Source organism: Antechinus flavipes, chromosome 4 (assembly GCF_016432865.1).
Source record: "Antechinus flavipes isolate AdamAnt ecotype Samford, QLD, Australia chromosome 4, AdamAnt_v2, whole genome shotgun sequence".
NCBI lineage: Eukaryota > Metazoa > Chordata > Mammalia > Dasyuromorphia > Dasyuridae > Antechinus > Antechinus flavipes.
In genome coordinates, this window is record NC_067401.1 from 248,319,009 (window position 1) to 248,390,077 (window position 71,069).

At 33.9% G+C, this 71,069-nt stretch overlaps 1 protein-coding gene and 1 long non-coding RNA gene across 3 annotated transcripts; one reads left to right on the plus strand and one right to left on the minus strand.

Annotated features, from left to right (window-relative positions):
• Positions 1-15,457: 15,457 nt before the first annotated feature.
• LOC127561930 (leucine-rich repeat-containing protein 14-like) lies at positions 15,458-19,007 on the plus strand. Its single transcript, XM_051997297.1, has one exon. The coding sequence runs from the start codon at positions 16,631-16,633 to the stop codon at positions 18,098-18,100; it is 1,470 nt and encodes a 489-aa protein (XP_051853257.1). The 5' UTR covers positions 15,458-16,630; the 3' UTR covers positions 18,101-19,007.
• A 20,509-nt stretch (positions 19,008-39,516) lies between these two features.
• On the minus strand, positions 39,517-48,399 carry LOC127561931 (uncharacterized). Of its 2 annotated transcripts, none has more exons than XR_007953572.1 (4): positions 47,822-48,399; positions 46,063-46,142; positions 42,821-42,923; positions 39,517-39,721 (listed from the first exon to the last, which is right to left on the minus strand). It is a non-coding gene; the product is annotated as an uncharacterized LOC127561931 (long non-coding RNA). The 2 variants fall into 2 exon arrangements; XR_007953571.1 differs by having other exon boundaries at positions 42,821-42,920; positions 47,822-48,398.
• Between the last annotated feature and the right edge of the window lie 22,670 nt (positions 48,400-71,069).

The following is a 71,069-nucleotide window of genomic DNA, read 5'->3' on the forward strand; positions in this document are numbered from 1 at the left end:
TTCTCCCACAATTCTATAGGTGAGACACCCCAAACCACTGGGAGAAGGTTTGTCTGAGTCATCATGAGCTCCATGCTCTGCAAGTTTTCTTTGACTGAGGATGTCCAGACTGGAAAATTCTTGCAATGTTTGGCAAAGTTAAACTTCCCACCCTCTCATCTTCTCTAGTATACCAGAGAAGATGAAATGCTGTAGGATAGCTTTTGGCAAAATTTTATGACTTTTTGGCAAAGATGGGACAGTCCTCTTTCATGTCATTTTGTCTGTGTCTATGTCTCTGTGCAGAATGTCTGTGTCATGTTTGTTCTGTGAGCTAGATTTTGTTACCTGGAAAGATTTAAAATGCAACCAGCAAGGGAGAAAAAAAAAAAAAAAAAACCTCTATGCTGTAATTAGAATATTGGGGAAATGTCTTTAAAAGCCTAATTTCTTCCTGTGGACTTTAGTTGGGAACTACACAAAAACATTAGCTAATTAAAAGGACATCTTAGCAGATTCTCAAAATTTTGAAAACAATGATTAAGAAGTTTGACAATTAGTCATTTTAAGATTGTAAGAAAAATTCCTGAAACATTAGAGATAATTCCAGGAATTTACCCCATTCTGAAAGAAAAGAAAAGGAAAAACAAACCAGGTGAATAACTTTTTGCTAACCCTTCCTTGACTCCTATCTTTTCCAGAGTTCCCTTCTGCTCCTTTGGGAAAGCATCCCAGCAAGTATTAAGGGAATCTCTCCACTCCACTTCCCAGAGTAGTCCTGAGTCCTCAGTTGTAGGGACTGATAAAATCAATATAGCCCAAATCCCTCTGATTGCTAATCTCTCTCATCTCAGATTAATAGAGTATGGTCCAATTACTATTTAGCTTCACGTTCTTGGGGCCTCAGTGCATCAACTCAAGCCTCAGCCCATTACAAGACCCATAAAGAAATAAGGGAGAGGGATGGGTGGACAGGAAAGCACAGAATGCAGGAACAGTACAAAGGAGGAATCCATGGATTCCATCTCACCTGTAGAACTAGAGGAAGCAACATGGGGACCCCACACATCCTTGCCCAAACACCTCCCCAACCCATCTTGGGGAAATGGGGAAGGAGTGAGGATCAGGTCCCATGGTCAGCATTCCCTGAGCCCTGGCACCTGAAATACCATCAGAGTGATACCCTGATACTAGTCACCCCAGCTTTCAGCAGTTCTGTCCAGAAACTTCCTGGCACCACCCAGAATGGCAGTGTGAGATGCAAAAGCCAATCAGTCTCTGCATTTGGTAAGACCATCATTCTCTGTTTTAATTATGGATATGTATTAGCTATGTAATTTATGGCAAATTATTTTCTCTCTGCCCAGTTTTCTGAAAGAGAAATAATAGTTGTTGTTGTGAAGACCACATGATTGCACAAGTGCTTAGCATAAAACAGGCTATATAAATGTTAACTGCTTTATTGGATAAAATTGCTTCATATTTAATAACTTCATGTATTTTTTTTAGATGTGACCAACAGATAAATGATTTCTGTATGTGTATAAAGTAATTTGGAAATTTGTTTGAGACATGATAGTAAAAGCAATTTAAAGGAGCTCTAATTAAAGCCCACTAAAGAGATATGTATATTACAATACATTAAAAGTGTTGACAGAAGAATTTGGGAATTTCAGGGAAACAGAAAAGCAATTTGCTAACTCTGGCTACAAACAGCCCACTTTTGAGTTATCTAGAGTCAGACTTTTGAGGGCCCTGTCAGTAAAAACTGGTACCTTAACCCTTTTCCTGGCTCACAAAAGAGAAACGATGTGTGTGAATTGGAAAATAACCAAATTGCAATTCAATTTGTCTAGGCCATTTAATCAGAATCTAGGGAATTTCCTTAACTAAAATTAAGTCAGTTTTAAAGTCGGTTCTATCTCAATTTTAAGAATTGTCTTGTTTTCTCTATAAAACAAAAGGGAAACTTATTTAAGGTAATAGAAACTACAGTTAAGACTATTTGACTATAACTTAGGAAAATTCTAAAATTGTTAACTAACTTTCTTGGAATTATTGTCATCACGTTAACCCTTATCAATTTACCTCCAAGAGTGATGGTACAACAACTTTTCCCCCTTCATAGGATGGGGGGAGGTATCAACCAGCCCAGCCCATAAAAATATTAAGAATAGTTGAGGTGGGCAACAGCAAGCTCAACCCCTTCCCTGGAGTTTCTGTCAACTCCTTTTAATTTGTAAGCTTGCCAGTTTTCTTGAAACCATTAGAGTAAATAAAGTTATCAGCCCTGAGAAATAATCCTGCTTAGGATTTATAGTTTCTAAACAAAGAATGTGTTTACTAAGAATCTATGCGCTTGTTGAATGATTGATCCTTTGCACCAGGATAAGTTTAAATATATAAAACATGTTAAACAAAATCTCCTGTGAGTCCTGGTAAACTTCTAAAAAAATGTATCTGGCCCTAAGCTATGATTTGCTATTAGAGATAAACTCTCTTGGGATTGTAATTGACATTCTTTTGAGTTCTAAATTTGATTGCCTGATTATTAAGTCAGTAGCCCACCATTCAAGAGAGAAAATGCCATAAATGTCTAAGTGGACATCTTATCTGGGCAAGAGTTGAGAGGACAACATTAGCCTCTGCTTAAGGTAGAATCCTTCTGACTCAGTTTCCCAGTTCTGTTTCTTTGTTTTCCACCTGATTATTTCTGAGTCTAGCTAATTATTACTGCATAATCGACTGTCAAACAGATCTAAGGATGTTTTATCCTTCCATGTATGTACTCTCAAGCTGAGGCCTGAAAGACCTGTTTTGATGCTATTATAATCATGTCCCTGCTTTTTTCTCTTACAGCAAATTTCTATAATCAGAACAAATGGTCAATAGTAGCCAAAAACCCAATACAAGTATCCCATAGGTCAAAATAGTTCTCTACTCTAGATCTTAAAGATGCTTTCTTTTGCATACCACTGTTTCAAGATCCATAATTTCTTTTTGACCACCAATGAATCCTCTCTACCAAAACACATCAAAAACTTACCTGTAATTTATATTTTGGAGAATTGCTTAAAGATGGGGCAGCTGAATGGGAAAGCTAAATGGTGCAGTGGATAGGGCATTGGCCCTGAAGTCAGGAGAACCTGAATTCAAATCCAGCCTCAAAAACTTAATGCTTCCTAGTTGTGTGACCTTAAGCAAGTCACTTAACCTTAATGCCTCAGCAAAGAAAAAAAAATTGCTTAAGGAGCTGAAAGATCAAACAACTTACAAGACTACTAATATTTTCTAGAGGTATACCTTGAACCCAGGTCTTTTGACTGAGGCTAGCCATATTTCCACTATTCTATGATTCCTCTCCAATATACAAGATATTTACGAAATTTATTAAGACTAAAAGCGATTGCCCCTCAAAAGATTAATATTCAACCCCTATGGAAAACTGCTCCAAATAAACAATATTAAAAATATAAAATGTTTTCTCAACATCCAAAAATTGATAAAAATAAAAAAAGATAGAAAAATAATGTTGGAGGGACTGTGAAAAGAAATCACATTAACAGATGTTTGATGAAGCTGCATATTAATTCTATCACTGTGAAAAGAAATTTGGAGTTCTAATAAAAAGAAAACACAAGATATCCTATCTTAATGACCCAGAAAGGACCCTTGTAAGCATGTAGCTCAGCAAGATCTCATATTATACTATAATATTCACAGTAAGTTTTGTTTTTGTTTTTTTTTATTAGCAAAGAAATTCCTAATCATTGGGAAATGGTTAAATTGTGGTATATAAATAGAATTTTTCTAATATTCTACAAAGGATGAATATAAAATTCAGATATACATGGGAAGATTTGTATGAACTAATATAGAAATAGGTGATATATAGTAAAATAAACAAATCCAAGGAAATAAGATAAGAACATTGGAAAAATAAAAAGAAAAGTAATTGAATGTAATAAAATAACAATGATCACTTTTGGTTCCAGAGAAAAGGTAATAAAATATATTTTCCATTTTTATAGATACCTAACAAATACTAACATACAACATACAAAAATATACATATACAATTGGACATGTTGTGTATTAATATGATGAAATAGATAAAAGATATAGGATGTGAAGATTTAGATAGGTTATAATGTGCATCATAGGTAATATCTACATCAATGAGATCACCTATTCATTGGTATATCCTTTTTCAATCAATAATTCCATTAATCATAACATGGTTGCCATAATATAGTTTTTTTTTTTAATTTCAAATAAGTTTCAGGGGAATTGTAACTGCAATTGCTGCTTTTCTAATGTCAACTGAAATGTATTTTTTCTCACACATTTAAATGTATAAATGTCTTTCTCTTTTAAATGTGTTAGGGATAAGAAGCATATTGTGGAGCCTTTGTAACACTTTCTTTTTATAGGTTAGTCCAATCAATTAGCAAACTTATAGTTGTTAAGTTTGTTTAGTTAAGTTTTTATGTTGTTAAGTTTTATCCTCTATTATTCTCAGTAAAATGTTTTCTTTTTTCAGTAAAATATAAGATCTACTTTTCTTATTACAGCCACATGCAAATACACAGAGACACTTGTTCTTTCACCCTTATGCAACCTGGACAAAGTTCAGTCATTACAATTTATTCCAAGACATATTCACAAACCTAATTCTAGCTTCAAAATGTTAATTCGATAAATTCTAAATATTGTTCTTATTTTTATTAATTTCTTTCTTTTCTTAGAAATATAGCTTTAAATTTAATATTCCTCTCCACATTGCTTAATATTTCTAACAACTTTAATCCAATAATTAAGTTCTTTCACTTTTGTGATTTTAATTATATAAATGGCCAATCTTTCTGCCATTCTGAATCTTCTTCTCAATTTTTAGCCTCATAAAATATTCCAGATTTCTCCTGTCCATTACCATTTTTATTATGTAAAGCATTTCTATATTAGTTATTTTGCACAAGATTTGAAAAAGAAGGAAGGAAGGGAGAAAGGGAGGGAGGAAGAGAGGGAGAAAAGGATTTTTTTTTTATTGTCACTTATAAACTTCTCTAAAATATTTTAACAACAATCTATTAGGATGAGGGTAATCTGACATTTTTTCTAAACTGTCTAATTCTAGCTCTAATCTGTCTTGCTCTTACTGTTTTCAGGAAATTGTGCAAAATACAAGAATACAGCAGTTAGATGTTTTATAAGAAGGCATGGAGGAAGGAATTGAGATGAACTCTACAATTTTAAACTCTATAATCTTTCATACACTTGTCATTTCACTAATTTTCAATATATACTTTGGATATTGTTAACAGATGACAAATTCCTGGGAAAAATTAAAGAATAGTTTGTGGACTCTTAGAAAACATAATGATCATTAATAGCTAAAATTGGTTTACTAAGAACCAATCGTGATAAACATTCCCTTTTATGATCTTCAATTTTTTTTAACTGAGGCAATTGGAGTTAAGTGACTTGCCCAGGGTCACACAGCCATGAAGTGTTATGTGTCTGAGGTCAGATTTGACCTCAGATCCTCCTGACTTAAGGGTTGGTGCTCTATCCACTGCACCACTTAACTGCCTCTTATGATCTTTAATTTTATGAAGAAATACTATGCATTAGATAGATAAGTCATTTCTAAAATTGAAATATGCATTAAGGCAGTTTTTTTACGATGCAATTTAAAGACAGACCTATATTCAAATCTAACCAGTTTTGACCAAAAACATCACTTTATCTCTTTGAGCTTTAATTTCTCCTAATATCATGGAGAAATAATAATATTCTCCGTACTTTATAAGCTTATTTTTGAAACAACTGAGAGCTCTTCCTGACAAAGCTTTCCTAATAAATAAGTTGGTGAGATATAGAATGAATTACAGCAATGTTTAGTAGAGTCATAGCTGGCTGGACAACCGTATCCTAAAAAGTTGTCATTGAATGACACAATCTAGGTAGCAACCTAGGAAGTGGTCTTTATTGGCATGTCATAAGGTTCTGTCCTTTCCTCATCTTGCTCAGAATGTTTTCAGGTGATTTGGATAAAGGCATAAAAATCATGCTATTTGAATTTATCTATTGTACAATACTAGAATGAATACGTAAAATATTAGATGATTTTACAGTAAAATTTAAAACTATGCAATATACAACTGAAATATGAAAGGAAAAAACAAAGTCCCAAACAAAAACTCAAAAAGCCACTTGTACAAGCAAAAAACAGGAAAGATCTGGGAGGGAGAAATTCATAAAAGAAAAATTTGTGCTTTAATTAACCACAAGCTCAATATGCTAGCAGCATGATGATGCTATTAAAAAAAAACTTTATTCATAGAAGTATAATGCCATCATCATCATCATCATCATCATCATCATCATCATCATCAAAACAACACAATACTGGCTAAGAAATATAGCAGTGGATCAGTGGTTTAGATTAGATACACAATATACAGTAATAAATGATCATAGTAATCTAGTTTTTGATAGACCAAAAGATTGAAGTTTGGGGACAGGAACTCACTATCTCACAAAAACTGCTGGGAAAATTGGAAAGCAGTTTGACAGAAACTTGGAATAGACCAACTATTGTATAGCAAGATGAGGTCAAAATGGATATATTATTTAAACATAAAGGGTGATATCATGAGCAAATTAGAGGAACATGGAATATTTTACCCATCAAACCTATGAATAAAGGAAGAATTTATGACCAAATAAAAAATAAAGAAGATTATAAAAAGTTAAAAAATAATAATTATCATTACATTAAATTAAAGTTTTTTGTTCCAACAAAATCAACAAAGCCAAAATTAGAAGGAAAGCAGGAAATTGAGGGAAGAAAGGGAACTTGATAGCAAATTTCTCTGATAAAGGATTAATATAGAGAGAACTAAGTTAAATTTATAAGAATACAAGTTATTCCCTAATTGTTAAATAGTCAAAATATGAACAGGCAGTTATCAAAAGAAAGAATCCAAACTATATATAGTCATATGAAAAAATGCTCTAAATAACTTTTGTTTAGAGAAATGCAAATTAAAACAACTCTGAATTACCACCTCATATCTATCAGATTTGCTACTATGGAGAAAAGGAAAAAGGCAAATGTTGAGGATATGTGAGAAAATTAGGACTCTAAATAATCTTTTGGCCCAGCAATACCATTACTAAGTGTATATCCCAGAAAGATTTTTTTTTTAAGTGAAAGGACCTATATGTACAAAAATATTTATAGCAGCTCTTTTTGTGGTGTCAAAGAATTATAAGTTAAGTAGATGCCCATCAATTGGGGAATGGCTGAGCCAATTGCAGTATATGGTTATGATAGAATACCATTGTGTTATAAAACTAGATAAACAGAATGTTTTAAGAAAAACTTGGAAAGATTTACATGAATTGATGCAAAGTAAGGTAAGCAGAACCAGGAAAACATTGTACTCAATAACAGCAATATTGTACAATGATCAACTATGATTTGGCTATTCACAGCAATACAATCATCTAAAATAATTTCAAAGAACTCATGATGAAAAATGCTATCATCTCTCAAAATTGATGAAGTCTAAAAGCATATCAAAGCATTTTTTTTAATTTTATTTATTTTGGAGGAAGGTGGTCGATGGTTTCTTTCACAATATGACTAATATGAAAAACTTTAATATAACCACACACATACAACTAAATAAAATTGCTTGCTTTGTCAATGAGGAGTGAGGTGAAGAAGGATAGGAGAGAATTTGGAATTCAATTTTTTTTTTAAGTGAAGGTTAAAAGTTTTTATATATAATTGGGAAAGAAATTTAAAGTATAATAAGATAATGGAAAATAATGGCTTTATTATTCTCTGATCAGATAGCATATAGACTCTTATTCAATTTTGCATACCACATTTGGGAAGGGATATTAACAAAGCAGAGTACAGATAAAAACAAGGCCAATGGATTGATGAAAGAGGTCTGGAAAACATGCCATGTGGTTTGAGGGAACTGGGTTACCTTGGAAAAAAAGTAAGAGAAAATCTCACAGTAACCCTTAAATTTTAATTTTTGAATGTAGAAGAAGTTGATGTTTTCTATGTTTCTTCACAGGGGGAAAATTAAGGCTAAAAGGAAAATTATAAAGAAGATGATTTGAACTCAGTATGGAAAGAAACATTCTCAAGTTTACAGCTCTCCAGTGATAACTTCAATAGACTTTCACAAAGTATTGAACAACCTCTACTATAAATTATAAACTATAAAGCAACTGCCTGTCCTTTCCTATATTTTGTTGAGTGCAAAACATGTTTTGAAGTGTTAAAAAGAAAAAGGATCAGCACTTTTTAAAGTTTTAGCAAAAGGAAACACCAAATTAGAAAAAGAAGTGTGAGGTATATGTAGTACTACACAGATGATCCATGGTTATAAAATGTAAATTTGACAGATTTAGAGTTATAAAATGTAAATTAAATATTTAAGAGAAAGAAAGGACAAGAGGAAACTAGAAAGTAGGGATCAAAATCTAATTAGAAATGGTAGTAGTATACTAGGTGCTACTTTGTAAGGAAAAAAAAAAAAAGATGAGAGCACAAACTATATATCAAGAAAGTTTTAGGGACAGATGGAAGGTACAATGGATAAAGAGTACTGGACCAGATCAATGAAGACCTAATTCAAATACAATCTCAGAAATGTAATACCTGTGTGACCTTGAACAAGTTACATAATCTTTTTGCTAAGGTTTCCTTATCTGTAGGATGGGGATAATAACAGCACCTTCTTTTCAGTGTTGCTGTGAGAATAAAGTATGTGTAAAGTGTTTAGCACAGTACAGATTCTCAAGGTAGACACTATATAAAATTAGCATGAGAAGTAGGAGAATAATAACCATAACAACAACAATAATAACTAGTATTTACATAGCACTTTAAGATTTGTGACACTTTATATATGTTATCTTATTTGATCCTCACAACAATCTGGTAAAGTAAATGCTCTTGTCTCAATTTCACAGATGAACAAACTCAGGTAGGAAGAGATTAATTACTTGCCTAGGACCAAAAATCTGATCTGAAAGTAACAGAAGTAATTAAGACAAATTCATTTAGATAGATGTAAAGACCTTGAGTCACATTTCTCTACTCCATAGTCAACTATCTGTTTTTCAGAAACACAATCACATATTAGTCCATTGATGATCATAAAACAAACCAAATTAGATTTTTAAATGTTTTTTTTTCTATTCTATTCTCCTGTATCTTTTGTAAAAGTAAGGAAATTTATAAATTCATAAAAATAAAATCTCTCTGTACTGAACATTTTGTTTTTTACATGATCATCAAATAAGTTTATTATGTTTGGAATTTTTAGCAAGGATCTGCTCAAATATAATTTATAAAAAATAAAAATATCAAAGTTAAATTTTAAAAATACTTTCAACCTAGGGTCCCCAAAGAATATATTTTCCCCTATAGAACATAATTCATTTAATAATAGCTGCCCTGCCCAATATACCTTAAAGAGCTATCATGAAATAAAATGAGACAGTGAATGTGAAAAATATTTTTAGCTCTCATGGGGAAAGGCACTATATAATTATGAAGAAATGTTCCTCTTGAAAAACAGTAATGAGATACACACAAATATAAAACAAATATCAGGAGTAGAATTTATTTTGTTAAAAAAAAAAAAAAAGCAGAGGTAGTAACCATGATCTTAGACAAAGTTAAAGTTAAAATAGATTTAATCACAAGAGAAATAGGGAAACTATATGTCATTCATATTAATATTGTTTTAGGCTATACAACATAACTAGATAGTATAAGATTGGAATATTGCCATGGTGTAAGAAATGATGAGCCAGTGGATTGAGAAAAATATGGAAAAACTTATAAAGGAAGATGCTATCCATCTGCAGACAGAAGACAAGTGGAAATAATGAATATAACTATATATATGTGAAATGATTATAAATATCTATGTATATTTAATATACATGTATATATATGAATAACCCTACATAAATGAAACCTTCTTGGGGCAAAGGGGAACAGGAAGAAAGAAAAAAAATAAAAAGTGCACAACAGAGAACAAAAGAAAAACTATAAGAAAGCAAAAAAAAAAAAAAAAAAACACAGATAGCTCTGAACACAAAGTATATATTATATAGACATTTTTGACATGGAAACATTGCTTTGTATTTAGAATCTTCTCTTGTGTCCTGCTGTGTGTATGGCAATGTATTTTTTTCTTTTCTCATTTTACATTTAAGTTTAAAATATATTTTTTTTAAGATAAGAGAAGAAAAAGAAAGAAAACTATGATATAGAGGGTAGAGAGATGGCCTCAGGGTCATAAAGACCTGAATTTGAGTTTATACTGATTCTATGAAGTTGGGCTAATCACTTAGCTTCTTAGAACTATCCACCCCCATCTCCGAGCTCTAGAACTGTACAAAATAACTAACAGGTAATAATAGTCTGCAGTGGTAGGGGAAATTTCTTTATAGGAAATCCATTATAGAGATGAAATCACAAATCTAGTCCTCTCCCTACCAAAAATAAAAAGGTTCTTAAATTTGATTGTCTAAAAACTAAAAAGTTATCTATAATGAAATGAATGTCTACAGAATGTTCTGAAGTGTAGTTTAAATCAGGCATTTCTCAAAAATCATTGCCTTCAATCCAAATAAAACTAAAGTATTGATTGCTTGCCTTGTCAGGAAATTAATCCAGGATGAATCTTGGATGTCAGAATTAAATTGTTATTGCAGCTATTTCAGTTGTGTCCAACTCTTCCTGACCCCTACTTGGGGTTTTCTTGACAAAAATACTGGAGTGGTTTGCCATTTTCTTCTCCAACTCATTTTACCCATGAATAACTGAAACAAACACGATGATGAAGTGACAACTAATAAGTGTCTTAGGCTGGATTTGGACTCCTCCTGGCTCCAGGATTAGAGATATGTTTACTGCACCATTTTACTAGGGTCTAGAACTAAATATTCGAGCTGAAAGTGTTGTTTTCATGCATTGAAAAAATGCACTCAGGTGATTAATCTTTGTGTACCTAGGTGGCACATTGAATAGAGTGCTGGACTTGGAGTCAAAAAGTCCTGGATTCAAAATCAGCCTCAGACACTTAATTTTGGGCCCTAACTAAATCACTTAACTTCAATCCATGTTAGTTTCCTCATCTGTAATACAGGAATAATAATAGCACTTAGCTCCCAGAGTTGTTGTGAGGATCAAAAGAGATAATACTAGCACTTACTATTGCCTAACACATATCAAAATGAGATATTTGTAAAGTATGAAACTTAAAGCACTCCTAAATAATAGTTTCTATTTTTATGGTGACACCTTGTGCTACAATCTGAGGACCAGAAACTTAGAATTAGAACAGACATTAGTAGTCATATAATTCAATTTCTTCATTTTATAGATAAAAGAAGTGAGAATTAGAAAAATAGAAGTTATTTGACTAAAATCATACAACTAAACAAGTCAGAACTGAGATTTAAATATTGATCCTCTAAGACTACAGACTCACACTTCCTTCCTAATATTATTAATGCTTCACAATCACAGAAGATGGTAGTAGACATGTCTGGTAGAGAAGTAGAAGATAGTCACCTAGAAAAGGGGAGGGAATAGAAATGAGAAGGATCACAGAAGAAATGAAAGTGAAAATGGCTTCCCTCTATCATTGCTAGCTTGTCATAATGTAAAAATTAACTCTTTCAGGGGAAGAGACTGCCTATTTTGTCTTTGTATCCCCAGTGTTCATCACACTGTCATACAGTTGATACTTAATCAATACTTGTTAATTGATTGCTAACTAAATATTTATATTCACTTTTACTGGTCTTTTGTACTGTTGCAAGCTAGGGTCAAAACTTTTCTTTTCTTGCTCATAAAGAATAAAAATCTTTCAAGCATGTTATAGTACTAAATGACAAAGTCTATATAAAAATTTCCTGGCAAGCTAGGCCACTGAGTAAAATCTAAAATGAACTCATAAAAATCTGTTTCATAAGTATAAGAAGCAACAAGGCACGGTGGTACATATCTGTAAACTTAACTGCTGGGAAGGCTATGGCTATTGAATTGCTTGAGTTCAGGAATTCTGAGGTGAAGTAGGTTAAGCTGATTGGGTGTTCATGCTAAGCCCAACATAAATGTGATAATGTATGGGGAGCTACTAGATTGTCTAAGGAGCAGCAAATTGGAATAGACTAAAATTCCTTTGTTAGTCGGTATAGATCAAGTCTACGAATAGCCCTTGAACTTCCAGTTTGGTTGAAATACGGAGATTCAAACTTTAAAAAAAAAAAAAAAAATGACGGACATACATGATCAGAAAAGGAGGTAGCCCAAGCTTTCTTGCAGAAAAAATTAATAATAGATGCAAAATCCTTATGCTCCATCAGTGACCACGTCATATAAAAAGATCTACAAGAAAACTCCCATAAAATGGACCCATTGTGGGAAATGTATATGATTGTAAGAAAGAAATACAAAAGGCTGAGATGAGAAAGTAGAGAGAGATTAAAATTCATATCACTAGAGAAACCGTCCACAATGATGAGATCACAGTTCCAATGAATTATCAGAGTTAACATATGAATAATTTTCATATTATTCTCAAAGTATAAGAGATAGCTAGTATACATCAACCTAGACACCAAAACTTGAAAAATTACACAGTAAATATACTGTGTATTTCACAATGACACTATTTTAAAAAACATCTACTGTGTCTAACATTGCTTAGATCAACTCCAAAATTCTCACAATCATAATAATTAGAATGTCTTATCTAGGATGAAAGAATAAAAGCTTGTATACTAAAGAATGTATTATAAGCTGATTATGTAGGAATGCACTAAACATGGAAGATAGAAAGAAATGCAAATATAAACAAAAATGGACAACCACATTTTTTGACTATGGTAGCATGATGTACACCTGTTGGCTTCTTGTGCCTAATTGGAGGATTTTCAGTTGGGTGGTAAATGGTAGAAAAGAGGGAAAGAATCTGAATTATAACATGTGGCTGATGAGAAAAATGTAGATCTTGTGCAAGTCAGTAAGATCCTTTGGTCAGAGTCCTAGAAAAAGAAAATACAGAATATGTGACATCACTTGTCCTGCTGAGAAAGAAATTGTGGGTTGCCCAGAAATAAGACTTATAAAGTCTATATGATATCAATATAAACAGATGAAAAGTGAAAGGTATATCAAAACAATTAAGTTTTGTCAATCATCTGTACCCCACCCCACCCCAAAAAAAAACTATTTCCTATCCTAAATTGACCCCATTTGACTGAATTAGTCAAATCAACTAGTGTATCTGCTATTTTTTAAAACAGTCTGACCATTTTCTTATTTAATCACTCACAAGCCTTCCTATTATGACCTCCCTGTTCTGGAATGGAAAATTATATTTGATAAAAAGATTTACTGAGTTAGAAGAGTTCCTGAGCCTCCTGAGTTTTCTCATCTATAAAACAAAGGATACCCTTAATCCTTCATTTCAATATAGGTGAGTGGAATTGATAGCTTCTGGAGTCTCTTTCAGTTCTAAATTTATGAATCCTCTGAATCCTATTAATTCATTTCCACAAGAATAAGGTATGAGGAAGGAGTTGCAGCATAGGGAAGATTCTATGAAAAGCCTGCATCTTCCCTTTTTTGAAGGAAGAGACAAGACATAATCTTTTTGCAACTGAATACCTAGCCCCACAGTTGGTACCTAAATGTTTTAGTAAAACAAGGGAAGGCAGATGTTCAAAGATTTCTGTAATCACATTAAAGTCATAGAATTTTAATGGCAATGAAGCATATTAATCAATCTTCTCTAAGTCACTGAAGTTCTCTCCTCTTGCTCACCTTCACTGTTCCTCCACCATCACCAATTATTCTTTTGGTTGTACCTCTCCTGGGGTTTCTGTATAGATTTTAACAATGTTAATTGTTTGACAATCTTCTAAGAATGGTACTTTACAGACAATAATAACTGAATACATAAAAATTCTTGTTTGTTTTTATATAAGATTTTTCGTCTTTAGGGGTTAATCTACATGCCTATTATAAATTACTCAGGAACTGAGCTATGACTAACAATAGATGGATGAGTGTGGCAGGACAGTTGAAGGATAATCTGTCACCTCTAATTTATAATTTTTCATCTATGGTTATCCTTCTCAAAACATTACTAATGAGGCTGTGTTAATCAAATGCAATTCATTCACTCTGAGCTTTGAAGGGAAAAAAAAATGAAGATAGAGAGAAATGCATCTTTAGCTTTCATCATAAAAGAAAAAGTTACCATGGTTGTTTAAATTAATTATCTTTTAAAAGAATGAACTCCTCACTAATAAAAAGAGAAATGCAAATAGAAACAACTCTGGAATTTCATTTCACACCCAGCAAATTGGAAAAGATAACAAAAGATGTGAAATGATTGTTATAAGGTTTATGGGAAGTCAATAAATAAATATTAATTAACTGACTGTTCTATGACAGGTACTGAACCAAGATCCATGGAGAGGCAAAAAATAATCAATTCTCTCAAGAAGCTCCCTCTCTATTGGAGAGGCAGGTATAGTCTGAACTATAAACAAAATTCTTTGGAAGTCAGGATTAGGTGGTTGTTTTTTTTTCCTTTAAAAAAAAAAAAAAAAAGGAACATTCTTGAAATTTAATTGGCTCCAGGGACTAAAAAGCTCTTTTCTTTAATGTAGCTTCCTGGTGGCATAGGTACAAAAGCCAGGTCATGAAAAGACAAAGATTCCTTCCTTAGGAATCTGATTAGCAGACTAGCATGGCAAACAGAGTCAGGAAAGCCATGCAAAGCCAAATAAATCAATGTTATATCCTTATTGCATTATTCACACACACACACACTTTATGACAAAGTAACCATTCTATTGATAATGCTAAAATGTTCTAATAGTTAGTAGGGATGGTAAAATCAAGTGAGAGCTTTTTAAGAGTGGGAAAAGATATGTGATCATGAAATATGTTTAGAATAATCTCACATAGTTAACCTTTTTAATTGTTTGCTGTTTTAGGGAAGAGAAATGGGAGAGGAGAGTTAGAAAGATTTGGAACACAAGGTTTTATGAAGGTGAATGTCAAAACTATATATGTATTTAGAAAAATGAAATACCATAGAAACCATTAACTTGAAAATAAAAAAATAAAAACAAAAAGATATATGCCCATGTTTGAAAGCAAAAGGAGCCAGCTAGTAGGAAACACTGAAGATTAGAGAGATAAAACAGGGATGATAAGGAGAAAATCTTGGGAGAAAATCAGAGGAGGTTGGCAAAAGTGCCCTTACACTTGAGCAAGTTGCTTTGCCCTGGACCCAAGCCTCAGAAATGCCTGAATTTTGAAGAATCAAGCTCATCACAGGCACAAAAAAAAAAAAAAGATAAAAATGAAATAAGAATAAAGTAAAATATTTGTGAATGATTTACATAAACAAGCGTTTATTTATATGAAATATGGGAATATCTAAATATACCTAAACCAGCCAAATGTCATGAATTAGAAGGAAAAGCTAGGTGGTGCAGTGGATAGGAGTGCCAGGATAGATCAGGAACATTCATTTTCCTGAGACCAAATGTGGCCTCAGATACTTATTATAGTTGCATGACTTTAGAAAAGTCACTTATCCCTGTTCGCCTCAGTTTCCTCATCTGTAAAATGAGCTAGAGAAGGAAATGGCAAACTATTATCTCTGTCAAGAAAACCCCAAATAAGATCAAAAAGAGTCACACACAATTGAAACAAGTGAACAACAACAAAAACAACAGAAGGAACAGTTCCAGATCCCTGGATAGTAACTAATTCACTCAACGTGTTCCCGAACAATATTTCCACTTGCTCCACATTTTCAAATCAATTGAGTGTTCATAGATCTTATTGTTAAAGTCAATTTCAAAGCACATATTGTTGGTTGAATACAATATCATGGATGATAAATTTAATGATGAAAATGGGCACTTATAATATGTACAACAATGACTTGTGAATAAGAACATTATGCATTGTTACAAGATAGCGCTTAATAACAAAAATAGTGTGATTATCAATGCTGATTTCAGTTAGGCGCAATCAAAACGTACAAGTACACATAGCAGTGACAATAATATTCTGCTATTCCGATCTGAATTAAAAATCAAAACATCATTGATGAATTTAAGGGTTTTCTTTCAAAATTTCACATATATTTCGGATTTATGAGGAGAAAGTATTTTTAGTGTAGATTTGGAATGTTATTTAAATAATTGTGCTACTGGCATTATCTTTTCTGATAACCATTTCTGAAGGCCTATATTTACTGTTTAGAATTTCCAATATTTTTCATTAATTACCTACCAATTCTCAGTACTTTAACCTAAATTCTTGCTAATTCACGAAATAACCCATTATTTCATCAAATTTGTTTCTAAAATTTATTGTAATAATTCATATTATAGCGTAACGATAATCAACTTAAATTTTAAATTTTCATGTCTCCCATTTACAGAAGCGTCAGAGTAGACAGACTCCCTTCCGCAGTGCCGCGCATGCGCAGAAGTGCCAGCTTGATTCTGCAGAAGTGCCAGATTGGTTGCGCAGAGGTGCCAGATTGATTCGGCAGAAATGAAGTCGCTACTGGCCTTGTGTGCTTTGCAGGTGACCCAGCACCAGGCATCGGCTTGCCGGGCTCTGGCCTCCCTGCCTCGGGAACTGTACCCAGCCTTATTCCGGGCCGCCTTCATGAACGGCAGAACCGCTGTGCTGCAGGCGCTAGTGCAGACGTGGCCCTTCCCGTGTCTCAGCTTCCGGCAGCTGCTCCCCCAGCCCAATCAGATGGGCTGGCCCGAGAAACCCAGCAAGGAGAGCGTACAAGCCGTGATCTTGGCGCTTCTCGCGTCGCCGCGGAGAAAGCCTTATCTTCGAGTGTTGGATATAACTGGTTTCCTGGACGCCAGCTGCGGACAGGACCCCACGACCATGAGTATGTGGGCTCGCTCTGTGGTGGTGGCAAGGACTTGCCTCAGTGCCCAGACTCAGGCCAAGGCAGCTCTACGTTTAGCCAAACGCCGCAAGCTGGAGCGTCCTATCCCAGTGCCTACTCCTGTGGAAGTGCACACTGATCTGCTAGTGAACCGAACTTCCTACAACGTCCTGAAGGAGGCTCTCGTGACGAGCATTCGTGGCCCCCTTCGCCTTCGCTGCAGGGACCTTTGGGCTGAGGAGCTGTCAGGTCCTAGCACCGTATCTCTCTTGGAGCTGCTGGATCCATCGTACCTGCGCCAGATAGACCTACGCTTCAACAACTTGGGACTCTCGGGTCTGTGTATGGTCGTACCCCATATGGTCAAATTCACTCACCTGTTGAGCCTGAAGCTACAATACAGTAATATGGACGTGCGGAGGCTCTCCACTGAAGCCGAGAGCAGCTTCCAACGCTTTGTTTCTGCGATTGGACAGCTGAATTGCCTCAAGGAACTCAACATGGGCTCCTCGCGCCTCTCTGGCCGCCTTCATCAGCTGCTCGGCAGTCTACAGGGCCCTCTGGAAAGCCTGGAACTTCCCTTCTGTGCCCTTCTTTCTGGGGATTTGAGTTATTTGGCACAAAGCCCCCATGCTACCCATCTCAAGAAGCTAGATCTCAGTGGCAATAAACTGTCTGGTGACCTCCTGGATCCCTTTCAGAAGCTACTGAAGGAAGCCTCAGCTTCCCTGCTTTGTCTGGATATTACAGAGTGCCAGCTCATGGACGTCCATCTCGCCAGTACCTTGCCCACCCTATGCTCCTGTATCCATCTCCGTTATCTTGGTCTCTATGGCAACCCTATTGCTAGCGCTGGACTGAAAACCTTGCTGCAACACTTACAGGCCTTGCCTGAGCTTCAGCTGGTGGTACACCCAGTCCCTGTGGATTGTTATAATAACCTGCCCTGGCCACCATCTTCAGCCAGTCTCCTAGAGGGTTCTGTGGATGAAGAGAAGCTTGCCAGCGTGCAGGCCGAATTGCAGCAGCTGATAGAGGACATAGATCGCCGTGACGTGCTGTGGACCATGGACATCTACGGCCACAACAGCTTTGACTACTTCAGCCTGTAGAATAGGCATATATATTTTGAAGGGGGGAAGATTACGGGAAGAGAGAGTCAGTATTCCTCTGCTTTGCTATTGATGCAAGATCATCCCAAGGCGGTGAGTCTCTCTTGCTCTGAATTTTACCAGAACCAGAATGGGCTGTCTACTTAGAATGTGCTCCTAGACGGGTTGTGTGTAGATGGGTTGTGTGTTGAGGGTTATAGATTTTTCTCTGTCCCTGTTCATGATGGATATCACAGAGTTGCTTTTCTAGGGCCTGAAGTTCAACTTTCAAGGTAGGGGGGCCCTTTTCCTGGGGTGGGTATTTATTTGTAATTCTAGAACCCATGAGTCATTGTATAAAACCTGAATTTTTTTGGTCCCTCCCTAAGTGTTCTTCCCGACCCCATCAGTCTACCCCATCACCTGTCACAGACGATCACAGCAAGAAGAATAAAGGGAATACCAATATAAAAAATTTAAAAAATAAAGAAGGGACAGACTGACAGTTGCTTATCAAAGTGTATGTGCTATTTCATTATATGGTATAGAGTGGTATTTTCTATTACATAAATCTTTATATAAGAAGACTAGTTAGTTACTGTGGAATAGTTTGATTTTTCCCTTTTTTGTTTTTATGTCTGATTTAAATTGTTGTCAACAATAGAGGGAGAGGAAAAACAAGGTGCATATCAAGTTGTGATAGCAAAATGTCAACAATTGAAATGTAAGTTTCATTAATTGTGTTGTCTCAAATTACAATTTTGATTTTATTTTGTATATTTAATACAAAGTGGTATCGAAATGTAAGTTCAATTAAATTGTGTTGTCTCAAATTACAATTTTGATGTATTTTGTATATTTAATACAAGGTGGTATTGAAATGTAAGTTTCAATAAATTGTGTTGTCTCAATTACAGTTTTGATGTATTTTGTATATTTAATACAAAGTGGTAAATAATGTCAACACTAAAAAGGCAGTGGACTTTATATTGACTACCAAAGATTGATGGCCTGGAATTTGCTGGAGAAGCACATCACAGAGAGCTCATTAGTAATAATGAGTAATACAAAGTAATTTTGAGAAAGAATAATTGTATCTGAGATTTCAAAAAAGACACTATAAAAATGTAAAAATATTAACATTCTTTCCTCTGATTTGTCAAATTTATACATAACAAATAGTATTTTTAAATGACTTTAAAATTTAGTGCAAGATAACAAAAATTATCTTTAAAAGTATCTATTTTATGAAATAGATAGAAATCAGGGTCTTCTATAAAGGATCTTCTTAATATGAAATGAACTGAAACAAAGTTCCAATAATTATAATTTTATTCTTTGGCATATTGTTGCAAGAAGAACACTAAGATTTTCTTGCAATGCATATTTTTGGGGAGTGATAATAGGCCGTTCAATGTGTCCTAACTTCTGATCATCAGTTAACAAATGATGTTGAGAACACTTTCAGAAAATGAAGCTATGTATATTTATGACATATTAAGAGAATATAACCAAGTAAGAATAAGGTGAACCTACAGGGTACAAACCATTTTTCTTGAATGTCTGATAAATAGTGTTGTAAATAGCCAGGAGGATAGGTGGAGGAATGCACTCTTTAAAAAGTCAGCAATCATATTTTGAAATTTCTACATGCTACTTCCCTTGTAGCATAATGTTGTCTACATCTTGTCTTTCTAATATATGACTTTTAGGAGAGCTTATTTCTTTTGGTGGGAAAAGCTGGGGAGTATATTTAAAAGAGTTAGCAAAATAACCCTGTTTCCATTAAGAAAAGTGAAAACAATATTATTTTCATTGCCTATTTATTTCTATCCCAAATAAATGTTTTATTCCATCTGAACTACTGAATAACTAGGCCCAAATTATCTTCTGAAGTTCTCAGTTTTTCTTAAAATAGGCATGGGTATATTAACCAAGATCAATGATAACTACGAGAAGCTCTTATAATGGCTGCTGAGTCATGCTGAAATCTCTTTCAGATAAGAAATTCTGTGAATCTGTGATCAAAAATCAAGTCTTTGAGAATCTAGAGGTGATGAAACAATACAAATACTGACTCCAAATTGCTCCCAAACAACACTAATAACACAGTGGACTTTATGTTGTCTACCAAAGCTTGGTGGCCAGGAGAAGGAAATTACAGAACCCATTAGACACCTTTAGCTTTCCATCTTGTGTGTATGCTGCCAAAAAAAAAAAAAAAAAACTCATAATCACTTCCAGTTGAGAAAATCTCTTCAATCAACCAATTAGGAAAGTTGTATGGGAGATACTGACTACAGCAGGAAAGTCCTTAAAATGCTCAATATAGCTAAATACAGTATTTTGAAGTTTAACATTTTTCATTTTCTAATCAACAGAAGTTCCTGACCTATTCTCTATCAAGGGCCCCTTTAATAGTCTAGCGAATTCTATGAACCTGGCCTCAGAATATTTTTAAAAGCAGAAAACAAAACATATAAGGTTGCAAAAGAAATTAATTATATTAAAATACTTTTTTAAAAACTAATTTTTTTTAAGTTCACAAATCTCTACTTAGCAATTAATGACAATATTTTGTCCAGTTCTGATATAACAACTGTGCTTACATTTTTATAGCAATTTATGATTTTTGAAGTATTTTAATATTTTAAACTTGTATTCTTTATGTAATGAATTAGATTGAATAGGCATCATCATCATTCTCCATTTTACAGAAGAGGAAAGTTTCTAAGAAAGAAAATGCCATAGCCAAAATCACGCAACTAATTTGGGGTAGAATAGGAGCTAGAAGCCAGATCTCTGGAGTTATCAAAACCTGAGTTCAAATCCAATCTCAGTCACTTATTAGCTACATGAACTGAAGTCATTTAACTTCTGTTTACTTCAGTTTCCTCAACTGAAATGGGATTAATAATAGTAACTACTTTATACATTTATGTGAGGATAAAAGGAGATAATATTTGTGAAGTGTCTAGCACATAGTAGATGCTTAATAAATGCTTGTTTCTTTTCTTCATTACTTCATTCTTCTGCTTTTCATGTGTCAGTGTAGGCTTGTGGTAAAACTGTATTAAACTATATTCACATCAATAAAACACAGTTTTAGCAAAACCCAGAGCATCTATTAGAGGAGGACACATCTTTCTTACAAATCCATACTTAGATTTTTACATTAAAACTAGCAATGTAAATATGGGGTGGGGGAGAGAGGAAAAGGGACATTTTACTTAAATGAGCTTGGTTTGCTTTAAAGTTATAAAACCTATAACTGAAGACTAAAACCATAAAACTCCAACACAACAGCCAATAGGTACTAAAATTATCTTTAGTCAATAGTTTTTAAAGGTTAATTTTAAATTAAATTATGTTCATGAATCCCTTCCAGCTTAATGCTAGAAGAACTGGCTTATAAGAAATCAAATGAATGACCCTGGTTTCTTCTGGGGATGAAAACAATGTTCAAAGCAATAAATTCTTGTGTGTGTGTGTGTGTGTGTGTGTGTGTGTGTGTGTGTGAATGATCAAAATCAGTATGTTCCTCAGAGCAGAAATTTAAAAAAGATTTCTAGGATTCCTGCTGGTTTTTAACAGAAATACGAAATTATACATTATGTTAGATCATAACCAAGCCTATACACAATACAACGGAGGGAACAGGCCCTTTAAAACAGAATTTCAAAGGAAAAAAGAACCTAGGCTATGGAGCAGGTGGTACTTTAAGCTATGCAAGACTAGGGAATATTGCTAAACAGTAGCACTTGCTGCAGAGAAACAGAGGTGAGAGATTTAAATGCTTCTAGTGCAGCACAGGCACTGAAATCATTATCCTGACCTTGCTACTGGCAAGTAAAGTATCCAGAATATACCCGACTTCTCCTTTCAGAATTCTAGGGACAATCCTGAAGCATTGAGTTGTTTCTCTAAGACAAGTATTCATAAGATCTCAATAATTCTATTACTATCAATTAATATCAATTAGTCAGCTAGACAATTAACTTTTACTATTTATCAAAGTAGTATGATAAAAATAGATCATATATTAACATTCCCCCCCAAACCAGGAGAATACTATCCCACAAGTATATAAAGAATTCAGGGGAAAGTGTGTCTAAAGCTTAGAAAACACATGTGACAAAGGATAACTCATTGCTCTGGTTTCCTGCAAATCCATTTCTTCCATTAATGGAATGCTCATGAATCTTCTCCTAGATATAATTTATATTTCTTCTGAACATCTTGTAAAGTCATGGAGTTGCATACTTATTTTCTCCTTGATTCCCAATGTAAATGCTGCAGTTAGCCACTGAAGTTGCAGGGAATCAATCTCTATTGTCAATGTGAAGCCCCATGTTATCTGACCTTTAAATATTCATAAAGTCACCCTCTAATCAATTCCTTTCCCCCATGCAATTAATTCATAAGGGATTAATTGCTTCTACCACAAAGATAATCCACTAGTAGAATATTCAATTCCAAACTGACTTTCTTTGTTTATACAAGTAAGTATAGTAATAAGGAAAAAAGAATAAAAAATCAGCAATAAGAAAATAAAACTATCACTTTTTGCAGGCAATATGATGGTATCTTTAAAGACTCCTAGTGACTCCAGTAAAGTAACTAGTTGAAATAATTTGTAACTTAAGAAATTCTGTAAGATATAAAATTTAATTTTTGTTCAGTTAAAAAATAATTGGCAGCTAAAATAGTTAAAAAGGAATTTATTGTCCTTCATTTGTATTCATTCTATATATTCTTTCACTCCCATGATAGGCTTAATGTGTATAGCATTTATTCACTTCACTGTATTCTGTGCTGTTAGATTGCCATGATTTTGCCTGATTTTTAGTTTGAATAATGAATAATTAACTTAAATAATGACCTCATTGCTCAGGTCCCACTTTCCTAAAGAATTCATAATCATTGCATTACTCTATACCTTATAAATTTCCTAGGTCAAATATTAAAATATATATTCTGCCACAGTTTCCCTAATTGTCCTACTTCAGTTTCCCTAATGGTCCCTCAATTTCCCTAAATTATTCTGCCTCAGTTTCCTTAATTGTTCTGCCTCAATCCCCTTAGTTGCAACCCCTCTTCCCCTCTGATTCATTAAGACTGGTATAACTCAGAAGCTATAAATTGTCAATGTATAAATTCAAAAAGGGGGTGTCCAGACTTTCTGTCTCTAGACAGACACTTTCTTCCCTTCCAGTTAGTAAGAATTGATGGTTCCTGCCTAGAGATTCCCATTCACCAGAGTTTGGACTCCACCCCTCTGCCTTTGTTTAGCTACTGTGTATAAATATGTCATTGAGAATTTGCATTGGCTGCTGGATGCTGGATTCTTGGAGATGAGAGTCTCATTCAGCTCTGGGACCAAATCATGGATCCATTTGGTCCCAGTAAATCTCTCCCTTTCAAATAAATTATTAAAAAAATCTCTATCTTGCCTCAGTTTCTCCGGCATTACATATCATTTGCTATTTTTCTGTGGCTGATTCAAAATAAGAATATCCGTTCTCAAAGGTCCAGTTACATCATTGATGGTGATAGCTTCATTCAGTCTAGAATGGATCAATTTCATTTAATGTGTTTCCTCTAATATCACTTATCTGAACTTTGATGATCTCTTGCAATTTTATCACTACTATGATTTATCTGTTTAGAACAGCATTGTTTCACCAGTTGGTAGTACTGGTAAAATAATAGTAACAGTAGTAAAGTTTTTGGAAGGCTTTTATTTGATGCCCTAAATCAATGATAGCACTTGCCTCAAGAGCCAAATATTCTGACACCATTCAATGGAACACAGTCTAATCCAAAACTTCTTAAACTGTGGGTCATGATCTCATCTAGGGTTACGTAACTGAAGTGGGAATTGTGAAATTTTGATTTATTATCAATAAATGTTTGATTTTTATACCTATTTTATATGCCTATATATCCAGGTAGTGTAAAAATTTCTCAGGTAAAAATGGGGGCATAAGTGGAAAAGATTTAAGAAGCCCTTGTCTAACCTAATTACTGATACAGTTATTAGATGAAAACACCTCTATAGAATCAATTCAAAGCATTATACTATATATAAACGCTTTAATTTATAAGGAGTAAAAAGCATGGAATGAAATGAAGTGATAATAAACAGAAAGTGCATTACAATGAAGACTTTTACATTTTTGCAATGGAGAGAGTAGGGTAGCAGAGGAAAGAAAGCCGATCTGTTAATAAAATAAAATTCCAATTGAAAAAAAACAAAATAAAACAAAAATAAAGAATGATTGAAGAGTAGATCATGATCTGCTGGGATATCTGCTGCCTATCATGGGAGTGAAAGAATATATAGAATGAATACAAATGAATGACAATAAATTCCTTTTTAACTATTTTAGCTGCACATTATTTTTTAACTGAACAAAAATTAAATTTTATATCTTACAGAATTTCTTAAGTTACAAATTATTTCAACTAGTTACTTTACTGGAGTCACTAGGAGTCTTTAAAGATACCATCATATTGCCTGCAAAAAGTGGTAGTTTTATTTTCTTATTGCTAATTTTTTTATTCTTTTTTCCTTATTACTATACTTAACATTTCTAATATAATGGTGAATAATAGTGATGATAATGGATACCTTTACTTTACCAGATCTTCTAGGGAAGGTTTCTAGCTTATTCCCAACACAGATAATTCTTGTTGATGAGGTAGATAGATATTACTTATTACTAAAGGAAAAATCCATTAATTTCTTTGCTTTCTAGTATTTTTCATAGAAATGAGTGTGCATTTTGTCAAAAGCTTTTTCTGAATCTATTGAAATAATCATATGGTTTTTGGGTTTTGTTATTGATATGGTAAATTATGCTGATAGTTTTCCTAATATTGAACCAGCCCTGCATTCCTGATACAAATCTCACCTGATTTTTGTGATGTATGATCTTTGTGATATATTGCTATAATCTCCTTGCTAGTATTCTATTTTAAATTTTTGCATCAATATTCATTAGAGAAATTGATCTATAGTTTTTTTTTCCCTTTTATTCTTCCTAGTTGAGGTATCAGCACCATATTTATATTATAAAAGGAATTTACTAGGACTCCTTTGTCTGTTTTTCCAAATAATTTGTATAGTATTGAAATTAATGATCTTTAAATGTTTGGTAGAATTCACTTGTGAATCCATCATGCCCCAGGGATTTTTTTCTTAGAGAACTCACTGATAGCTTGTTCAATTTCTTTTTCCAAAATGAGTCTACTTATTCTATTTCCTCTTCAGCTGATCTAGGAAATTTATATTTTTTGTAAATATTCTTCCATTTTCCTTAGATTGTTAGATTTGCTAGCATATAAATGAACAAAATAACTTCTATAATTACTTTAATTTCATCTTCACTGGTGGTAAATTCATCATATAAGGATATTTAGTTTCTATGTCGTCATTTTCCCTAGCTATCCCCCCTGCTAATTTTAACAATATACAATGGAACTCATTTTTTCAAATAATTGAACCAACCAATGCTTGCAGAATCTTCTTTCCCACCCATTTCTACCATCTACTCCATTTTTCTCTACTGCCTTAAATAAACTTGAAGCTTTTATCTGAATAGATGCTAATAGTAGTAAGTTTTTTTAATTGTAATCTTTAATCTACATAGTTAAAATATCTTTTTTCATTGTATTTGATTGCAAACCACAAAAAACTGATTTTACTTTTTCTTTTATTTTGTTTGAGCATTTTATAATATTTTGCACATAAATCCAGGATATCTCATCCTATTTCATGACTAAGATAAGGATTTACAAATTATTGGATAAATAAGATTTAAAACTCAGGTCTCTTGATTATCAATTAACGTGTCCTAGCCATTATACTAGACTACCCTCCATCTATTCCATAATATCTTTTCTTTGCTCTAGTTCTGTTTTCAGCTGTCTATAAGCCATCTGCTATATGTCCCATTATTACTAGAAACTTAGTATGTTAAAATTTTAATTTTCTTTGTTCTAAAAGTGGTTTTCATATCAATAAATGGTATAACTATTGTTGGTATAAGGCTAGAAACTCATGGAGTCATCTTTAATTTACTCTTTCCTGTTATAACTAAATTCCTTTCTTCCTTCCTTCAAAATATTTCTTGTACTCACTATTCTCTCCTCAGTCCTACTGGTACCAATCTGGTTCATGTCTAATCACATTTTTTGTTATTCTTAATAATTCTCTCTCCTCAAAAACAAGGATGTATCAAACTGCAGACTTGAACCTATATCTTCCAAATAAGGGTTATAGATTTGGTTTGGAGAAGATGGCTATTGACATGCTTTTTTAACTCTCAATTCTGTGAGTCTAGAGTTTGGAATTAGGAGTATCAGGTAATAAATTATATTTCTAGAACCAGATACCCCCTTCGCTCGTTCCCTTTTATAGATAGAAAACTTAAACCCAGAAAGTTAAAAGTTATTCATCAAGACCACAGCTGTAGTGAATAGAAGAATGAGGATATAACCCATGATTCTCTAGCTCCAGAGTCAGTGCTTTCTCCCACTGTACTAACTCAAACCCCTAATTTTAGATATAAGCCACAGAAAGGCTACATGTCCTGAACAAGATCATACAGCAGTAAATGTCAAAATTGAGATTTGGACCGCAGTCCTGACACCAAGTCAAGCACACTTTCTACTACCAAAAAAAAAAAAAAAAAAAAAAAGTCTAATTGTCTCCTTTTGCAAGTTTAACATTTGTCCCAATATGCAATAAAATCTAAAAGGAAGTTCAGCACTTAGAAGTAAACATATTGTTGGTTATTATTTCAGCAATATTTACATATATTTTCACATGCAAAAACTTCATATTCAATTATTTATTCATTATTTTGCTTTTTTGAGATTCTTGAACTAATGATAAAATTATTTACAAAGCAATTTTAAATCACTGAATTTCTAAGAAGGTTTCTAAATAGTAAACAAATGAGACAGTTTAAGTTTTTCTTATAATGTTTTCATTGGTGATTTATTCACACTGTGATGGAAATAGTTTGTGTGTATGGATGTAAATAGTATTACAGCTTACTTGAAATATATTTCCTAGAATGCAACCACTACTGATGTAAAATTCCTAAACAAACTAAAAATTATCTAAGAATGAAAGTTATCTGATTGAAATTGATCCAATAATTCTCAATTTAATTGGCAAAAAGGAAAACTAGAAAGATTATACAACAAAGGATATAAACATTTTGTTACAATTTTTAAAATAAAACCCCTTCCTAAAATATTTAGTTGTAGTTAGTCAAAAAGCATCTTATCTGAAAATGAACCATTCATTTTAATATTGTAACAAATTTAAATATTACTTCTTAAGTCCATTTTGTTAACAAAGAAAAAGTCACTTGTACTTCAGTAAAGTAGACTATGTATTAAGTAGCCTAAGCTGCTTTCAATTTTTCAAACAAATATCCATTGGTCTGGTGAATTAAGTTAGAAAATGGCCATTTTATGTCTTATTAGCATATGGAAGTGAACAATAGGTCCTAGTACAGCGATGAAGGCAATTGTCCTTATCTTATCCTAGAATTCTGTGAATTCCCCAAAGACTTAACTGTTAACGGAATCAGCAAGCAAAAAGAGATTTTACCAAACAGAGTCTCTTGTTTTAAGCTTTTTTTTTTTTTTTTCATTCCTTAGGCAGGGCACTAATTTTAATCTATTTATGAGTGTGAAAAGAGAAGAACACCTACCCTAATACCACAGCTTTCTGATACTATTTCACTAAGTATTGATTATCACTTTGATAGTTACATCTTCCTTAACACACAGGTCAAGAACTATCTCTAGATGAAGTCTTGCTGATCTCACCATCTCCTAGTGTTCTATCTCCAAAATTATCTTACATTTATATATAGCTATTCTATCTATATTTATTTATGTGTGTTCTTACTATTTTGTTCATTGGAAATGTAAGCTTCTTGAGGAAAAAGATGTTTTTTTTTTTTTTTTCTCCTTGTATCCATAGTACTCAGGAATATCTGGCACATTAGAGAAGCTCAATAAAATGTTGATTGACACACGTATTGTCCGGCTAGCTCAATGTGTGGGAGGCTCTGAAGGTAAGTGTGAGATAGGAGAGGTATTAGACTAGGTACCAAACTGAAGATATATAGAACTGTTGAGATGACTTCATTGTGCTGGACAGTATACCATGCCAGGAAACTGAATCACTTCCCTTTGAATTGTCTTAGGAAGATTCTAAAGATCACTTGGCAGAATAAGATACCAGACACTGAGGTCCTTTCTCAAACTAAACTGTCAAGCATCTACTGCAGAAAGTGCAATTCTGATGGGCTAGCCACATTGTTCAAATGTCAAATGTTTGCTTGCCAGAAATATTATTTTATGTAGAACTCATACAGGGCAAGTGCTCACAAGATGATCAGAAAAAGCAATAACAAGGACATTCTCAATGTCCAATTGTATGACATGGGAAACATTGGCACATGACTACCCAGCATGAGAAGGTGCTGTGCTCTATGAGCAAAGCAGTATTGAATTAGTCCAAAAGAAATGCAAGATGCCCAAAATTAAAGAAACCACCCCAAATGTTCATAGGGACCATTTGTGTCTGATCAGCCAGTCAGACACAATGCAGCTTGATTCTAATATAGTGATGTCATTTTGGTCCTCTTCAAGTATGAAGGACAACAACCAACTAACCAACCAACCTGATACATTTCCTCTTTGTGAGTATTTTCTCTATCAGTACATACTATAGTTCCTAACCATATTTCCTTCCCAGGCAATTTACATATATTTCCATAAATCAGATCACAGAATCACAGATCTGAGGTCACTGCTAGGCCCTAAGGATAAAAGACAATAATTAGGTAGTCCTTGCTCTTAAGGAGATCACCTTATATTAGGGATGATAGGCATGTATATATGAGTAGATGCAAAACACATAAAAGATAGTTTTAACATATGTCCCCAATGTATGTATATTTATTAATTTATAAACAATATACATCTATCACTATGATCTTGGAATATAGTAAGCACTTGAAAATGCTTAAGAATTATTACCACAAACCTAAATCTGCTATAATTGCTTCCTAAGAGATCTTTCTACCCTGCTTTTTTCTTCCACTCTAAACTTGTGTATGGATCCCAGACCTATCTTTCTTATAACAAGTTATATAATAGACTGAGGAAGATCATGGAATTTCTGTAAAAAACTGATAAGCAATTGTATTCCTTGGACTGCTTGGGTATAGCCCTACTTTGGTACAGAGGGCTACATGGCATGTCAGGATCCTTTTCAGTTCAGAAATTTTTATTTCTTACTAAGCTTTTTTCATGAAATATCTAGTCAGCAAAAACATGGTCAAACAGTAAGTCACTATATAGTTAAAAATATATCTGTATATAATATAATTTCCTTCAGAATAATTCAGTCTCATTCTCTCTGCTTAGGATGGGCTGGCCAGATTTTTAACATCATTGAAAATTATGTCTCTATTTTAATTTAAACTATTTCTCTGAAATGGAACTGCCACATTAGCAAAAAATTATTTAGTCAAAGAAGCTAATCTCAGCAACTCAAGATCATTTTGTTCTCTGAAAGCTGAGTTATTTGCAACCTAATATATGCATCATAGAAATTGTAGAAGGCTGAACATCAGGAATTTATTATCCAAATATGAAGGTGATAAAGCAATCCTTTTTTAACCTTGTTTTGAACAAAGAGGATTAGTATAAGACAGAAAAAAAATAATGCAATTGTTTAGTTAATATGATAAAATAGAAAAGAAGACCATCAAAGGTTGGGGGACCCAAAATTGGTAGATTTGAATCTAAGGTCCTGTAAATCCTTAAGCAAGTCACAGAGATGATACTTCTGCGCATATGCAAAGACAATGCTGTCTGAGTCAATGTAAACTAAAAATAACCAACAATTTTGTGTTGCTGACAGAAATACATAATAAAAAAAGAACCACAGACCAAGACTGGGGAGATCAAAGATGCTCTTAGCCTGACTTTACATGCCAAATCAAGATAATCTGAGGCAGTTAGGTGGCACAGTGAATAAAGTTCTCTGCTTGGAATCAAGAAGATTCACCTTCATAAACTTAAATAAGACATTTATTAGCTATGTAACTCTAGGCAAATCACTTAACCTTGTTTGCCTCAATTTCCTTATCTGTAAAATGAGATGGAGAAGAAAATGGCAAACCACTCCAGTCTCTTCGCTGAGAATAAACCTCAAAAGATTACCAAGAATTGGACACAACTGAATAACAACAAACAACAACAAAGATAATCTTAGAAGTGAAACTCACATTGGCAATAGAGTACCAACAGTCTTCATGGTTTTTTTACTTTAAGCAGAATCTCCAAAATAGATTTGGAGGACACAATCTGGGAAGTTACAGTTACTGCAAAGGCAGTTGTCTGGAACCATGGACATTACGTTTTTTTGTTTTTTTTTCTTAAACTAACTGTCTGGTACTGATTCAGCCTAGGAACATTCTGCTAACTTTTGTTTAGTATACAATGACTGAGTTTAGTAGCCCTTTAATATTCATAATAACCCATGGGTTACTTATTTTAAAAGTTATAGTTATTATTAGAGAGAGGTTTTCTATATATGTTATACAGTCACACATATTTAACACTTATGTCCATACTAATAGATAGGAAGGCAACTGACAGGAAGATTATATTCTATAACTACCATGGGAATGCTTTCTTGTTTTCTTTTTTAAAACTGTTTATTAAATACCCTGCTTTGAACTATGTCCTCTGGTTAGCTAGTAAAAATATAAATAACAGTTGAAATCTTGTGTATTGTGGCTTTGAGTGATACTGACAAAAAGGTATCTTAAAAATATAGTATATTTGGGGAGTTTCATCTTTGAGAGCTCATCTTTGAGTCTCAGTTTCATCTGAAAAACAAACTACTTAGACTAAATGATCACTTATGTGATCACTTATGTTCTTTCCAGATTTAATATTCTGTAATTCTATGAAAAATATTATATAGAAACTTTGTTGTAAGATAATTTCTAGTAGTCTTGAAACTACCGTGACAATCTTTTTTTTTTTTTTTTCCCTGAGGCAATTGGGGTTAAGTGACTTGCTCAGGATCACACAGCTAAGAAAAAAGTGTCAGAGATCAGATTTGAACTCAGGTCCTCCTGAATTCAGGGCTGGTGCTCTATCCACTGTACCACCTTGCTACCCCAACAGTCATCTTTTTAAGGGACACTGTAGATCATAGAATGTATGCATTGCTATAAGAATGAAAAAATACTTACAGCAATATGTTAAGGTTAATACTGGTGTTCAAAAATATTATCTTGCCAATGATCAATTTATCTTTTGTCTCCTATGTGTTCTGAACCTTAACATGCAAATTGGTCAGCTCAAGGCAGCTTCTAAAATCAGGGTTTAAGAATCCCACTCTCAGAATTGTATTTGGAAGCATATCTCCCCTTCCTTGGAGCACATCTCTCCCTGAGAGCATAATACTCCTGTAATACTAAACTTTCCCACCTGAATGGACCCATGTATCTATTACTCCTCAGCTCAGTACCACCTTACACGAATTTTATTCTATATTAATATGTATACAACTGACATATTTAAGGTCCCCTTCTCCTTCCTCTCCTACTCTATCCTTTTATTTGTAATAAAACTTGAAGATTAAGGTCCCCATTATTATAACATATTATTCATGGTAAATTAATCTCTTAAGTTTGTTTCCCCCAGTGTCTCTGGCCGATTCATGGGCCTTTCCTTAAAAATAAACCAGTTCCTATAGAGAGATGTTCTTTTTTGACAGTTGCACCTCCAGTAGAGGCGTGCGCATTGCAAGCGCAATCCTAGAAAAAGGAATTCTTTAATCCCCAGAACTCCCTTATGCCAGAGGACTGTCATAAGGCAAATATATAACCTCTTCATAGGGAAGAAGAGGGCAGAAATGTATACAGGACATACAATGGTATGAGAAAGGTAAGGAGCGTTCATAAAATACAAAATAGGCTGAACTAGAATAAAAGAAGCTAATCCAAACATAGCAATTAAACATTTATAGTATAGACAAAGATTGCAAGGAGGAAGCAGAACAAAATTTTACCCTTGCATAAGAAACAGGAGTAAACATCATCACCATCCTTACTACATTATTCTGCCTTTTAGAGAGATATCTAAACCCTGAAAACAGGTTGGAAACATTCTGAAGAATTATAAGATTATTACAACTAAAAGAACAATTGATCTTCAAGCTGGGCTGTACGCTTTTAAGAGAAAAGCATCTTTCACTCTGAAAAAGAGGGGCAACTAGAAGAATTGGTCAAAAATTTAGCTAGAACTTCCCTTACATGGTACTACTATTCCTCGGAATCTTAGTGTAGTAGACAGAATAGATCTATCTTCAGTTTAGGAGGATAAAGAATCCAAAGAGTAAAACTTAACTAATTTAGATCACTTGGAAGCAGAGGAAACTAGCCTACTTTGGTAATATTTAAACCTTTTTTTTTAAGTCAATTTTAACACAATTCATTACATTACATAGATTCAAATATAGCAAAGATAAAATATGCCTTCTTACACACCTCCAGCATGTCAAAAGCCTAATATAACATGATTTCCCTAGGGTGCTTATTCACATCTCTTCAATGCTACCATTATAATAGAATTCTATTATATTTTAAAAGAATAGTTTATAGTTTCTTTTTCAAGAATATATAGCAATTCTAATAAGACTGAGTTAGAAGCATAGTCTAGTAGAATAACAATGTTTTCTAAAACAAAACTCTAAAGACACATGGTCAATAAGCAAAACTTGCTGTTCTCCCACTTTTGTGCCTTTGAGCAAATGGGCCTCCATATTTAAAATCTCTTTTGAGCTCTTCCATAGCCCGAGACAAATTCTCATTTTTTTCACAGGCTTTGGATGTAGGAGCTATGGCTTTGTCATTATCTTCAAGCATGTATTTTGATCTTTCTTGTCACAATAGTAACTTTCTATGGTCAGAATCTTTTTCTGCTGTTTACTCATTTCCCCAGCCCATTAATTACCTTTTAACTCTCTGTTAGAGTTCTAGTTCCAAGTGGAGGATATAATGTCCCAACCTTCAAGAGTTTTGTACAGCTGTTTTCAGAGATTCTTCTAGGGACCTATATATGAGTTAGCATTACTACCCAGATCCGAGTATAGGCAAAGCAACTATCAAAATACCAGATTGCCCCTGCACTCTCCTTGCCCAGCTCTTTCAGCCCCCTTGTCTATGTGCTAAGATCTCAGCCAACACTGTCACTTCCGTGGTTGCTGCTGTGGTGGCAGTGATGCTGTCACTGCTGTTGATTCAGTGGCTCCCAAAGCCTCACACCCTAGTTACCAAGACTTTCTTACTGAGTTTCCCTCAGCCTCTATAGACTGAGGGGAGATTGCTGCCACTTCTGGTTTCCAAAGGTCCTGGTTGTGCTAGCACAGCATGTACCACAATTGGGTTCCAGATCACCCTGATGCAACAGGATCTCTCCTTCCAACCTGCCTTCAGCTGGAATACTGTTCCACTGTCTTTTTGTGGGTTCTGACCTTCTAAAATATGTTTAATGTCATGTATTTAAAGGTACCTGGAGAGTTCAGGAGAATCCCTACCTTTACTGCACCATCTTGAGCCCCCATATTTAAAAGGAATTTTCTCATCTCTTTCTCAAGTATTGCATAAGGCTTTCCTAATACACTCTGGTCACCTTCCTCTGCCCCCATATCTCACTCTTGAATTGTCTTTGCATTCTCTCTATTTATATAACCCATTCTCGGGTCTCATTTTCCCCAACTCTTCCTTGTTAGCAACTTGGGGCTAATCTCACAATTGATTCCCCATATAATTGCCTCCATTATTCTCTGTCCTAACCAAGCTCAAATGACCCAAAATAGAGTCCTGAGATACCCTCTGCATGACCCTCCATAAACTTCACATTTCTTCTATTTTATTGATTTGTTCATAAAAGAATATCTTAAATTAAGAGCAAAACTACAAGAACTTGGGAACTCTGGCTATTCTGTTGTTTACAGGCAAATAACTTAATTGCCAAATGCTTATATCAATGATTCAATAGGCATAGTTTCCACTCTGCCTGGTTCATGAAAGGCATTTAAAATTCACAGAATCACAAAATTTGCTAGTGGAAGAGACTTCAGCAGTCATTTAATCTATTCAGTAAACCAAAGGAATTCCCACTATAACATCAACAAGTAGATTTCCAACCTCTGCTTGAAGACATCTAAGGAAAGCAAATCCACTACTTCTTGTAGCAACTCATTGCACTTCTTGAGAATTCTAATCATTGAGAAATTTTTGCTGACAGCAAACTTGTTTTCCTGTTTACAACTTATACTAACTGTTCCTGGTTCCATCCTCTTAAAAACAAATAGAACAAGTCTAATCAATCCTTAATGTAACACCTGTTCAAATACTTGAACACAATTATCATGAATTCCCTTTAGTCTTCTTTTCTCCAGCTCATATATGCCTACTTCCTTTGACCATTTCACATGTTATGAATTTAAAGTCCATGAGTATGCTTATTCCTTCTCAACATGCTCCAGTTTATCTTTCTTAAACTACAGTACCCAATACTAAACAAAATATTACAGATGAGTTCTGATGAATGTGGCGTATAGTGGGACTATCATCTTTCTATTCCTATAAACTATGTCCTTTTTAACACAATTCTAGTTTGGATTTAGTTGTTTTGACTAACATCACATTGTTGATTCATCCTGAGCTTGCTGTCCGCTAAAACTCCAGGATCTTTTCCAAAACTTCTATATGTAACTCCTTCATTTCCGAGTTATGAACTTGATTTACGTACCCCAAGTGCAATATTTTATATATGCATGCTGAATTTCATCATATTAGAATCAACAATCTGGTAGCCTGTTAAGGTTCATCTGCTTCATTAGCTATCCCACTTAGCTTTGTGATACCCACAAATTTGATGTACAAACCATCCATACATACATATATATATATAGGCATATATATTTATATATTTATCTGTAGTCCCAAGTAAATAGGTTAAACAGCATATTGCTAAGCTTATATTCTTCTAAAAGCCTCTCACATAAGTATACAAGGAATACAAAGGAAAATACACTGAAGCTTAAAGAACAAAGGCATAATTCATAACTCCCTGATTGCTAGAAGTCTTTTTCTTCCATTCATGAAATATTTAAGTTGCCCTTAAGCATGATGAATTTGCATTCATCTGTCCTTGAATCCCAGTGCAAACAGTGCCTTTTTCTGATTCAACGACATTACATTCTGATCCAAGTAGCAAAGGACTACAACAACTCCAGAATCTTCTGGACCTTTTGAAGTATGCAAGGTCTCCAAGGTTAAATTTTCCCCTATAAAAATCTATTTATAGTGAATCCCATAGTGGTTGCCCTCCTTTGGATCAATCCACCAAAGCATTCTGCCTCATGGTATCTCCCCTTATACCACTATGCTTCTCAATCCCACTCCTCTTGCTCACAGCTAATTCATTTAGGATGTTAATTCCTTCCCAGATAAGAGCATACTCCAACCCTTATGGGTTACTCCCTTTCCATTGGATAATAATTGTGAGTTCCATTGAGGAACTTGTCTTTCATCTATTCCATTAATGGTATCTATTGTATCCCAAGAAAACATTGTACACAGCAACAAGAAGATTTTGTGATTATCAACTGTGATGGACATGGCTCTTTTCAACAATGAGGTGATCCAGGCCAATTCCAACAGACTTATGATGGAGAGAGCCATTTGTTTCTGGAGAGGGGATTATGGGGACTGAATGCAGAATACAACATAGTATTTTCATCTTTTTTTTTTTTTTTGGTTTGCTTTTGTTCTCTCATTTTCCCCTTTTGATTTGATTTTTCGTGTGCAACATGATAAATGTGAGAATACATATAGAACTGTCCCCCTTCCTTATTATTGTTTCCTGTCTCCAACAGAACTGCACATGTTTAACATTGGATTATTTGCTGACTATGGAAAAGTGAGGGAGAAAAATTGAAAACACAAGGTTTTATAAAAGTGAATGCTGAACTACTGAAGGACTTATAATGAAAAATCTTATCCATACCTGGAGAAAGAACCGATCTAATCTGGATACAGATAGAAGATCTCTCTTTAAAATATATATCCATACCCAATGTGTCCAATTCTGAATAGACTAGTCCTCAATTCATTGCTGACTGAATCTTGTTGATGAGAACCAAGTTCTGGAGCCACTCCTCAGTTCATTGCTGACTGTCAGATAATCTCTTGGTCAGTAATAGTCAATTTCTGGAAATTACTCCTCTGGGCCATAGAATTATCATGCCAATAATAGAAAGTTGGTTGCTAATTTCTTTTGGAATTCAGCCAGTTTGTAATGGCATAATTACAATAATCTTTGTGCTTTGCCCCTTTGCCCCTTGACTAAGATTGTAGGTTCAAGCCTACAAATTCTTCTGAGATACCTTGTGATGCTGGTCTGTGAGCCCAAACTTTCAGGGTTTCCAATCTCAACACCATCATCTAGTGTCTAGATCAGTCACATGAGCAATAAGACATTTCACTCACAAACCCAGAATATATCCTCCAACAAATCAAAACACTGAGAATGGACAGAGGGAATTTATTTTTTTTTTTTGGAGGGGGAGGGGCGGTGAATAGGAGGAATGTATCTTAAACAAGTATACATATAAAAATATGGAGACATGCAGGTTGGGGGCATGTAAGGTCAATGTACACACATGGAAGGACAACACATGCCTCTGATGCTTCAGGGATACTGAAGTCTATCTTCATTCTGCTCCTATGGCTCCTCCTTCCCACTAATGTTTAATGATAAAATCTCCATTCAGTCTTGGCTTCCCCAGTGGGAAAAGATTCTGACAAAATCTTGGTAAAGTCAAATGATTAGAAAGAATCAAGAGTCCTCAATCTGGACAAGCATATTTTTCTTCTGAAATGAGCCCCATAAGGGTTGTTGACATTGATTTAGAAATAGTTTACTTTGAGGTTCAAGATAGTGAGGAAGTAGTTAATTTAAAAACGTCCCTGCTGTCTAACAAGTCAGAATCAGGGGAAAGAGTTAACAAGTAATAGTTGGTGCTTGAGGGCACACATGATCAGAGTTAGAAATTAAGAATTTTTCTGTTTATCTCCAATACCCACCAGAAGATAAAGTACCTTTATTCTAAAACAGCAGGGCCCAGGTCTTCAGAAGGGGATATTCCTAGCTTAAATTATAAATCCACAAAAGAATCCCTTATCAACATTTAGTTTCTTTGTTCTAATTTTATGATCTCCTAGCCACTGATTTGTTCTTTGTAGTGAATCACTCTGAACAAGTACATTATGGGAATTTCTGGGACCAGTTTCTTCTCTAAAACTATCTTCCTATAAATTAATAAATTGGCATTCTAGTTCATAAATCCATTTTTATGGTTTTGACTCTGGGAGTTTCCTTAAAACTAACACAAATAAGTATTTCTGAACTTAAATAAATAAATAAGAAAGAAAGAAAACCACACACATACAATTTAGGCCTGATAAATCTTTCCTTCTCAAAAAAAAAAAAAAAAAAAAAAAAAAAAAAAAAAAGCAAGGGGGGGAGCTAGGAAATTTAGTTATCCCCATGAGAAGTCCAGAGAAGCCAGAAAAATTTTTATGAAACATTAATAATTCTAGGAAAGATTTTACTAGTGGCAAAATATTCATGACAAAGAAGTAGTACTTATCTTTAAGTGAGCTAAGCAAAATAGAGAAAAACACTAATAACCAAAGCACAACAGTAGGAGTACCTAGTTATCTAGTATATAGTAAATACTTAAGTAGGTAATTATAATGGCTCTACTTCTTAAATGCAAAGCTACAGAATCACTGCTTTAAAAACCATGTTTACACCATTTAATGTTTTAAGAGCTCTAGTATCTTGCATTTCCTTGACCGAGAGAACTGAATAACAACACAACAAAAGAAGCTAGCCTCTGTTCAGCTCTATACCTTTTCCTAGAATAGCCTCTTTAGTTTTCTAAAGCTTACAGTATCCTTGGGATTGCTTGAAGAAATCTTCTTTCTCCAGTTTTCATCTGCTTTTAATATAGGGACAATAAAGTGCTTATATTTTCAATTCTTTGCATTATCTGTTCTAAATGCTCCCTTTTTACTGAAAGTCAATGAATACTGAACCTAATCCTCTTAAGACTAAGGGGGAGAGTGCTTGAGTCCTGCTATTTTGAATACAAGCAAGCACAGCATTACCATTGATGCATTTAATATAAATTAAGCTGCAAAAATCCATTTTTTCAATTCAATGAGAGAAAATTAAGGGAGAAAAATTGCACAAACACTTTTGTTCCTGCTCTTTATGCTCAGTGCTCCCTATTCTACTACAGTTCCATAAGCAATAGAATTCTAGAAATTGTATTCAGTCCCCAAGGATAGATCAGATTTCTCTAAGCTTGACTGCAATAAATCCAAGAATTTCAAATGTTGTAGCTACTCAAAATGGGGATAGGCTGCTCTTTTATGGGTGATTGGGTGAAGTTTACTTCTGAGTAGCAGATTATTCCTCCTTCCTTCACCATGACTATTAAACAGGATGGTGGGAGATGGAATATCAAATTCTCTTGGTATTAACAGAAGAGACAAGTTAGCCTTCAATCCACAATGACTCAATCCAGACCAGACCATGGCCACTTCTACTCAGACAAAAATTCCTTAAACTATACATGAAGGGATAGCCCATATCCTAAGGGGAAAAAAAAAAAAAGGGAACAAAAATCAAAACTTTCATCCAAAGAAGTCTCCAATTATAATTTGCAAATATCTGGTAGGCTTGGTAATAAAGTCCTTGAAACATTGCAGAAAGAAGCTCTCAGTATTTAGGATGGTTTCACCCTTCATTTTTGAAAAAGGCTAATGACATCACAGATGAAGTTATGACTTTCAAGCTACAAGCTTTCAACAGTTGCACAAATCAGTCTTAAATGAAGAGACTAGCAATAGCCCAGGATGCATTGAATCCCTTGATGTCTTACATGTCTAAACAGATAAGTCTCCACATCACTTGATTCATCCTCCTTCATAGTCATTATGAAGAATTGTTCTCCTCTGCTGGGAGAAATCTTCACATGCTTGGAAAGGATACCCTCCCCCCCAACTCAAAGGGTTTACAGAGTTAGCCCATCTGCAGAGATGGTTTATCAGGAAGTGGGCGTCTGGACATCTTGGACAACTTCTTGGAGTCATAGGTGAGAGTTGGGCAACATGAGGTGGGAGAGTATCTCTGAAAGTGGTTAGCAAGCCCTCTCTCCAGAAGTGTTAATCTTCCCTTAATGTAACATACACCCTATTTAGGATATTTCTGAAGAGGTCAACTATCTTATCAATAAATTGTTGGGAAACTCAGTTTTATTCATTTTCTGATGTTTCTGATTTGTATTTTTAATTTCAGGGAGGATTGGTGAGAAGATACACAGGTACCCCAACACAAAAGTTAGGATAGAAAAGGAGACTCTAAAAGAGGTGATTCAAGGCTGAAATATGCTTGGGAAGTTATGCATAACACTTCTTAGAAGGAAGACATGTTTGAGGCAACCTGTTAAATGGAAGAGAAAAAAAAATCTTACAGGTCATTTAAGATAGCAGTACATGGTCCGAAAGTTTAGAGACCTCTATCAGAAAAAAAGTCTTGACCACTTACTCTCAAAAAAATGTGTTTTATACATTTACTACTATATTTCACAAAGATTATACAAAATGGAAATCAAAGGATTAGAAAGAAATTAAATCTTTGAAATAATTTTACTAATGGTAAAAAAAAAAAATCAGTAAAATAGATACTTTTACTTTTTTTTAATTAAAAAAAAAAAAAAAAAAAAACTAAAAATGCCAAGGTCTCCTATTTCATCCAGAGCCCACCTTGATCTATATCTGGTCACTGGACCTAAATGGCTTTAGAAGGGAAGGTGAGGTCTTACACAGCCTTCCCTCACTTAAATCCAAGTGCATGTCATAACATCACATTTCTGATGTAATGATCCTCTTTGGGAACGAAGGAGGAATAACAATGCTATTGAATGTGCTTTGTTATATTTTAAGATGTCAATTTAAAATTGTGATAAAACTAGACCTTTAAGTTGTTGAAAGTTCAATTGATACTGATATTTAGCCAGAACTTAACATGCATCATTCCCCATGCTTACTGAGTCGTGATAGTTATTTTTAAATCCCATCTACCAATCATGAAAATGTTTTTATTGAAATTTGCTTAGTAAATCATATAGAAATAGTTTTTGTAAGCAAATTGGAAAATAGTGTGTATTTTTATATTTTAAAAATTTCAAAATTCACTGAAACTTTTACCAAATGATGTGGGATATAGTTATTGATGAACATTTTGATGTCTAATACAATTAGAAATACATATTTTGATATGCAATACTGATCTGTCTGAAAAACCAGATAATATTTTAGACTGTTTTGAAAAAATGTTGAGTAATATAGATTTGAGAACTTGATTCTGTCAATAAGATGGAGTTTGGGAACAATCTACTCTTTTAAGAAAGTCAGAGAAAAATCTTAAAAAAAAAAAAAAAAAAAAAGGAAAGAAGGAAGAAAAATATGAGCCAAAGAAATCATTTCAAAGTCAACAACAGCTATGTTATTGAAAATTCCAGAGCTAGAAAGCATAACTGGTGCTCTTCTCTAATTTTTATATAGATGTTTTATGATCAAAAAGAATAAAACTAAAAAAAAATGATAATCTTGGGTATTTTTTAAATGGGCTTGAGTCGAATTTTGAGGATATACCCTATTTGAAATATAAATCAGTCAGTACATTCATCTAAATCAGTAAGCAGACTCAGAATACCCTTTTAAATCAGTGATCAGAAAGGCATCAGGGAAACAACAGCACCGGAAAAAAATTCTGAGAAAGAAACATTGATGGAAGGAAACAAAGTGGGAAGTGGGTACTGGAATGGTGCTCAATAGAGATATGATCATTAAAAGCTTTCCAGTGATAAAAGGCTTCAATTTAGTTATTCTTGATTATTTGGAGAGAACTGACTTCATTGATCAAGTCCAGCAACAGTTATTTTTCTGAAGCAGCTAAGAACTTGATTTTTTTTTTTTGGTATATTGATAACTATATTTGAATGCAATTCATCTCTGTGGTAATCCTATGCATTTTATTCTAAATATTTAAAAAACATCCTTTAAAAGGGTCCATAGACTTCAAACTGACAAAGATGACCACAACACTCACACACAAAAAAAGATGAAGGAATTTTGCTGTAAGACAACATTGAATATCTATAATTGAAGAAAGGTAATGCTTTTCAAAAAGGGTTAATCTGTTATCTCTGGTTCAAGAAATCAGAGGAAAATTCACAAATGTTTTCATATTATGTAGGATGTAACTTGCTACCTGTTCCATTTTCACTTAATGGTGCAATATGCAAATGAGTGAATTGATTGGGCTATCTCGTTTAGAGATTGCCAATTTGTAGAGTTTTATCTTCTCTGACTTGGAGAAAAGCTTTCACGTCAAGATCTAACACTAAATGCCCTTTAAAGGGTGACAGTTACTTGAAAGTGTTAATAAAGTCCATATGCAAGTTCAAGGAGAGAATTACCCAAATAAAGAATGTTAAATAACAGTTTTTGAACTACAAGCAAAATAATTGTTGTAGAACAGATGTTTCTCAGTGTTCAGAAAAACTGACTTTTACAGTCTAGAGTTATGTTTCACTGCCAGCTTCCTATGTGTTTGCCTGATACAACATTGATATAGAATCTATTGGTAGGAAAGTGTTATCTGGGAATATGTATACACACATATATATACACACCTATATTTATAGATAGATATATCTAGCTATAGCTATGCTGTGATATATTTTATTATTTGCTCTGATATTGTTGTGGAACCCAGGCTCTGAGGGCCAGTATTCATTCAAAATTATCTTTTGGGGTCAGTAAGCAACAGTAAAAAGGGAAAAAAAAACTTTTATTCAGTCAGCCCAGCAGATGCCAAAATGGAAGGCATCTTCTCCAAACCTCTGTGGAGAGACAGCCAGTTTCCAGACAGCATTCAGCAGTGCATGTTAAATATCAACCAGTCCCTGAGCAATTCCAAGGAAGAGAAGGAGAAGTACACTTCAAGAAATTAGATCACAAATAATAAAACAGCTTGGGAGGCAAGGTGGGGGGGAGGGGAAGAGAGATTGTAAAGCAAAGAGACAAAGGAAAAAAAAAAGTGGTTTTGACCCAGTTACTCGAGGCTATTAATCTTGTTTTAAGTTGTAAGACACTATCAAATTCTCCCTCCTTAAGCACAATGTCATTTTCTTTGTTTTCGTACAAAATCTATAATATTAGCATCTCTTTGGCTTATTAACTAAATGTTTATAGTTAAGAACCAGAACTGTCATTTATTGTGAGCAGATGGAACCTCAGGGACTATAGTGGTCAACAAGGAAGTACAATTCTCAAAAGGGTTATCCCTGAATCTTGAAAAAGTTTGAATATATCATTATAATAGTAGTCTCTAAGAATTTATTATTCAATAGTTTTTTAGTTATGTGGAAGTGTTTGGGTTTTTTTGGTGTTGCTGCTGTTGAGGGTTTTTTTGGGGGGGCTGGGGGAGAAGAATTTAAACAATTTTTTAAAAAGCAAACAAAAACAAACCTACCTTTTAATGATTCTTACTGATGAATTTTTATTGATGGATAGTGCCAATCTGATAGACTTTGAAAACATGATTTCATGGCCATTCTAAATCTTCTAGGAACCTGCTAGATAAACAAAAATCCTTATTTTTCTTAGGATTCTAAAAATCTTTTTTTAAAAAAGGAATTTAATATCTTATCTAATGGTCATAACATCAGAGGCATAAGGGGGAGAAGAGAATAGTAATAAACAGAGAGATTGAAGAATGGCAAGGTATATTTTTAAATGAGCATTTGTCATGCATCTGCTGTATAGCCAGGCACTATGCTAGAATCTGAGGAGATAAGACAAAAATAAAAACCAATCTCCACTCTTAAAGAGCTTACATTCTGTCACATAAGAAAATGTATATAGTTATATAAAATATATTATATATTTGAGTATGTATGTATACATATTTGTTCCCATTAATATATACATACAAATGTGTAAATATATATGTGTATAACACACATATATAGGGGTAATACATATCAATATTAATAATATATATTAATATGTGTGTATATAATATATAAAATTATATAAAAACCCCCTATCTTTTATGTACATACATATGCCTTTGTACATAGAAGATGGAGATAAAGAGAACCAAGAACTCCTTAGAAACTTGGTGACAAAGAATTTAAGGGCATCAAAAAAAGAAAAAAAATGGTAGGTACAAAGCATTATCTCCGATGTTCAGCAACCTCATTTTTCATTGGTTAATCAATGATATTTGTTACAATTCTGTAGCAGATTCACTAGAATCGGACTAGCTGATGGAAAATAGTCTGCAATCACTTACTGCCATCTTACGTTCTTTTTTGTTATTACACAACAACAAAACAGAAAAAGACTCCAGAAAACCATACGTGATACAAATAGCTTCTCTAAATTAGAGAACTCAAATGTCTAATTTTCTTATATCTTAATCCATTTCTTTTACTAGTAAATTTAGGTTAGAACATTAAGTTCAGTACTTGACTCTTGCAATCATTTCGTCAGTTTGTTACAAAAACAGAAATGTTCTAATTTACATTGAACAGGTGAATACATAAAGATCAAATTCCAGATGATACAACCCACATTCACTATATTAAATACATCTACTTAAAAGATGTTATAACAGTATTTTTAATTCATTTTAATATTTTAAGCAGAATTTGGTTTCATAACCAGCAAATCTTAGTGTCATAGTTTGAGAGCTAGAAGAGTCCTTAGTGAAGAAATTAACACTCTCCTTTTACTTGAACCCTCTTCTCCCTCCATTCTTATCAAAGACTCAGATATCATACAATTCTAGTTTTCTATTAGTGGAAATCTTTGTAGTCAACACAACATTTTACTTTAAAATAACAAAGCTAGTTAGCTAATATTTACATTAATTTTCTTATGTGTGATAATGTCTCTAGTCTAAACACAATGATATTCACTCAGAACTACATATAATCCATCCCCACCATTTGAAGCAGTCAGAAGGACTTTTATATTTTGATGATATAAGCCCACAGACACCCAATTGTAAGAGAGAGATAGAATTGGAATAATTTTTTTTTAAAGTATGGTAGCTTTAAAATCTATTACATGTAAGTCTATACTTTTAAACTAATACATCTTTTCAACTTTAGGTCTTTTGAAAAGTATTTTTAAACTAGCTTTTCTGATCTTATTTATCAATGACAAAATACATTATATCACACCTGAATGTTTGCAAAGTATGTTACATGCTATCATCTCATTTGATTTTTAACAACTTTGGGAGGTAGATGCTATTAATATCCCTAACTTACAGATGAGAAAACTGGAGTTGCAGAAATATGAAAGTATTTCCAAATGTAAAATTCACTATAACTACAGTTCTTTTGCCAACAAGCTAGTGACTTCAGAAGAGTTAATGGGTTCGTAGAAACTCAGTACCAATATCTACAATTTTTACTAAATACCACTTTAATATCATTTACTGGTTGCCAGAAGAATGAGGATACTTAAAATTGTTTTTTTAAGGAGGTGACAATCGCCAGAAGGGCTAAATACTATCTGTATATTTGTGATCACAAAAACAATCTAAATGAAAGAAGGCTAAAGGTTTGCCAAGCATATAATTACAAATAAAACCATTTCCTAGAGGAAGTAAAGGACATAAGTAAATGGATAATATGTGTTGTACAGTTAGAAGAGTTCCAACACATGTTTAATCAAATAGACTTCAAAAATAGATTTGAAAAAGTCCAAGCAAAATGCTCTCCACAATTAAAAGGTCTAAAAAAATAAAAACAAAACAATCCAGAGACCAACTTTGGAAATAAAACATTTGGTTTACCTTTACAAGGGTTAGATTTAAGAAAATCCATATCCTCAACATTATTATATACTGAAGAAGTACCTCTCCCAAAATGGAAAGGTAGAAACCATGAGGAGAAAACAAGCCTTTTACAAGCTTGCTATGAAATCCAGCAAAACCAGATCTGGAGAATAGCAAAGTCTTTAAGATTTTCTAAAAGCAACAATAGGAAAACTACCATATGTTGAATCTACCAATTAAATACCTAAAAATGTATATAAGGAGAGAAGTACATTAGTTAGATTAGACCAAATATAAATGAAAGAAACACATAATGAAAGTCACAATTTTGAAAGCATTAAAGGATCATCTAAAGATAATCAAAGGGAAGGAGCAAGTAGAAATTATGAGTGCTATTATCAAAATAAAAAATTAAGGTGGAGTAGGAATTAGAGAATGTCAACAGCTGTTTATTTTCTCATTTTTATAAAAATATTTTTAAGAATGATGCTTGTAAGTGTCTCTACTGGGTCTGTATCCCAAAACGATCAAAAAAAGGAAAAAGGACCCACATGTGCAAAATTACAGCAAACCTTTTTGTAGTGGCAAGAAAGTGGAAATTGAGTGGATGCCCATCATCTGGAGAATGGCTGAATAAGTCATGGTATTTGAATGTAATGGAATATTATTGTTCTATAAGAAATGATCAGCAGGATGATTTCAGAAAGGTTTGAAGAAACTACATGAACTGATGCTAAATGAAGTGAGTAGAACCAGGAGTACACAGTAACAAGATTATGTAATTATCTCCTATGATGAATTTGGCTCTTTTCATCAAAGAGGTGATTCAGATCAATTCCAATAGACTTGTGATAGAGAGCAATCTGCATCCAGAGAGAACTGTGAGGAGTGAATGTAGATCATATACATAGTATTTTCACCTTTTATTGTTGTTTGTTTGCTTCTTTTTTTCTCTTTTTTCCCCTTTTGATCCAATTTTTCTTGTATAGCATGATAAATGCTGCAATTTAAAAAATATTTTTAAATCCAGTAAATGTCCTTTCACCTCAAAAACTAAAAAATAAAAGCATGGTGCATGTACATAAAGGGCATCCTTGATAACAAATATGAAGAAAGAATAGGTGAGCTTTCATTAACTTTCTACAGAAAGTGAGAATTTGCTACCAATTCTCTAAGAAGAAAAGTCAGAATCCTGGCTAGAAAAAAAAAATATTAAACTCATTTCTACAGCAGCAGTATTCTAATTAACTAGTGTTTATATAGTGCCTTACAATCCACAAGGCTTGGTAGACATTTTCATTTGATCTCAAAACTTTGAAAGATGGATTCTATAGGTAATGTTGTCATCTCTATTTTCCATGTGAAGGAATCAATCATTAAAGATTAGAATCTTACCAATGTTTACATGATTCATAAGTGAGATTTAAACCCAGAGCTTCCCAACTCATCATCCTATGTACTATGTCACACTACTTCTAGAAAATAGAAGTATAGAATATCATAGGAAAAAAATAGCACACCTCTCCCCACTCCCCAACTTTCCTTACAGAATAATCAGGCTTTATTTATCTGGGAGTAGAAGGGAAGTGAAATAGCACAGTGGAATAATATATTGGTCAAGGAGTGAGGAAGATTCTAGTTCAAATCTGGCCTCAGACATTTGCTGTCTGTGAGACCTTGGGTAAGACATTTAACTTTTGTTTGTCTATTTCCTCATCTGTAAAATTGAGATGATAACATCTAAGTCCCATATTTGTTGCGAGGATCAAATGAGATAATAATTGCAGCATTTAGGGTGTAGTAAATGCTATATACACATGCTAGCTATCATCATCATTATTATTTTCCTTTCCTTTTAGTCAAGGAAGGGGGCACCTTTTATTCATTAATTTATTCTACTATTAGTTTTTGCCTCCTCTGGTCATCAACCAGGAGAAGGCAGCATTAAATTGGTCAAAAGCATTTAAAAGCAAGGCATTCATATTATCAGGTTATCTATATGAATAATCTTTCAAAAAAAAAAACAGCTCCTTGACTATATTAGGTTAAATAGTGCTAAAGATCGATCTACAAGATTCCACAGAAAAAGTATTTTTCTTCCAATATCAATAAACCACGCAAAGATAACAGAATGACATTCAAAAAGTCTCACAGATATGCATCATCACAGTTGCCCTGAATTTTTTTTTAATCACTTGTCAGGCTTACATTGATGCAAGGGACAATTAAAAATAATTTGTTGGAACAATAAAAATTCTAACTCTGCCCATTAAGATTTCCTTTGTTTTCTTAAAGCCAAGGAATTTTTCTTTAACCCCTCTTCCTACAATTCTGAAATTTGCCTATTAGACCAGAGTTCTCAAAAGCTTCTGGTCCTTGGACCAGCTGGAACACTCTGAAGGTCTGAAATCAATCTCTCAGAAGAGGAAGAGACCAAGGATAATAACAGTAATTTATTAGTGGAATCCATATAGCCTAAGTAGGAACCAAATATCAAGACAAAGGATGACCTTTGCCTTTTCACAGTCTGGCCCCATGCCTTGAACTCATTTTTTTTTTCCTCTTTAAAATCATTGCTTTACTTCAGGCAAGCAAAAATAACAAGAGCTATATTTTCAAGGGAAATACTCCAACAATGTTTGTTTTTAAGAACACATGATAAAACCAAGATTTACTTACCAAGTGGAGGAAAACACAAACAAAAAGCTTGGGTCCCCCAAAGCAAACATATATACTGTCTCCAATCAATCCTTCTCCCTAGTTTCAAGCATCTCAGATTTTAAATTATTGAAAGCCACAGGGCCTCAATTACCTAGTCCAGTTCTTGAGGCAATCAGCCTCTATTTAAATCTCTCTTCTTTTTTGCATAAAACCCGTTTTCTGCTAAAATAGTCTTTCTAAAACAACTTTCTACTATAAAATAATCTTCTTTCCTAAAATAGCTTCTAGTAATCTTTCTTTTCTTCTCTGCTTTTTATACCTTCCATCCCCCTGCCTTTTAGGGCAAAGTTATACACAGCTGTTTTAATTTATATTCTATCACCCCCATCCAGTCAAACCTTACTTACCTTGTCCTCCTTCCCCAACACACTCCTATTTCCCAGAAATTTGATTTATTTTAATCAAGTATTTTTAATATCTGCCTGAGGTTAAATTTAATTCCATCATATTAAACAATTATGAGTTCACCAATAAGTTTCCTTATATGCAGCCAACTATTTCCACTTCCCCATCCCCCAAGATAGCTATTTCTTTAACCTATAGACACCAAGTTTTTTTTTTGTTTTGTTTTGTTTTTTGTTTTTTGCAAATCAATAGAAATTACAGGTGTGCCTGTTTGAAAAACACTGCCTCTAATGTTTATCACCTGTGTGTTCTGGAACAATTTATTTAACTGGAACTTCAGTTTTCTCAATTGTAAAATGAGTTGTAAGCTCAGATGGTTTCTAGGTTCTCTTCCAGTCCCACATCTATGACTCACATACTCCAAATGCTATATTCTTTCCACCATACTATACAATCCCCTCATGGGCAGGGGAGAGAGAGAACAGAAATTGTGTGAAACCTGAAATGCAAAAGGCAAAGCGCTGAACTGAACACTCATGTTCATACATTCTGGGACCTTACAGGCCACCTCATCTTACTTTTCATTTTATAGATGAGGAATTAAGACCAAGAGAGGTTAAATGATTTACCCAAAATTCCACAAGTAATAAAGAACAGTGATGGGATTTGAATCCAGGTCTAATACTTAAAAGCAATCTTCTCCCCCCCCCCCCCCTGCCCAGTATTCCAAGATTGTTTTTTTCTAGTCTTTAACAATCCAGATTCCAAATGATTCTAATGCATTTGCCATTTTTAAACCAGTACCTGTACCTACTGCTCAACTCTGTCTTCAGAATTTTTTCGGTCACTAGGAGGGAGTATGGCACACTAGAAAATATATGATATTTTGAAGTGAAAGTGGCACAAACCCAAGTCTTATAGTTCAACCCTTTATTTGATAGCTGAGAAATCTCAACTGAAGTGATTAAATAACTTATTCAAGATTATTTAGACAGAAAGCATAAAAAATAGGATTTGAACTTGTGTTCCCTTCAGAACCAATTCTATTTCTGGATTAAAATCCCAATTAATTGACTCTGAGCTTTAGCTTCCTTACTCATTAAATGAAGGAATAAGAACAAGTGATCTCCAAGATTTCCTTTACCTCTCAACCTTGAATCTTGTATTATCTAAATTACTCCATATGTCTATATATTGTTTTAACCTAATTCCCATTATCCCATCATTCAAAAATGTGTTTATTTTAGTCAAATGAATAGAACTTTTATGTATATACAGAAAGAAGATACAGACACAATTAAAGGGAGAATTTACCCCAATTTTCAAAAAATGTAATTTCATAAAGGGAACATCTGGCTTCATCAAAAGTGTTAGTGACAATCACATGAGGAAGAGATAAAGTTATTTTGTCTCATTCTCCAAAGGCTTCAGATTGGCTCCACAAAACATAATTCCTCTGAAGGCAAATATGCCCAATTAAACATCCTACCTCAGAGTTAGAAGGAGCTTCAAGTAGTCACGTAGACTATATAGTATCTAAGCAAGTATCCCTCCTACAATATATCCAACATTCAGCTTTTGGCTTACAACCTCCAAACTACTGATTAATTTCTGTCCTTAACTGGTCTCTACTACATTGGGAACTCAAGCTTTAAGGAAGCAGAAATGGGTTAATTTGAAGAGCATTAGCACTCCTTAATCCCTTGGGGGAAGTCTCCTTACTGAGGGCCTTTGCTAAACAGACTTAGAAATACAAAATGTGGTTATTTAGTCAACATCCATTTATAAAGTATCTTTAATGTGCAAAGCCTAAGTTAGCTGGGTGAGGAGGAGAAAATGATCTCTTTTTAGTGTTAGAAAACTGACTTTGGAGTATGGTTTATGGATTCAAACGTAACCATTTTCGAGTCAAACCCCATAAAACTGCAATCTGCTTCACTTGGAGATCTATTCATTCCTCTAAGTTTCTACATCTGCCATTTTCTCTATCTCCAATACCTAGAATATTCTCCATCCTCTGCTCTACTTACTGATTACCTGGCATCCTTTAAATCCCAAGTAAAATCCCACTATTTACAGGAAATCTTTCCCAATTACTCTTACTTCCAGCATCTTTCCACTGTTATTTCCTACATATTCTGTATATATTTGCTTGAAAAAATTATCCCCTTTTAGATTTAAGTGAAACTGTCTCTTTTTTATATCCCCAATAAGTAGTTTAGTGCCTGGTATGTAGAAGACACTTAATAAATATTTTTATTTATTATTGTCTTTATGGTTATCTCATTTAAAAATGCCTAGCTTCTACAAGCTTCCTGTGACGCCTGACTAGTTGAGTTGTCAATAAGCATCAGACTAGCTATTGTATAACAGCTAATAAAGAGCAGTTAAAATCCTGCTAGTTGACCTAATGCTAATTGGTAGCTTGATCAAAAAGAGACATAAGGAAAAGAAGGAAAGTAATATAACTCATGGTACAATGTAAAGTGAACTATATTTGGACCCCCAAAGGACCTTCATCCAAATCTCTGTTCTGCCATTTATTAGCTATAGGACCCTCTAGTTGAGCATTTATCCTGTCTAACTAAACTAACTAAAACTAACTAAACACTAAATAGTGTTTGGTCATCTGCAAAAACAAGAAAATAGGATTAGAAATCCATTTAAAATCGTTTCTAGTCTTAATCTATGATTTCAAAGTCTTATTAGCACATAGTAAGAAACAGAGTTAGAAATAATCTTAGCTGTCATTCATTGAGTCTAACCCTTTCATTTTTATGTCATCCACAATTTCATATCCCCCTATACTCCAAGGACTCAGGGTTTATAATGACCAAATTTAATCCTTAAACTGAAAAGGATTCCTCTTTAGTTGTCTCCAAAAAAATTCCAAAGAAACCTCCAAAACACAGCTTAGATATGAATCATGTCTAGGATTTTCCTATATGGGCAAAAAAAAAAAGGTCTCTTCCAACAAGAGTATTGTGATTATATGGATATTATATATGGAGCAACTTTTTATTTCCTCCACTACAGAAAATAAATAAGGCTCAAATGCCTCCCCTGTACATGCATGAATATAAGAAACATAAAACACTCAAATATCCTATTGCATTCACTGGACTTAGAAAATAAAAATACTTTATAATGAACAAATACTCCTCACTCAGATTACCCTTCCTGGCATGTCTTTAGTTCTAAAGTTGTAGATCCTCTTCATTATAGTCCTCTTTCTTTTTCAAGAAGAGTATTGTTCAGGTTATATTCTCCTAGATATCTAGTGCTCAACCTTCAAATCACAGAACTACAGAATTCAGATGACATCATCATGAGAAAAAATGAAATAAAATATCAAGATATATTACTGTATTTTTGTTTGGTTTTTGTTTCCATCTTACTATTAAACATTATGTATATATTTTATAAGCTCCACAATCTCCAATTTCACATTTCATATTCTCTCTTTGACTTACCACCCAGATTTTCTCTGATATATTCTCCAACTAAGAATATCAAGGAATGTCCTCAGTGTCTCACTCAAAGTAGCATACATATGGTGTTCATGAGAGCCCTTATTTTATCCAAATAAAATACATGAGACATAAGAGACTCACTGAAGCCTATAAGCAGATGCTTATAAATACATAAAGCATTCACAATCATCCCCCTACAAGAAATCAAACTCAGATTATTGTTGTTGTAGTTCATTTGCTTCAGTCATGTCCAACTCTTTGGGATCCCATTTGGTGTTTCCATGGCAAATATACTGGACTTTTTGTCATTTCCTTCTCCACCTCATTTTATAGATGAGGAAACTGAAGCAAATTTTTTTTAAGTGACTTGTCCTGGGTAACATAGCTAATAAATATCTGAAGCCAAATTTCAACTCAGGAACTTGAGTTTTCAGGAATGATTCTACTCATCCTCTGTTCCATCTAGCAAATTATCAGTAGAATAATAATTCCACATTCCAGTAAATCTTTACATCTTACAAATTGTTCCATACAGTACATTGTCTAGTAGATTCATAGAATCCACTATACTTTAGACTTCTAGTGGAAGGTAAACACATTCTGGAGAGCCTAGTCAAGCAACCTCTTTCCTATAGTACTTAAAATGTCTGAAAATTTCACTGTAGTAGTTGGGAGGAGGAAAGGGAAGTGGCAAAGATTTATTTTCTTTATGCTTTAACTCCCTTATAGTTCCCTGGCAACAAAAGTTAAAATAGCAATTTTCTTCTTTCTTCAAGAATATCATCCTTCAAAACTTTGAAACCTGAGTTTATTCTCAAGGCTGGTATTATCCAAGAAATCTCCCTTGTTGAAACAGGGAAAACTCTTTGTAGCATTTACTTGATAAAGATCTTACATATACAAGATATGTAAAAAACTGATTCAAATCTATAAGAACAAAAAGTCTTCTCCGAAAGATAAATGATCTAAGAATATGAACCAACAGTTTTCAAAGAAAGAAATCCAAACTATCAACAATAGTATGAAAAAATGCTCCAAATCACAAATAATAGAAAAAATGCATTTTTTGCATAAATAAAATAAATTTTATTTATAAATTCTAACATATCTATCAGATTTACAAAAATGACACTTTAATTCATTATTAGTGGATGTGTGTAAAATTAGTGTAATCATTCTGGAAAACTATTTAGAACTGTGTAAAAAAGTTACTAAGCTGTTCATACCCAGTGATATCTCCTATCTCCCTATCTCCCAAAGAGATCAAAGACAGAGGGAGAGGAAAAGGATTCATCCACACAAAAATATCCAGCAATGACTTAGAAAATGAGGAGGTACCCATTTATTGAGGAATGGTTAAACAAAATGATATGTTAAAGTAATGAAATATCATTGCACTATATAGAATTAATACAATGGGTGGTATCTGAGAAAACTAAGAAGAACATGTATAAAATCACATAGAGCAAAGTGACCAGAATCAGGAGAATATTTTCAATGAATAAGGCAGATGAATTATACATATTTGAAAATGAAGATATCATAAGAATAAATACATTTTTATTTTTTTATTTTTGTTTTTTAATTTTAAATAATTGTTTAAATGTACATTTTACATGAGTATTAATGCTTTCCCCAGTTTTTCCTCTTAAGAGATTAAAAAATAGAAGGGAGGGAGAGGAGGAAAATGACAAAAATTAGTTTCTTACTACCTTTATATTCTCTTCCTCCCTTCCCCCAAACACTGTGGGATTGCTACAGAGGAACTAAGAATGAGGAATGAGGAAAGAACAATCCTGCTGGGATTCACCTGACTGGGGAGACGTTTAGAAGAAGACATAAGTAGAATGGCATCAAACTGCACAGGACAATGTGAATTTTCTGAAAAGCAATGACAGAGTCAAGAAGGAGATTAGCAAGGAGCCAGCCTGTTTTGTTCCCTGCAGGTGCTTTCCTAAAATAAGATTTTAATAGCTAAATCATACCCTTTCCACTTGAGCCAGGTACAGACACAAGTAATAAATATATGCAGGGGCCAGAAATCAGCAGGAGGAATAGCTAGAACAGAATAGAGCAGTCAACAATTTTACTGTGAACAGAGACCAGAACCAGAAGAGTTTCTCTATCTACTCTAGCTGTGGGAGCCCACAAATTACCTTTTCTTCCCAGCAGTATCTGAAGTGTGAGGAAGTGTTGGGGGCAGTTTGAATCTGAGCATCATGACAGGGTCTCTCTAACAGCCTACTAAAAACCTTCCTCCAAAAGGAAAGTGGTTGTCTGGACTAATAATAAGAGCTGGCATTTATATAGTGCTTTAAGGTTTGTGAAGTACTTTACAAATTTTCTCATTTAAATATTATTATTTTAAAACAACAATCCTGGAGACATATCTACGTAGCTCAGGAGATAGAGCACTTGGTCTGGAGTTAGAAAGGCCTGGGTTCAAGTCCAGCCTCAGACATTTACTAGGAGTATGGCTCTAAGCAAGTTATTTAATCCTATTTGCATTAATCCACTGGAGACTGAGATGGTAAAGCACTCCAGTATTTTTGCCAAGAAAACCCCTTATGAGATCACCAAGAGTCCAATGTATCTGAACAACAGCGACAATAGGAGAGTGGTGCTACTATCATCCCTATTTTATTGATACAGAAGTTAAATGACTTAACCAAGGCTACTCCGGGGACAGCATTCTGTCCACAGTACCACCTAGTGAGCAAAAAGGAGATCTGAGGTTTAGGAATCCCCGAACACCAAGAGCAGGAGAGGGCAAAGGAAGGCAGGGGTGAAGAAGGGAGACAGAGAGCTTCAGAAGCACCCTGCCCATTGTGAGTATTTTGTTGTATTTTATTTTATTTCTTTTTCTATTAATAGGATGTTAATTTCCATAATGTCATTTAATTATTCTCTGTCATTATCACAAAAATGTGTAAATGTGTTCAATTTTAAACAAGAAATTTAATTAGACTTAACAACAACATAGTAAAGATCAATAAATACTAGAAACATGTATCATAGAGTACATTTCCAAACACTTTATAGCTTGACCCTGAAGGCAAAAAAACTCAGGTTGGGACCCTCTCATAGTTATAGAAGAACCAATCTAAAAGTCCATTTGCTTATTTTAAAACATCTTATCTCCATAAACCATAGAAGCAACAGATTATAGATCACTCACAACAATTAACTCATAATAAATGCTCTTACTTAAATTTTTCTTTTGCTCTTCCTGCCTAGGGCACTATATGCTGGTCATCATGAGCCACGAACCACAAGCTACTTTTATTCCAGCTGGCACTTCCCATTTGAAATGTTTGGTTCACTTGCCTCCATTGTTTGACTCAGATTGTAATTCACAACAGAATGCCTTTTCAGGCTGGTAGAGTAATGATTTTCCCAACCCATTGCTACAGACTTGGGAATTGTGAGCATCTCCTCCTTTTGCCACCATGTCATTTTCACTTTTTTTCTTTTCAATTGCATACTAGTTTTTTTTTTTTTTTTTTAAATCTAAGTGGAAATCTATAAGGATTTTCCTGGTAAGGGATTTTATTTGATGCTAAAATATCATGGACTCAAGGTCTTGAGACTACTCTTCGAAGGAGTACAAGCAAATGAGAACTCCTTAAAAAGTCTCTTTACACTTAAATCTAAATTTCATTACATATTAAAAATGGGAAGTTCAAAAATACAAATATTGAGGAGAATTAACACATTTACATGATTGGGTTTCAGTAAAGATGTGAATGTAAATATCGGATTGTTCCTTTCTTCCCAGAGCAAATAGAAGCTGTGTACAAAGATCATGTGTATTCAAGGTTTTGCATACATTTTATTGAAAGCTATATTTATAAATTCCTTTTCTGATAAGCAAATATTCTAATGTTCAGCAATACTATTTTGTTTATCATTTAAAGTTCTTCAAATTTAAATACCATCTATTTTAGCTTTGCAGAAAATATGTAGAGAAAGGAAGGTGTTGGGGGAAGCAAATATGAATCTTTTGACTTCTGAACTAATCCAATCATTCTGTAGAACATTTTGGAACTATGCCCAAAGGGCTATCAAACTGCGCATACTCTCTGACCCACCAATACCCTTACGAGGTCCATATCCTAAAAAGGTCAAAGAAAAGAGAAAAGGAATCATGTGTACAAAAAATGTATAGCAGCTCTTTTGTACTAAAGTGCTGAAAATTGAGAGAGTGCCCATCAATGGGGAATGGCTGAACAAGTTGGATGGAGTACTATTGTGCTATAAAAAATTTTGAGTAAGATGATTTCAGAAAAATCTGGGAAGACTTATATGAACTGATGCAAAGGGAAGTGAGCAAAATAAGAACACTGCACATATTAAGACCCATATGTTAAGGATGATCTTTTTTTTTCCTCTTTGGAAAATATTTATTTTTAATTTATCATTATCAGCATAATCTTGTCAAATGATCTCCTTGTTTAGAGTTACTTTCCACATTTGTTATTTTAAAATATCTTTGAACCTAAGGTAGATTTACAAATACATTGAAAATAAGATTTTGAAAATATGAAATACATATTAGCTAATTTTAAGTTGGTGTTGACCTTGATTTGCCTGTACCACTAACAACTCTCACATTCTTTCCTGAGTCACTCCTATTTTGAACCATTTGTATTCTGTGGTTGTTTTTCCATATCAATATTCTTCAAGCTTGTCATGGTATAGAAATGATCTTGTGTTCATAAGCAACAAAATCCAAGCTTTGTAAAGATTCTATCACTGAAGGCCACATTCACTATCTAAGGACCTCACTAGCACATCAGTTATAAGTAATGGCTTATTTTTTACAAAAGAAGTTCTTGAAGATTGCATACAAAGCTAGAGAGATGATTCTGTTTTGCTGAGGAAAGAGTTTCATTGATGAAATTGTTTAAGTATTTAAAAAATCTCCTGGTGATGCTATAATACAACTTATTTCCAAGTATGGTCTTAGGGCTTCTCAGGGCCCTCAAGAAGGGATGATCTTTGGTTAAAGACAGCTACTCTGATCATGATAATGATCCAAGACAATTCCAAAAAACCCATGGTGAAAAATACCATCCATCTCCAGAGATAGAATTTCTGAATCCTGTATAGAGATTGAAGCACATTTTAAATTTTTTTCTTTGTCTTTTGTTTGTTGTTGTTGTTGTTGTTGTTGTTTCTCTTTGTAACATAGAAATGTTGTGTATGACCTCAGATGTAAAATCAAAATCAAATTATTTGCCTTCTCAAGGAGGAGGGAGGAACAGAAGCAACAGAAAGAATTTGAAACTCAATTTTTTTAATTTTTAATTATTGTTTCATTATTTATTTTCTTTAATTTATTTATTTTAATTTAATCATTGTTTAAAAAGTATGTGTAATTGGAAAAATTTAATAAAATAAAAAATAAAAATCTTTTTATAGATGTGAATCTTTTTTAATAATTGGAGCTGTGAATTTATTAATGAAAATAACTCTTTATAAGAAATCTCTCGATCAATGAAGATCAGCAACTCCATTGGGACTCATAGTCTTATTTGCCTAGGGCACTGAGAAGTTCAGTGATGTCTCTAGGGGTTCATATTACCTGTCAGAAGCTAGCCTGGAACTTTTATCATCCAGATTCTCTCTTACCATGATGCTGCTCTCAAATGTTAATCTTAAAGGAAAAGGTATGATATAGTAGAAATCATCTTGAAATAAGAATTTCAAGGTCTGGATAGTAGTTCTAAGTGTAGTTAATTACTTATATGACTCTTCTCACCTACAAGTCTGCAATTTATATGTCTTCAAATAGTGGCTTCTCTGACCAATAACATGGTTTTCTAATTCTTTATTCATTTGCTCATTACTGAAGTTATATTTTGGCGCAATATTTAATCTTCTATAATTTAATGTTTATTCCTCTATCCCCATCCCTCAATTATACAATTTTACTAGAGCAAGCTTATAAAGACTACCTTTGTATATATTGAGGGTAAATAGATGTTCTTAGGGACTTATTAACAATAACAACACAGTTTCAATCCAGATAAATCTGGGAACATCTAGATTTGGCTCACTTCTAAGGTATCCATGTCAGCTAATCACTAACAACTAAGACAACCAAAAAGCAATCAAACACAAATATTTGTTACAAAATGACTAGGACACAAATGCAACTAGCACTTGAGTCTAGAAGCAAGTAATAAACTTGCAACACCAATAGGAAAGTTCCCATGATCTAATTAGAGTTGGTACTTTTTGAATGAAGATCATATTTTCACAGGTATAGACTTGTGTTTCTCTGATTTCTTCTTGGAGTCTCTCTCTCTCTCCTACTTGCTCTACTTGGTCTTAAATGCCCATATTTGGTTCAGAAATTCCTACTTTGATCCACTATCCACAATCCAGAAAAACTTTCTGCCAGTCCCAACTTCAAACCCTCTGTCATCTTCCTACAAACAGTCATAGCATGCATTTACTATGTTGTAGATCTTGTCTTAACTGAGAAAGTCTTAAACCCTGCTTCCACAGCTGGGACTGCTGCTACTCCTTATGTCCTGAAAAACAAAAAACAAAATAACTTCTCCTTCCTATCTTCAATCCTTAATAACTTTTTTGCTCTCAGTTACCTCTGTTTATGTTTTCTATAATGTACCCCTTGGATCATATCATTCTGAGGAATGAATTGTTTTTTACCATCATAAATAACTTAAAACAGACAAGCACTTCCCTCTAAAATAGAAAGTTGGATTACAGAAAATATTCTCTAGGATAAACATATGAATCAGCACACCGAACATGTTGAAGCAATTAGCCCCAGAAATTCAGAATCCTGAAAACTCCCCTATGAACCATAAGATTCCCTGCCTTCCAAAGAATTAAAATTAAAGGTCATACAAAGGGCAAAGGAAAAAATGAATGGTAGACTTGGACACAATGCTACTGAAGAATTACACTAAAGAAGCAGCGTAAAAGACAACAGCAGAGAAATATATAAGGAGGGGGGGAATGAGCCAATCGCAAGAGTTATGGATGATTGATACTTAGCATGTTCTATTACTATCCATGTAATGTTAAGAGAAATAGAGGAAGATCTCCACTACATTGAGTAGACCACCTGTGGAAAATTTAAAGGAGAATACTGGTAAGGGGATAGTGGGCTAAGAGAATTTTTGGTTTTATGAATACCATTTCTCTAAGTTTACTACTCATATAGGCAGCTAGATCTTGCAACTCAGATAATAAACTCATTAGTGACAGAAGAATTTCTAGCTCAGTTTTACTATCCTTATTAAGTTAAGGTGAGACACAAATTACATTCCTGTTACTATCTAGTTAGTTCTGCTCTATTTATAAATTCCAAGTGAATCCCCTAGTATTTGCTGATCAGTTAATTATTGTACCTGATATAGATCTTTTCTTTCTCTATCCATTCCTTGATGTGTACGTTTTTACCTTTCCCCCGTTTTTGCTCTCTATAAAAATTCCAATTGAATCCATCCTGCCTTGCTTTATATAACATTTTGAAAATGCTACTCATGGCCCATTGATTTTTGTGCACCGTGGGTGCTCTAAACATATAATAAACTATTAAAATAGATCTGTGTTGATATGTATAATTGGCAGCAATATATCTCAAGAAATCTCTGAATATTTTTATATGAATAGGCATCCAAGGAAGGGCTGCTAGCTGTATCATTGGAGGCAATATCCACATAAAAAACATTTGACTTCGTGCCATGGTTGAAGTTAGTCTAGTAGATGTGCATATACTCTCTCTGGCTCCCTAGCACTCTAGGAAAGGAAAGATGAAGGGAAAGCAGGGAGAGAAGGAGAAAGAAGAGAGGGAGCAAAGTAAAGGAAAGAAGGAGGAAACAAAAGAAGCTTCCCTTCAATCCAGATTTATCTGGATTGAAACTGTGTTGTTATTGTTAATAAGTCCCTAAGAAAGGAGGAAGGGAGGGAGAGAAAAAGGAGGGTGAAAGGGAAGGAAAAGGGAAAGGAAAAAGTGAAAGAGAAGGGAAAGATGGAAAAGATAGGCATGCAGAAGAGAGGAGAGGAGAGGAACATTTATTGAGTGCCTACTATCTGAGGTCCATCTCCCCTCTTCTTGATCTTCACTGGCCACTGGACCTAGATGGTTCTGGATGTAAAAGTGAGGCAGGAGACCTTGCAAATTCTCCCTCACTTACATTTAATTCACTTGCATGTTGTGGTATCATCTCCCTAATGCCATGGTCTTCTTTGAGACCAAAGGACAAACAGCAACAACTATGTGTCAGGAATTTCAATTTATAGGCTAAGTGCTTTATAAATATTATCTTGTTTGACCTCAGGGAGATAGGTAGGTACTATTATTATTGCCATTCTATAGTTGAGGAAACTGAAGCAGAAATTAAATGACTTGTCCAAGGTCACACAACTAATAAGTATTTGAAATCAAAGCTGAATTTACATCTTCCTGAATCCAGACCCAACACTCTATCGATTGAACTACCTGGAATATTAATATTAATTATTAAGAAGTGATTAATATAATGGAAGATTAAGAGAAACTTGGGAAAACTTGCATGAACTGATACCAAAAAATTAGCAAAACCAAGAGAACAATTTATACAATGCACATAATAATAATATGAAAGAAAACAATTTTGATCAAAACTCTGATCAAAGCAATGAACAACAATGACCTTAAAATAGTGATATCTTCCATCTTTCTGGAAGAGAGAGATTGGACTAGAGATGCAGAATGATACATGGATTCTCAAAGTCAATGTGTTTTTTCATTTATGAAGCCTCTCTGTACAATCAGTGAAGGTACTTAATACAGACTAATAAAGTTCAAGGTCATTCATCTCAGGTTACTTTTTGTCTTTCCCTCCCTTTCGGTGGCAATATTCACTCAGAATGCAAAAAATTTTTTGAATAAGAAGAGCATCCTTAAGGAGAAAAAGGAAGCAATACGTGCCAAGTGAGTAAAATCACTATTGCTACCACTAATTCAGTCACCACTTTCTCTCAGACAACAATATATTCAGGCTGAGACCTTGAATTCAAGAGCCTTGAGAAGTACAGTGCTTTTAAGAATACCAACCTTGTGTCCTCAATTGAGCTACCACTGAGGGAAACAAGTCCTTTAGAGAAAGAACCTTTCTTGCCAAAACCAAAACTAACCACTGGTCCCCTGCTATAATTAAGAAGGTAAACCCAAAAGCCCTAAGAATGGCAGTATTTCCAAGCTAATAGTCCTGCTTCCAGCCATAGTTCCCATAGTCATAACCTATAGAAGTAACTGTTATGAAGATTCAGATTTCCCATAGTTGATGTAATTATAGCAACTGTTTCTGTGGATGACAAAGCCCTTGTTGCCTCTTCAGTAACCACAGCTCCTAAAGACCCAGAAATTTCTTACCATCAAAGTCCTTGGAAATGTTAATTGGTTTAGAATCATAAACATCTATGACATTATCAGTGAAAATGACATTAAAGGAGATGCAGTACCATTTGCTTTGCCATTGTATCCTAAGGACTTCTGACTTGAAGCTGAAATCTCTTACATGTTGTCTTCCATGTCTCATGTGTTGTCTTCCATATCAAAATGTGAGCTCTTCAAGAGTACAGACTATCTTTGCAATTCTGTTTATATCTATATTATAGCAAACTATAAGTAGATATATAGTAAATACTTCATAATTATAGAATTGGAATCTTCTCTTCCATACTCCAATACTATCCAGGATAATCAGGTGCAGAATCTGGCCTAATCTAAGGTACTTATGGACAATGACTGTCATTTTGTATTTATGTACTCAATAATTAGAACAGTACATTATATAAAAGAACTGAATGCTTTTTCATTCATGTATGTATGTATGTATTTCTAATGTCTCACATGGAGTAGACATCATCTCAAGCTAGCAGACTCCAAGTTTTAGGAGATGCTACTAAGGAAGAAAGGCTTCATGTGCAAGGGGTAATAGAATAGAAAGATGTGGAGAAACCCATCATAATAATTGCTAGTAGTAATTTAGGGGACCACAAGAACACTCAAATAATTAAATCGTGGAAAAGTTACAGTCTATTTCAAGGAATGGATTTTTTTTCAGACACTAACTTATAAAATCATTTTAGAGTTCTTAAATTTTCACTTGATCCAAAGCTGGGGAAGACTGGTTGTAGGAGTGTTTGTGATTTAAATTGCCTACCTCAATCAGGGATGTTTGCACATAGGAGTATATTGGAAACATGAAAAGAAAATGACTGTGGCCATAATGGACTCATAGGGGAGAAAGGAAGAGTTCTCTTAAGTTTGTGAATGTACATGTGCAAGGTTAAAATAATCTCTGATATCAAATATTATGAGCTACCAATATTTAAACCAGTGCATAAAGATGTAACCTGAAGCAGGATGAGGAAGAAATTGAAGATAATTCTTACCCTTTTCTGACTTCTCTCAAATAAAGACATCTTTCTGGTTTGTTTAGAGTTTCCTTCAAGCTTTTCAATTATCTTCAATATCTTTTTTGAGATTTTCAAAATTAAACTGCATTTTGAAGGGAAAGAATATATAATTTTACACTCTTTCCCACTTTTCCATTTTGCCCCCTTCCACTTTTCATTACAAAACAATCTTTTAGAAAGTATTCTCTTAAAGAATGACAAAGAAAATAACTAGTAAATGAAACATAATTGATTTTTTTCCCTTGGAGGAGCTTCTGTGATATCTATAACAAGAAAAGATTTTATACAAATCCATACTCCTTAAATGCTATTTATCCCTTATAGCACATTCTGTCTTTATGCCAGAGTTAATGGTATTTCTAAGAACATATTTTCCATGTATTTGGTTCAATTTGGAATAATAATTTTTCAAACACTTAATTAAAATTGGAAGCCATTCAAAAATGAATGAACTAGTTGAAACTTCCAATATGTGAGAGATAACATCACATTTCCATTAAAAATGCTAACTCTACTCCCTTCAAGAATAGTATGTTAGATGAACATGCAAGAGTAATACTAAGTTATTTTAAAACAATAAATTAGTTAACTTAATTATAGTTATTTTTATATTATTTAAATTATTTGTTTATCTGATTTTATTTATATTATTTATTTTTTATTCATATAATAATTACATGTAATATATGATATAATTTATATTGTTTATTATATTATGTATATTTAAGTTAATTATATAGTATTTACCTTTTGATAAAACATAGTTGATTCACATTTCAAAGAATAAGAATAGTATAACTAATCACAAATGTTAGTACCCAAATTCTCCAGGATTAGATTGATTTGATCATCCATTTTTTCTTCAGTGTTTTTCGATCCTTTTTATGCTTAGCTGAGGACCATAGTGTTGAAAGATCATAAGTTCATAAGCAAAGATGTAAATGACACAAAAGTCAAATAGTCTTAATCTCTCATTTTATAGATTAGGAAATTGAGGCCCTTAAAGATTAAGTGATTTATACATGGCCATAAAGATATTAAGTTTTTGAACTAGGACTATATTACTTTTGAAAAACTAATGCTTATCTTTTATTTCTGTCATATATATATACATATATATATATATATATACATATATATATACATATATATATGTATATATATATATATACGCCTCACTCCTACCCTATTCCATGAAGAATATGAAGAGTTCATTGAAGAATGAGGAGACAAATGAGTCAAATGCGACGAAGTAGAATAAACAGAGACAGAAAAAATATATACATAATGAATGCACAGGGATGAGGTGAAAGGAATTTAATAAAACTGAATGCTATCTAATTATAACAGTCAGACTTGGCCCTGAGAGTTACAGAAGCAGCTATGAGTATAAAATATTACATATCCTCTCAGACTAATGTGTTGATTGACTTTGACTTTGCTGACCTGCTTTTTCCCATCTTTGAATATTTTTTTCTTGTGATCCAAAGGAAATAATTTAAAGAGGCACCAAAAACAAAATAGATTCCTTCCAGGAATAGTAGATTTTATATTTTAATATTTGATCAGTACTTCACGTATTAGCTTGTAACAAAAGGACAGATGCAGGACACAAATCTGAAGAAGGAAAAGACTTATGGGCTAATTTAGACTTCCCAATTTGCTAGTTTTGAGAAAATGACTAACTTGTAATGTAAGTATTCTGTTTTCCCTGAGTGTCTTCCTCTCACAGATTTATTTATTTATTTGTTTAGATTTCTTTTCCTGGGGGGAGAGGGAGAAGAAACTAGGTGAAAGGGGAGATTCTTTGCCTCAATTTCTACCTAGCCTTAATCACTGAATGAATTCAGCCTCAGACAAACTGAGACTTGTTGAAGATCTTAACTTAAAAAGCTGAGGTCCTCCATTACATCTAGAGCTATCTCCAATAGTCCTGATCTCTATCTGGCCACTGGACCCAGATGGCTCTGGAGGGGAAAGTGGGGCAGGTGACCTTGCACAGCCTCCCTCACTTAAATCCAATTCATTTGCATCCTTCCCGGATGTATCTCTCTTCCAGAACAAAGAACAAAAAGCAATAATAGACAGAACTAGAGAAATAGTTTGACTAGAGCTCCTCCTGGTGGCTAAATGCAACATTGAATTCAGAGTTATCAAACCCATATACTGTAATTTTAGCAATGAAAACAGCTGAGTGAATACATGCAAATACCACACTATAGATATTTGCCATGGATATCTGTTTAGTAAATGGGTTTATGTCACAAGTGAAGATAGTCATTCTAAGATAATTTTTATATATTTCTGGTTGAGCAAAGGATAGTTCTTTAATCAGCTGAATTTTTTTTCTTCTGATTCTTGTAATGTTTTCTTAATTGGAATTACTCATTTTTTGGTTTAAATTCTGAGATTTTTTCCCTTCTGATTTTCTTTTCTTGAGATCAATCTATATTACATAGGATTCTAAATGAATTGTGTTTGTGAATGTAATTGACTATTATTATATTATAAATGTTGCCTAGAGTGGCACTGTTAATCACTTCTTCTTGGAGTTAATAATAATATGGATTAAACTATTTCCTAACTAAATATAGCATTGATTTCAATGAGTCTGCCTTTTTGTAGTCTAAGTGTATGTTCCTCAGTTGTCATTATTACAAAATACCATATGTTGTTTGCATTTGCAAATTTATTTTAGTACTTCTATTTACTATACACATTTGCATAATAGTTATGTTTGTTATTTGCATTAGCTGTGTTAACTTTAGTTTTGTGAGGGATGTAGAAGACCCTTACCCAAAATGACTACTCAGAGATCCCTCAGTAGAAGGCAGAAAAGTTGTTTATTGAAAAACCTCCGGAGGATGAGCCGTCCCATCGCAAGATAAGCTCGCGGTAGGAGGGCTAAAGAAGTAGTAAAAATACATAGCTTTTATACAAGAAATTACATCACAAGTAAGAGAGCATTGAGAAGGGGAGGGGGAGGCATCTAATTGGTTGTTGCTAGTTGGGGAGATTGGAATGGAAGGTTTCTATTTCCCTGAAATCTCCTGATTTCTGGGAAACAAAGTCAGGCCTTCAGGCTTAATCAAGCAGACAGTGGTCCAGCTAATAGACTAAATATTGATAAATGTCAAATACCAATAAATGTCATCAGTTCAGGTTAAGTAAATATGTTTCTAGCTGGCCAAGGCTCAAGTAGATATGAGCCTGCACATATACAGGTCATAGGGGAGACACAGAAATAATAAAATACAGAAAAAGAATTCATACATTCCTGTAAGTTCTTCACCTTATCTATTCCCCACAGCTCCCCCCTTCTAATATGTAAATGATTTTTATCACATTTCTATGAAGAACTTACACACTTTTCAAAATCAGTTAATATATCTATACATTGTTTATCAAGTTCACAATCAAGATCATCCCTCTTTAATACATTCCAGTCTTTTCTCTGAAGAATCATCATTTTAATAGCATCTTCTGTATGCAATATTTTGATAGGGACCACTGAACTATTCTGGTTACTAATGTAATTATACAGGATCGACATAGCAGCAACAGGATAATACCATTGACTGCAATAAGTTCATACCATAAAAATTGCTTCCACCAACTATCTTAGAAACAGTTATCACAGAACAGATTGGCATTTGGCAAACATAAAAATACAAAGATAAATAAAGATGACAATCTAGGGAAACTGAGGCACAACATTACACACTCTTCTTCTGAATATTTGAATTATTGAATTACCTCCCTAAGATACCTGGGAGGTCTCAGCACCATAATTTTGACCAATCCAATGTGAGGCAAATAAGTCAAAATGAAACTAGAAAATGCAAGGACTTATGGCAAGGACAAGTCTCTTCCTGACAACCCCAGAGTTATCAGCAGTACAAACGCCCTCATCTCTGCCAGAGAATCCAGTTTGAGATGGACAGTTCACTGTGTTAGGGGGTCTGCAGTCATTTGTGCACTACTCAGCTTCTGCTTATAGAGGGAGTAGCAGGGCTCGAGACAGTCATGCTGCCCATTCAGAGGGGCAACCCACTCCAGGGGAGAAGGGTGAGGCTTAGAGTAGCTCCACCTGTCCCCACCCAGGGGGACAGACAGGGCTGCTACTAGAATACAGATTTCTGAGCAGAGCTATCAGAGCATGCACAGTTAGAACATGAAGGCAGGCAAACCCCAAACTTTAGAGGCTTGATCTCAAAAGGGCAATGTTATTAAAAATGCTGAGGTACCAGTTAAGAAACTGGGGTTACAGGGCTGGAGATTGCCAGTCCCGAGACAAGTGTCTTTATCTTAGAGATTTCTTTAAAACAGAATAGTTCCCAAAACTGAGTCTGCCAGGGCAATTCCACAGAATAAGGGATTTCAAAGCTAAAACATAGTAAAAACAAAAAGGATTGTTTAAGGACTTCCAATTCAATCTGAACTGGTGGTATAGGGGGTGGGGCAGAAGTACGTAAGGCAAAAGTGAAAGAAAACTAAGGGTTCCCACTCTTTTAGGTATTTTGAGAAAAATCCACCAGTTTCCCTAGTTCCCTATCTCTTCCTCTCCCTTTTTTTTTCCTCATGGAAAGGAATCATCCAAAAAAAAAAAAAAAAAAGTAAACAGTCAAATAACCATCAACATATAAATCCCAAGAGTGAATTAAAGTTCCTATACATAACAGTCTAGTACAGGAGGAGTTTCCTAAAATCAATCAAATCAAATCAAATACCTTAAACAATTACATATTCTGAAGTGAACATAGATATTATAAACATATTATAACTTCCTTAACAGCAATAGTTACCATTTTGAATAATTTCCATCCCAAATCTTAAACACACAGTAATATTTGCATTTTTTTCTAACTCTAGTAATAGAGTTGTAATTTTAACAATATTCATCAACCACTTTCCCACTTCCCCCATATCAGTCCAAATTACATCAGGAGCACTGGCGATGGTCTCGATCTTAGCTGCTTCAGGCTGAGAAATGGGCGAAAGTGCTCAATCCATGCAGGGGTGTGGTGTGGTGTCAATATAAGCTTCAGATGGGCCGATCCATGTCTCAGAAGAGATTCAATAATCTGTAATTTGACAAAAATCTAGAAAAACAAAAAAAACTAAATCTAACAAAGTTAGAATAGTCTGGACCTGCAACAATATGTGGGGAGGCCAGTATAGATTGGCCAGCAGTTCCTGTGTGAAGGAATAAGCTTGCTTCACAGGACAGGCAGACAGCTATAGTTCCAATAAATAGCAGTTAGGTTTCACAGACAATTGTAAATTGTCCTCTTATCATTAAAAAAAAATTTTAAAAATAAAACACAAATATCCAGTAACAGACAAATGACCAGGCTAAATACTTATTTGCCTAAGTATTTAGGATATAATGATTACATATAACCAGATTGGAAACAGCAAGGTATGACATATTTGAATTACATTAACAGTTCTTATTAACTATTGTTCTGATCATAGAAATCAGTCACAGGAGGAAAAAATGCAAGAACATAACTATAACATAATATAAGCAGTTAAAACTCAATCTTCAGCACACTGAAGAGTGGAGCTTTAAAACTTCCAAATAGCATTAATTACAAGCCCAAAGAATTTCGTCTTCAAAGTTTCAAATAAATCTCAGTTATTTACCATGACCTTATATCAATAACAGTAAGAAATTTATTCCAGAAAATTCACACAATTCTTATATACCCAAGTAGATGTTGCATCTTGAATAAATTTAATATACCAATCATTTTGCTTTTAAAATACCCAATATACAGAAAAATCCCAAACTACATATGGTTCACAACAAAAACATTTTCAAAAGGAAGAAGGCAAAAACTATTATCCTTAAAGTCCCATTTCAGATAATTGGCATCAATACAGTTAATTAAAACTTCCTATTTTCACATAAAAAGAATCTGAAAAGTTCTTGAAAACATCAATTAAACTTTTTGAAATAACCCTTTCAAACTATATACCACATTTCTGATCATATTCTTTAATATTCATAACCATTATGTATCTAAAGAAACAAATATTCAATCAATTAACATCTTGTAAGAACAATTTGTCTCTTTAAATAACCGTTTGTTTTCTTCAGCCAAAGGAACCAAGCAGCTGCCGTTTTCCACTGCTGCTCGCTTGCTCTCCTCCCACAAAAACACATCCCTTCTCACAGCCATCTCTCTGTGACTACCCTTTCCAACCAGTTCCTTCTTTTTCCCACTGACGACTTCTTGAAATCATTTGTTTCTACTAATCAATCCTTCTTAAATTACCTTCATTCTCCTATCCCATCTCTCTGTCTCTCTCTCTTCCCAATGCTTACTTGCTCAAAATTTATTACATACTTTAAACACTCCTAAACCAAAAATCCTTCCAACTAGATGCTCTATTTAAACTATTAATTGCTTTTGTAAATCAATCTCTTTTCCCTTGTCTTTAAATCATCTTTTTTTAAACTTTAAACTTCAAGATTGACAATTAATTTTGAATCAAATTTCATAAAACTTATAATATAGTTTACAAATTACTCAATACTTTTAAAAAGCAACATACCATTTAAGTAGGGAGATACAAACACAAGCTCCCCCTAAGGTAAGCTACTGGCATTTTGTTTAATAACCTATATTTCAATTTGAAGTCCAACCAAATAATAAAAAAAAGAAAAGTTTTTCTCTTCAGTTGTAAAGGCCACAATATTCGAAAAATTCTTAAGATTTTATATTCAGAATAAATCTAACATGTGTAAGGCAACAGTAAATTATTTCCCCCAATTTTAATTTTATTTTAATTTCAAAATTATAGTACCTCTTTAAAATATAGTAAATTCCCAAAACTCTTAATCAAATATTGCAAACAATTACCCAGTTTAATCTTCTTAAACTTTCTGTTCTCTAATTCCATGAAGGCAAATTTACTAATAATGATTTTTCTTTCTTTTCCTGCAAATTTTTTCTTTAGAAGTATGCCTAGTTTTCCCACAGGTCCAACAGGTCATTACGCCCCTGTGTTCAACTATTTACCTCTCTTACTCTATATTTATTACTCCCTTCCAATATCTGCAGTTTCTTATTTCTGATCTTAAATTTTCCAATCTTAACACACACACTAATTTAAAGTTATTTTAAAATTAACCAGTACTTCAGTTTGTGAAATTTCCTAAAATTTACCTAGATACTTTATTCCCATGTCTTTTCTTTAGTAAGCAGGAAAGAGTTAAGCACCAATCCTTGCTTTACCTTGAGAATTCTTTTCTCTGGCTGAGTCCTGATAACAGGCTCTTTGTTTACAGGAGCGATAGCCACTGTTCTTCTATTTTTCTCAAAACTTTCCAAACTTTCAATCTATGTTTTTATTTTTCCCCCTTCTTTCCCTCTTCCCGCAAAGCCACTGCCAGAGACAGAGGGAGAGAGAGAAAAATGATTTTCTTTTCTTGAGAAGCCCAAAACTAGTTCCCAAATTCTAAGACCAATACATTCTGAGCCACTCTGAAAGAATTACTACTCTGAATGAATTCCAGTTCCCACAATTCAGTCTGATATTTTTCTAAGCCTGTAACACAGAGCTGAATTCTTATCTCTTATGAGCTTTCTAACTTTTAACACAGAACAAAGGCAATGCAAAGCAGACATACACACAGACATTCACAAAACTCTATTTTCACCTTTTACATACAGATTTAAGTCTGATATACCCAAATAATCCTGGGATATACATCCTCCCAGTTTTCTTCCCTTGTATATCTGGGAAGTTCATTCCAGTCTTGAATTTCCTAGCTAACGTCCTGATACAAATTTTCGGACTGCTTCTATACCACCCTGGACCTGATCCAGGTGTTGGCGGAGGCCCTATGTTATCCTCACGCCCAGGCGGAGGCCCTATGTTACCCTCACGCCCCCACAGCCACCCGAGAGCCTCCTTAGGAAAAGTCCTTTATCGTTGGGGTTAACAGCAGTCCACACCAAAAATAAATTTAAGAGGGCTAATCCCTCAGGGTCTCCCTCGACCCAGCCAATAAACCCCCAGACTTCCCAAGAGCTTTACCTCGAGAACATATGTTTCTTTTCAGGCTGCAAATGCCGGCCATCAGGACTCTATTTCTTTCAATCTTCAATTCTGCGTTCCACTGAGTATTCCTGCTTCGGGTCGTTGTCTAAGAGGGGAGGGAGGCTGCTCACCCAGAGCCAGAGACCATGGAGAAAACTACTCCGTGGGCGCCTGTCCCTGTTCGGGGTGCACATAGCCATCTCCCCCAAAGACCCCATCCCGGACGAGCCCCCATCTGTGAGGGATGTAGAAGACCCTTACCCAAAATGACTACTCAGAGATCCCTCAGTAGAAGGCAGAAAAGTTGTTTATTGAAAAACCTCCGGAGGATGAGCCGTCCCATCGCAAGATAAGCTCGCAGTAGGAGGGCTAAAGAAGTAGTAAAAATACATAGCTTTTATACAAGAAATTACATCACAAGTAAGAGAGCATTGAGAAGGGGAGGGGGAGGCATCTAATTGGTTGTTGCTAGTTGGGGAGATTGGAATGGAAGGTTTCTATTTCCCTGAAATCTCCTGATTTCTGGGAAACAAAGTCAGGCCTTCAGGCTTAATCAAGCAGACAGTGGTCCAGCTAATAGACTAAATATTGATAAATGTCAAATACCAATAAATGTCATCAGTTCAGGTTAAGTAAATATGTTTCTAGCTGGCCAAGGCTCAAGTAGATATGAGCCTGCACATATACAGGTCATAGGGGAGACACAGAAATAATAAAATACAGAAAAAGAATTCATACATTCCTGTAAGTTCTTCACCTTATCTATTCCCCACAGTTTTAACAAGAATTTGTACAAAATAAAAGGCCAAAAATTTTAAAAATGTAGTGTGAAGTAAAGAATATAAAAATCTGAAAGGAACCAATGTAGATGATGTAGATATCAAATG

Excerpts from the sequence above, each read along its gene's own strand:
- LOC127561930 (XM_051997297.1), top strand. The coding sequence starts at position 16,631 with ATGAAGTCGCTACTGGCCTTGTGTGCTTTGCAGGTGACCCAGCACCAG.